The sequence below is a fragment of the Lagenorhynchus albirostris genome, chromosome 1, assembly GCF_949774975.1.
Source record: "Lagenorhynchus albirostris chromosome 1, mLagAlb1.1, whole genome shotgun sequence".
Taxonomy (NCBI): Eukaryota; Metazoa; Chordata; class Mammalia; order Artiodactyla; family Delphinidae; genus Lagenorhynchus; species Lagenorhynchus albirostris.
The window spans coordinates 75,388-136,335 of NC_083095.1; the positions used below are offsets into that span (position 1 = coordinate 75,388).

Consider the following 60,948-nt stretch of genomic DNA (forward strand, 5'->3'; position numbering starts at 1 on the left):
ATTCTCACTTAGCAGGGCTCTTGACAAAACCTGGCCATGCACATATAAACACAGAAGCCCACAGGTCAAGACTAGCTGAGAAGAGAATTACAAGCAGCCTGTTAGCTAAGGGGTGGTCAGGCGTCTTTGTCACACTTAAGAAGAGGAATAATGAACATACAAGTAAACCAGGGATGCACACAGACACACAGAGAAAAGACCATCTGAGGACTCAGTGAGAAGACGTCCATCTGCAAGCAAAGGAGAAAGGACTGAGAAGGACCCAAACCTGCTGACACCGTGACCTTAGACGTCTTGCCTCCAGGTCTGAGAGGAATCCATTGCTGTTGTTTAATCCACCCAGTCTGTTATTCTGTAATGGCCACACTAGCCAACGAGTACACCTATAATATAGACGCAGATAGACATATATGGAAATGTAAGTATCGTATTGGAAAAGAAACATCACCCATTCTGCAGAGGTGACATGAAGCGGTGTCCACCCTGGATCTCAGCCAGCACCCTCCTCCACAGCCCTAGAGAAGGACCAGCCGGGACCATCTTTATATGGAGACGTGCTTCCACCTGCACATCACACCCAGGCTCAAGGGGAAAGCACAGCACCTGTGCTACTCAGAGTCAGGGTTCTCATCTTCACTGACATAACTCTCTTAGAGTCACAGCATTGATCAAAATGAACATGGAAATCTTCTGGTCATTCCTCCTCTTGCGGGCATCCCTCAGCTGTGAGCATCTCCTGGGTCTGAGGAAGGTGGAGTTATGGGGTGACATCTGTGAAGTGGGTGTCTCCTTGATTCTCCTTCGCAGGCGTACTGTCCCAGGTGCTGCTGCAGGAATCGGGCCCAGGTCTATTGAAGATCCTCTCCCTTACCCGCTCAGTCTCTGGATTCTCCATCACAAACGTTGCTGACTGCTGACACTGGATCCCTCAGCCCCCAGAGAAAGGGCTGTGGTGACTGGCGTGTTTTGGTTTTGGGAATAGCACAGCACACAGGCTGTCTCTCCAGAAATGATTCTCCACCTCAGAGACAGCTCACAAATTCAGTTTTCCCTGCAGCTCAGCTCTGTGATGACCTAGGACACAGCCCTGTGTTACTGTCCCAGGAGGCCCAGTGAAAAGTCAGGGTTAGTCCAGACAGGACCCTCCCTGCAGGGGCCGCTCCAACCACCAGTGGGCGATCAGGGTCATCAGGAAACAAGAGGACCCATTTCAGGGCAGGTGCAGAGGATGTCACGGAGGGATTTTCTCTCAGAAGCTGTGGTTTCTCCACTGGACCATTGCCGCCCTTGAAAGCCTCATCCACAATGATTCCAGGGAACTTTCTTGTCTCTAAACTTGAGAATTTTTCATGGAGTCAGGCTTGTCTGTCTTTCCCCATCTATCTTAGGAAGAGCCACACAGAAATATTTCTCCAAGAGACCTTTATTTGAAGGTTAGGTCACTACTTTCTGTTAATAGTTGTCATGTTTTTAATCGTTTAATGACATCAATAATTTTTACTGTTGAACTTTAAATCTGCTTCCCGCCATCAGATGGATTTCCAATTCCTCTCATCCTGACAATCTCTCCAGTCCTGTCTGATGCAACTCCTTTCACTTGAATAGAATGAGTCATGTTGATATTCGGAAATTGATGTCCATACAGCACTGCAGTCATTCTCTGCTCAGGGGACCTTTGGAAATGTCGGGACACAGGCTGGGCTGTAACATGTGGGCTGTGTTGCCTGCACCTTGTTATCTAGTGTGGAGATTGATAATAGAAATTTAGATAAAATAGAGAGATAGATAAAAGGAAACAGAAACAGGTATATAATCATCGTATGGAAAATAACCATAAAAACTGACTACATAACCCTTATTTAGGGAGTGGTAAATGCTCGAAGCTGTAAGATGAAACAAGCACCCGTATGAAGTTATTTGAACAAACATAAATATTCAAACAAATTTGGTAAATACTTTTCTAGCGCACTCCTCAATCCCATGGTGGGTGTCTGGTTTTCTCTCTGAGAAATTGACAAATATATTCCAATTGGCGGCCACTGGCATCCTTCCAGCAAGCGGATGAGGGGCCTTTCACTCTACATCATCCCCAGTATTTGAATTTCTTATTATTTTGCCTTTAACTGTTGTAATAAGTGAGTAGCAGTATCTCGTCATGGTGTTATTTTATGTTTCCTTAATGAAGAATCTTGTTCAAACCTTTTATCTCTTCTTTGCGGAAGTATCTTCAGATCACTGGCACAGGGTTCATTATTTTCATTTTTTGTTACTGTTGTTGAGCTGTGAATTTGCTGTATATTCATGATACAAGTCCTTTATAAATATGATATTAGAGAGCAGATTCTCCAAGTCTGTGCCTAATTCCCTTCTCAGTGAAGTTATTGTTACTGTTGCTGTTGTTGGTTTCAGGACAGAATTTTTAATGGATACAGGAAAACTACAAATTTATTTTATGAATGATGTTTGAGATATTATAACTAAAGATTCATCATGAAACTCAAAGACACCCATAATTTCTGCCACGACCCTACACCAGGACGCTTGCAGGGATGGAGGGTTAAGTGCACCTTCTTGAAGGGAGCATGACCATGATGAGGTTCCTGAAGTTATTCCTTACGGGAGATTTATCCTACCTTCCCCATTAGATATATTTATTCAATCTCTTTATATAAGTATGAATCAAGATACTTGTTTCAGAACTTGTGTTAAGGTTATTTACTAAGGCATTTTCCTTGCTTCTTTAATTGTTACAGCTTGTCAGCCATGGGGAGCTCTTTCAGATTGTCTCCTGTATCCCCTTTACGGGCACCCATCCATTGGTGTGAACACTTCCTTACTTTCTGGTGCCACAAGAATCTGCAGGATAAGCATGGGTATTCTCTTCTGTGGCCCTGGAATTAGCCAGGCCTCACATGAGTCGTGGATCCTTTTCTGGAGAATAGCATTAGCAACCAGAAGGGTGGGTATTAGGACACTAATGCTGGTGTCCTGTCCACTGGCAACGTTGCCTCTAGATGCATAAGCTAATAGACCTTGGAAATATGTCTGTGTGCTCTACCCCACGTATACAGACACACGTCTGCAACTATCTCTGTATCTCACCTTCTGACCTGTGTGAAGGTAAAAGTGAGATCATTCTTACATCTCCGATCCTAGTGCAACATCACTTGGGGAAATCCAGCCTTTCCCCCTTGCTTGTCTGTTACTTTCCATCCAACAGTGAGATGCCTGGCTCCACCGATGCCATCCAGCTACTAATTGTTCAATTCCACATGCACAGTAGTGACAGAATTCTTAGCCGGATTCCTGATGAAAATACCGTTATCCACCGGGTTCTAGTGCTTACGTGCAGTGCTTACAACTTAGCCTTCAGACACCACACATTTCCAAGTCACTTGGGTCAAAACCTATTTTTCCACCTTCTTCAAACATGTTAATTGTTAATGTTAATTGTTTACATGTTAATGTTACATGTTAATGTAAATGTTTACATGTTATTTGTTGATGTTAACATGTTAATTAACATGTTAATATGTTAATTCAAAAATTCACTAAAATATGAGGTATCATCTGTACAGTGTGCATCGTTCCATCCTTGAGTCTCTGACTTATAGATGAAATTTATATTTATATTCAATAAGGTTCACTCTTTCTCCTATTACTATATATATTTTGACAAGTTCATAGTGCAATGTTTCCACCACCGTAATTTCATAGAGAAGAATTTCACTATCCTTAAATATTGCCCATGTTTCACATATCAAACATCTTCTCCCAAATTCCTGCTAAATGCTCATCTGCTTGCTTTATATATAGACTGAAGTTTTCCCAAATGTGAAATAGGTGAATTTGGAAGTTTTCAGACCGAATTTTTAAATAACAATATGCATTTAGGATTCCCTCATGTCCTTTCATGGTAAAATAGTTTAATATTTAAATTGCTGAATACAATTCCACAGCATGGATACATCACGCATTGTTTATGTACTAATTTATGGAAGAACGTATTTGTTGCTTGCATTTTTTCTCAGTTGTAAACGAAGAGACCACAATAATTCATGGGCAGTCAATGATGGAGCTCTAAGTTTCAAGTCACTTATGTAAATATTACGAGCATGACTTCTGGGGTCTTACATTAAGCTCTGTCTAGGTGTGTGAGTGACTGCATGGAGGATGGGCTCTGATGCAGAGACCACTCAGCTGACCCAGGCATCGTGCTGAAAGGATGTCAGAGCCCAAGCAATGTCTACACGAGGTGGACCCAACGCCAGCCCTCAGACCTGGCTGAGGCCCCAGCCTACAGTCAGGGTCACCCCCCCTTACACGTGAGTGTGCATCACAGGAGCAGGTCCTGCAGGTGAACTTGAGCCTCTCACAGCGACCCTGCATGGGGCAGGGTGGGCTTCTCCTCCAGGCCCTCCCTAAGCAGAGACGGTGAACAAAATAAAGAGCTGCTGTCAGTAGAAACTGTCAGGGGTTGTGGCAGGGTTTTGTGCATGAGTCAGCACCTGGAACATTCTTATGCATTTCCGCATGCGATCCTATTTCATATGTGGTAAGTATATGGCACAGTGGGACTGGATGAGGGGACAAAGGTCACACTGTGAGCGGAGATGCTATGAAACAGTGCAGATCCAAGTCCAGGGGCAAGGCCCTCCCCAGGATGCAGGATAACCTAACAGCTCAGGCAGGAATCCTGGGCTGTCCCAGGTAGGAAGACACACCTGTGTGGGTAGAGACTTAACACCATCTGACTCACACTTTAGCAGTACCACGCTGACACTGGCGAGGTAGTTACTTAGGAGACGCTGGGACACTATTACACCCTAACCACACTCGACCTCAAGGCATCCATTTCTAGTTTAATCTTGTAGTAGTTTTTGTTCCATTCAGCAGCCTATGGCAGGATTAACAATCTTAGTCTTTGTTATTCTGTGAGCACTTGTCTCTCTCCAAGATTTAAATTTGTTGCTGTCTTAGTTCTATAATTATCTGATATATTGGTGAGATTTTGATAATGTGCAACTTGCCCCATTTTGAGGCTGTTTTAAGAACATTAAATAAGAAGCATTTTCTCAGCTTCTCATCTCTCTGCGTCTCCAAGACGAGTATCAGCTTTATCGTAACACCCAGAAACTGGAAAGAGTTCCAATATCACACATCAGCTTAATAAATAAGCCAATCATGCTATGATCATTCTTGAAATGCAACCTGTTATTAAAACCAGGATTCTTGATACACACAAAAACATGAGAGTATTCACAAATATTTGTGCTGACTAAATAAGCCATAACAATAAATATATATATATATTTTTTTTTTGTTTTGAACTTATATTATGTTCCCAATTTTATAAATTCTATAAAATGAAAAGTAACCAGAAGGAACAAGGGAAGATCAACGGTGATGTTGGGACAGGATGGAAGATAACAAGGGACAGGAAGGAGGAAACCCAGAAACTACTGAAAATAATGAGAGGAATTGATTTGTTCTCTCCTGATAATGCTGATGGCTCCGTCAGTATTCATCAGAGTGTTCATTCTGAGTGTGTGCGCTTTGTTACATGTCAAGAACCTCATTAAAGTAATTACAAATGAAGAAATGCATGACTTGGGAGGGAAGGAGTGAAGGGAAGATACTGAAACATAAGAGACTCTTGAAAATACTTCTCATCAACCCTGAACCTCTCCATATGTTTTAGGTAAACACGAGAAGAGAGCAAAGTCATCATGACCTCATTACAGGAGGGGGATCTGCAAACCTCACCCGGAAACTCCAAATCTGTCCTCTAGTAGGTTCCAGGGAGCAGCCTGGCCCAGAGCTCGGCTGCAGATGCTGGATCTAACCGTCACCCCATGTTTCTCCTTGGACACTACACACACCCTCCATTCCTCTGGGTGTAGTTTACACCTCTAACATGAGGGTAACAATGACAGCTACATGACGGGATGAGAGTGCATATGTAAGATGACATATGGGTCCTAAGGGTTTACTCTGGAACAATCACACAATGAAAGTTATATTTCCCAGTTGCTATCAACACCACAAAATCCAAGACTCTCACACCTCCTCTGAGACCCTGCCCTTTCTGAGGACATTCAACGACGTAGCCTCTTATATACTAGAAGGTCATGCAAATAGGGTCCTTCCTCTGCTGATATAAAGCAGCCCCAGCCCTGACCCTGCAGCTCTGGGAGAGGACCTCCAGCCCGGGATATCCACGTGCTCCCATCGGGGTTCCGGACAGAACACTCACCATGGACTTTGGGCTGAGCTGGGTTGTCCTTGTGGCTATTTTACAAGGTAATTTATGGAGAGCAAGAGACACTGAGGATGTGAGTGGATATGAGTGAGGGAATCAGTGGATGGGTGACAGTCTCCTGACCAGGATGTGTCTGTGTTTGCAGGTGTCCAGTGTGAGGTGCAGCTGGTGGAGTCTGGGGGAGGCTTGGTGCAGCCTGGGGGGTCTCTGTGACTCTCCTGTGCAGCCTCTGGATTTACCTTCAGTAGCTATGCCATGAGCTGGGTCCGCCAGGCTCCAGGGAAGGGGCTGGAGTGGATCTCAGGCATTAGTAATAGTGGTGGTACCATATGCTATGCAGACTCTGTGAAGGGCCGATTCACCATCTCCAGAGACAACTCTAAGAACACGCTGTATCTGCAAATGAACAGCCTGAGATCTGAGGACACGGCCGTGTATTACTGTGCGAAAGATACACAGCGAGGGGAAGTGAGTGTGAGCCCAGAAACAAACCTCCTTGCAGGGAGACAGGAGGGGGAATGCAGGGGGAACTCAGGACATACAACTGCTGTGTGTTTCAGCCCCAGGAGCAGGTGCAGATGGTAGTTAAGGGCTGCTTTCCTCTAAGGGTCTGTGGTTTCCTCTCCATATAGCAGTTTTCCCTGGGGAACCTCTCTGTACTCATCCATGGTTCTTCAGTTACACATTCAGTCTCTCAATTAGAAAGGCTTTTCAAATTTCGGGGGAAAATGTCATATATGAAAGTCCGAGACTCAAAGCTATATATTCAGGTTTTCCCTTATCTAACTCTTGTCTAAATTGACCCATTTCAAAATGATTCCAGCTGATGTGTAAAGAGTTAAACATATTCTTCCTTCCTCATTGTGGTATCTCAGCCCTGCCCTACTGTAGACAGCTGTCCCTGCCAGGATGCTGCCTGTTGACTTGCTGCTAACCTCTTGCATGAGAAGCATAAGTGCGCCGAGCAGCCCCGGATCCTCAGGGGGTCGCTGGGAAAGATGCCAGTTAGAGGGGACGTGGGTGGGGGTGTTTCTACATGTGCGCCTTGCTATATAGAATCCCTATATGCTTATATAAGACCTGCATCCTGTTCTACTGTGCAGTTTATTTTATGTCAAATATTCATCATCAAAGCTATTACCGATAGACACATATGTAGTTGGTTGGGAACGTTTAGAGTCAGGTGGATAATAACATGAATTTTCACAAGCTGCTGAAAACAAATCTATTCTCTTTCCTTCAACCCAGCATCTTACGTGAGCACTAAAATGCAGGAAAGTCCCACAGCTTCTCCTTCCAGGAAGAGTCCTGCAGCCTCACTATGCAGGCCCTCCTCCGTCCAGGAACCCCTGCAGGAGCGAACATAACCAGGGTGGAGACGCCCAGGCCTGGACCGGAGGCCTTGCTGTGTCCTGATGTGTGCTCTCCAGCACATCACCTGCCAAGTCCAGGCTGCACTTTAGCTTCACATCTGTAAGATGCAGGTAAACCGACACCTACATCACATGCTTGGTGTGCATATGTAGAAACAAAATAATAAAAGAGGCCCTGAGTGTTGGGGTCCAGGGTAGGCCACCCCTAAATATGCCTCCAAGTGATGTAAGACAGAGCCCACTACAGGGACACTCTGAATTTCCTCCAAGTCACCCTGAAACGAAAAATAAACGTCCCATGTGAAAGGTGCTCTCCCCCATTTAGGTGTGGAAGTGAAACAGTCCTTCACCTCATGCTCTCCACCTGACTTTCCTCTGTAGAAAAAATTTAGCCAAAGAATAAGTTTAATCTGAGAAGTGAGCAAATGCAGAAAGAAGGGAAAATTCTCCAATAAGACTAAATAGTAATAGTTTTGTCATTAAGCAAATAAAGGACATTTAGTTCCTCCTCAAGGGCTATAGATAATATTCTTGTCCATGTCCCATGAGCCGTCTTATAGATACTGAAACTCCCACCAGGAGGAAGAAGTTAACTCCATGATAACGAGACTGTAGCCATGACTTAAGCTGCCACAATTGCAAGAACTGGCCTCGAAGAAATGGGAACAAACCGACCCTGGACCTGAAGAATAACTCTACTTAAAACAATCAAGAGGAGGCTGATCAGACCACCACATGACCAACTGCAAGATGACTGTCACAGCTGACTCTGCCGTTTCTGCCCGTAACCCCTCCTTCCGCCTATAAATGCCCTTTCCTACAGATGCTCAGTGCGGGGTGACCTCTGGAGAGAAGTCTGTCCCACACCCCCGGGTGCAGGCAGCCAAAATAAAGCAAACTTTCCTTTCTCCCAACTTTGCCTCTTTATTGGCTTTTCAGGACCGAGCAGCCGGACCCTGCTTTCCTTTGCAGAGGGACACTCTTATCACCAGGGGTGGGGAATTCAGGCCCCGAAGCTTCTATGAATAACCTTGTTCTTTTTTTAATGCAGTAGTCACCCCCAAACCCTGCTTACGTTCTTCACTAATTGAGCACCAAAAACACACATTGCCTCCTTCTACCAATTCCTCACAAATATTGCATCTTTGTCTAAAAATATAAAAGCTGCCTGCTTTGGTCACTTCTGGGTCCATTTCTATGGCACGTCCATGCCTATGGTTAAAATGGTTTTCTTTTCTCCTGTTAATCTGTCTTTGCTAGTTTTATTATCAGCCCAGCCTCAGGAACTCAAGAGGGGCAGAGGAGGAGATTTCCCTCCTGACAAGTCCAAGTTGTCTTCTCTTCAGCCTCACGCTGTACAACCTCTTAGGAACCTCAGTCCTCACGGCCACTGTCACTCTGCTGACATCACCTTGCCAGGTGTGTTCTTCTGGAATCTCTACTTTGCATTTCCATCTCACCATTCGATATTTCTTCAAATCGGTATGAGATTTCAGTGTCCATTGTCTGGATATACACAGTTTATTAGTCATTCCCTATGAAAGGACATGTCGCTTTGTCCAAATTTCAGCAGATATCAATAAAGCTAACTAAACATCGTGGCAGGGTTTTCTCTGGACTAAAGTCTTATTGCCTTTCACATACGTACAAAGGAGCACTGCTGCTGAAACATAGAAACGGGTAGGTTTAGTTTTGCAGCAAGCCCCCAAAATGTCTCCCAAGGTGCACCCCGTTCTGCATCCCCACCAGCTGTGAATGGACCCCCTGCTGCTTCACATCCTGCAGGTGTTTAAGGTTCTCAGAGTCCTGATCTGATCCACTCTTGTAAGTTTTCAGGGATATGTCCTTGTTCAGAATGCCACTTCCCTGTGACATATGTTCTCCCACAGCCTTATTTGCGAACTCTTTGTCTTTTTGGTCAGGTGTCTGTTAAGGACTTTAGCCCACTTTTTAATCCTTTTGTTTCTTTCTTATGGTTGAGTTTAAGGCTTCTTGGTACATATTAGATAACATTCAGATATACTAGATATGTCTTCTGCAAATATTTTCTGCCAATCTCTAGCTTGCCTCTGGGTAAATTTTAAATGTATTTTTTTTTTTTTGCTTCTCAATTATTACTTGTTGTGTTTCTATTACAATGAAAAGTGAAGTTAAACTTTCACTTCCTAAGCCATGGGAACTTCATGTGGGAACATATCACAGTACACTCAAAGGCCTCTTTCAGATACCACAAGGAGGGAATGGGAAAACAGAGGCGGGACTTCTTCAGAGATGCTCCTCTGGAAAAGTAGAACTGTACCAACGTACCCCCCTTCCTGTGTTGCTGGTGAGAACTGTGCTGCGTGTCCACAGAGACACAGATCCTTGATGAGGGAGTGAGATTTCATCAGTTAGAGTGACGGTTTCCTAACAATAAATTTTAATTTATTTTGCCCCAGAGAAGAGTTTGACAATTACAATTTCAGTAACACATTTCCATAATTTTGACTTATAGCTCTTAAAATTTAGATACCACATTGTTTCATAACAAATGTTTCATCTACATCCCTCACATTTGAAACTGGATTCCAAGTGGATCTAGAAGACGTAATGTGAGGACAGCGAATGTCTCTACATTCAGTAACATCTAAGGCAACAAACCTAACATCACATGAGGACACCGCTGATTTCCAAGTATAGTTCCTGCTTCTTCATTGCTCAATGATTCCAGCAAAGGTACAAAATGACCTAAACCATCTGGTCTCAATGTTCCCGAAGTCCACACCTCATTCTGAGCTTATACTCTCAAGATTTTATAAGGGAAAACACAGAGACCATCAGAAGGACCTGTCCACGTGGCCCCCATGAACCCACCACCACCAGCCCTTCTCTCTCCTATCAAGAAGGTCAGGCCCTCTTACTATAACCATCACGGGTAACCAGCAAAGCAATATGACTTAAGTCTCCCCACTTCTTTTTCCCATAACCCACTGGGCATCTCTAATGGATATTTCCTCCAGCATTATCATATGATCTGGTCTCCAGACTGAATGGACCCCAATTATCTCCACAAAGGAAAATTACTTTTTTTAGTTCCGGTGAACTAAAACATTTTTCCTAGGGTTAAATAGACCCTAACAACACATCCCCACCCACTGAAACATAAAGACACCTGCTATATATCCTTCTATGTTAACATGAATTTGGATGGATCTCCTCTAATCCACCAGCTCAAGAAGGGCAGGTCAGATGCTGGGGCATCTGTACAAATGCAGGCCCTTCTTCCACCTGCTGAATAATGGGCCCACCTGGTTCTAGGTTTTAGATGCCATCCCTTCCGCTCCCCTATCCCACAGCGTATCAGCTCAATTTTCAGGTCCTGACAACAGGGTCCAGACTTGTCCTGTGATTCTTGCACATATCACTGTGATTGGCTCTTCTACTATCAACATTCAAGCAGGCAGATTCTTTAGAATTTAATTTACTCTGCAAATATTATTGGAAAAGCTAAAAGAAGTATCGTACTCTGTTCATGAAATTGTATGGAGTAAATATCTTCTCACAGACAGCAGACTCGACATCAGTCAGTGTACAGGTGAAATCACTGGGCTGAGGAAGAGCTGACCTGCCCCAGACCCACAGGTGTGACCTCTCAGGGCAGGAGTGGAGCCAGGGCTACATGTACAGGGTGTCAGTCAGAGATGGGGACTCACATTGGTCTTTCTGGTTCCCAGGTGAGATAACATCACTAATGACACTGAGGTCAACATTCAGCACCCCTGGCAACCCCACTATAAATTTCAGACATACCATTACCATCGTGATCCCCAGTTTACATCCTTGCAGACTGAAATGCAGATGGTGAGGCCACATCCTCAGTGCCCACAGCGAGATGTGATGGAGCTGTGCTCTGCTCTCCAGCACCACTTACTTAAATGACCTCAGGCACAGTCCCAGGACTCACTGACCCAGGGACTCAGGAGAGCTGCTCTCAGGTGGACTTTCCAAAAGAACCTGCTTCCTGAAGTGGGGGCTTTCCTCTGACCATGACACCCTCAAACTCGGCAAACCATTCAACGTGAAGGTTTACTTCTAAAAATCTTGCATGTTCTCTCACCCAGTGCAATGGGAAGTGTGTTCCCTGAGCTCCAATGTCACTGGCTGTGACAGAGTTAGAAATGAACACTTTTAGAAGGAGTGAGTCTGTGCACTGTGACCAGGTCACCTGCCCAGCAGGTTGGAGTTCTGAGGGGCTTCCAGGAGCTGTCTGTTCTTAGACCTTGCTAGCCCTGGGGATTCCTCAACGTCCACCCGCAAGGAAGGGGCCCTGAAGCTCGCGGTGTTCCTGCAGACACTCAGTTGTGCACAGGAAACAGGCAGGTCAGGCTACTGGCCACGTCAGCAGTGCTGGGATCCATGACCATCTCAGCAAGAATGACTACCTTGTCCACAAAATACACGGTGTGTTTAGTTGTTAAGAGTAAATCCACCTTCAGAGCAACTCTTGATAATATTTAAACTGTTTCAGGTGAAGAAATGTTCACCCAAGTTAAGGGAAACACGAAATCTGTTGTGAATTATGATAAACATTAAATTTTACCTAACTTTGTCTGAATTCAATGTCATTATTACATGTATGGTTTGTCTCAAGTGTTTGCGCATCCAGCTAATAAACAGGAGGTAATGCAGAAAGGAAAAAACAAGAGTCTGTGTCTGACATCTTGGAGGACCCTGAATGTGTGATGGGTATTTATGTGAAATATGTACATCCATGGGATTAAAGTCTATTCCCCAAATGTGCCGTTAATCCTTGAGCACAGCTGACTTCCTGACTAGCCTTTCAGCATCATTTCATTCCAGGACAAAGAGACCCCCAGGCATAGGGAAAGAACCCCAGGGGGGCTGAGTTCTCTGAGGTCACAGTCAGCACCCTCCTCAGGTGGAGCCCCAGAGACTGGGACCTCCCTTCACTACTTTCCGATTTTTATAGACTGGTCCCTCCCATATGCAAACATCCCCTTATGTCACAAGGTAAAAACAAAGTACCTGTTCACTTAAATTCGGGTTTCTCCTCATGCTTGAAGAGAATTTCTGGGCTTCAGGAATCTCATCTGCAAGAAGATGAATCCACTGTGGTTCTTCCTCTTCCTGGTGTCAGCTCCCAGAGGTGAGTTTCTCAGGGATTCAGACGTGAACACATGGGGAAGCTGCATCTGAGCCCATGAGTCACCGTGGTTCTCTCTGTCCACAGGTGTCCTGTCGCAGGTGCAGCTGCAGGAGTCGGGACCCAGCCTGGTGAAGCCCTCACAGACCCTCTCCCTCACCTGCACTGTCTCTGGATTCTCATTAACCAGCACTGCTGTAGCCTGGGTCCGGCAGGCTCCAGGAAAGGGGCTGGAGTGGGTTGGGGGGATATATGGTGGTGGTGGAAGCGCATATTATAACCCAACTCTTAAGTCCCGGCTCAGCATCACCAGGGACACCTCCAAGAGCCAAGTCTACTTATCGCTGAGCAGTCTGACAACTGAAGACACAGCCGTGTATTACTGTGCGAGAGACACAGTGAGGGGAAGTCAGTGTGAGCCCAGACACAAACCTCCCTGCACGGAGACCCGTTACCACCAGGGGTCGCACAGGACCCACCAAGTACAGGGCTGAGGCCTGTGGCAGGTGCAGATAGGGGCTGGGAGGGAATTCTTGGTAGAACCTGTGCTTTCCACTTCCTGCTCAGGACCTCCACCAGACACCCTCTTCTGTATCCTACTATTTCATTGTTGTGGATTATGTTGTGTCTAGAAAATTTTGTGTGCATATACATATTTGCTTAATTTTATTTTTATTATAGTTATATATATATAAATATATCTATATGTATATATACACACACATATAGTATACAGGAATTAAGGTTGGTTTTCATGTCTTTAGTTTTCTTTTTCACAAAGGAGCTCAATACAACCCTGAGCCTCACCGTAACGTTCAGTGTGAGACTGATGTTTGTGAAACTGGTAAATATCCCGAGAAGGCACATGAGACTTTTAAACATTATTAATTTTTGTCCTCCTTTTGTACATGTGGAAGGAAGAGACACACCATCCTGCTTTCAGTCAACCTGCACAAGCAGGTTGAGTTCTGCAACATGCAGTGTTACAGACTCTAAGCCAGATCGCCCCAATTCTGCACATGCAATGATCCTCGTTATTCACAGATTACATATTTTCAAATTCAGCTACTTGCTAGCTTATTAGCACCCCAAAATTAATGCTGTCATTTTGTGATCTTTCACAGACATTTACAATGTGGCCGGTTCTTTGAATCACCCAACACACACACACACACACACACACACACACACACACACACACATTCCCAGCAGAGGTCAGTCAAGGTGATGCTCTCTTTTTTTTTTTTAACATCTTTATTGGGGTATAATTGCTTTACAATGGTGTGTTAGTTTCTGCCCCACAACAAAGCGAATCAGTCATACATAAACATGTGTTCCCATATGTCCTCCCTCTTGCGTCTCCCTCCCTCCCACCCTCCCCATCCCACCCCTCCAGGCTGTCACAAAGCACCGAGCCAATATCCCCGTGCCATGCGGCTGCTTCCCACTAGCTATCTACCCTACTACGTTTGTTAGTGTGTATATGCCCATGACTCCCTCCCTCCCCGTCACAGCTCACCCCCCCCGTAACCTCAAGTCCGTTCTCTAGGAGGTCTGCGTCTCTATTCCTGCATTACCCCTAGGCTCTTCATGACATTTTTTTTTTCTTAAATTCCATATATATGTGTTAGCATACGGTATTTGTCTTTTTCTTTCTGACTTACTTCACTCTGTATGACAGACTCTAGGTCTATCCACCTCATTACAAATAGCTCAATTTCGTTTCTTTTTATGGCTGAGTAATATTCCATTGTATATATGTGCCACATCTTCTTTATCCATTCATCCGATGATGCTCTCTTTTCTTGTTACAATTCCCATCCTGTAATTGACCACTTTCTGGGCTCAAATTAGTGCCATGCTTTTCACATTTCTGTGATTCTTGGCGATTGTTTAAAGTAGTCCCAGGCATAGGGCTGAGGAACAGTCTAGTGTCCCTACGCACAAACGGCTGTGAGTGGACTTAGGGAAAATATACATGAGACATCAGCTTCATTCAGGCATGCGTTATATGGCCATGGGTGGTGAAATGATACTCATGTCTCCAATATGCAGCTCACCCAAAACCTGAAGACAAAACTCGCTGCTGCATATGGGATGCAGCCTTGGAAACTTGACTTAATTCTAAATACAGCCTGGCAAGTGGGGGCTTATGGCCAAGAAGGCGGTGGGGTGGAGTGGACTGGAAATTATTAAGAGAAGAAATACAAGCTAAGGGGATGCTGGTTACATAGACTCAAAAGGATTCTTGCTAAAGGGAGACCAGGGTATTCAGATACCGTGTGGGTGATAGGGGGTTTGATGGCTTTGATCAAATACTGAGGGTGATCAGAGTTCAAGGGAAGGGGATTCTCATTATTCTCACTTAGCAGGGCTCTTGACAAAACCTGGCCATGCACATATAAACACAGAAGCCCACAGGTCAAGACTAGCTGAGAAGAGAATTACAAGCAGCCTGTTAGCTAAGGGGTGGTCAGGCGTCTTTGTCACACTTAAGAAGAGGAATAATGAACATACAAGTAAACCAGGGATGCACACAGACACACAGAGAAAAGACCATCTGAGGACTCAGTGAGAAGACGTCCATCTGCAAGCAAAGGAGAAAGGACTGAGAAGGACCCAAACCTGCTGACACCGTGACCTTAGACGTCTTGCCTCCAGGTCTGAGAGGAATCCATTGCTGTTGTTTAATCCACCCAGTCTGTTATTCTGTAATGGCCACACTAGCCAACGAGTACACCTATAATATAGACGCAGATAGACATATATGGAAATGTAAGTATCGTATTGGAAAAGAAACATCACCCATTCTGCAGAGGTGACATGAAGCGGTGTCCACCCTGGATCTCAGCCAGCACCCTCCTCCACAGCCCTAGAGAAGGACCAGCCGGGACCATCTTTATATGGAGACGTGCTTCCACCTGCACATCACACCCAGGCTCAAGGGGAAAGCACAGCACCTGTGCTACTCAGAGTCAGGGTTCTCATCTTCACTGACATAACTCTCTTAGAGTCACAGCATTGATCAAAATGAACATGGAAATCTTCTGGTCATTCCTCCTCTTGCGGGCATCCCTCAGCTGTGAGCATCTCCTGGGTCTGAGGAAGGTGGAGTTATGGGGTGACATCTGTGAAGTGGGTGTCTCCTTGATTCTCCTTCGCAGGCGTACTGTCCCAGGTGCTGCTGCAGGAATCGGGCCCAGGTCTATTGAAGATCCTCTCCCTTACCCGCTCAGTCTCTGGATTCTCCATCACAAACGTTGCTGACTGCTGACACTGGATCCCTCAGCCCCCAGAGAAAGGGCTGTGGTGACTGGCGTGTTTTGGTTTTGGGAATAGCACAGCACACAGGCTGTCTCTCCAGAAATGATTCTCCACCTCAGAGACAGCTCACAAATTCAGTTTTCCCTGCAGCTCAGCTCTGTGATGACCTAGGACACAGCCCTGTGTTACTGTCCCAGGAGGCCCAGTGAAAAGTCAGGGTTAGTCCAGACAGGACCCTCCCTGCAGGGGCCGCTCCAACCACCAGTAGGCGATCAGGGTCATCAGGAAACAAGAAGACCCATTTCAGGGCAGGTGCAGAGGATGGGATGGAGGCATTTTCTCTCAGAAGCTGTGGTTTCTCCACTGGATCATTGCCGCCCTTGAAAGCCTCATCCACAATGATTCCAGGGAACTTTCTTGTCTCTAATCTTGAGACTTTTTCATGGAGTCAGGCTTGTCTGTCTTTCCCCATCTATCTTAGGAAGAGCCACACAGAAATATTTCTCCAAGAGACCTTTATTTGAAGGATAGGTCACTACTTTCTGTTAATAGTTATCAAGTTTTTAATCGTTTAATGACATCAATAATTTTTACTTTGAACTTTAAATCTGCTTTCCGTCATCAGATGGATTTCCAATTCTTCTCATCCTGACAATCTCTCCAGTCCTGTCTGATGCAACTCCTTTCACTTGAATAGAATGAGTCATGTTGATATTCGGAAATTGATGTCATTACAGCACTGCAGTCATTCTCTGCTCAGGGGACCTTTGGAAACGTCGGGACACAGGCTGGGCTGTAACATGTAGGCTGTGTTGCCTGCAACTTGTCATCTAGTGTGGAGATTGATAATAGAAATTTAGATAAAATAGCGAGATAGATAAAAGGGAACAGAAACAGGTATATAATCATCGTATGGAAAATAACCATAAAAACTGACTACATAACCGTTTTTTAGGGAGAGGTAAAGGCTCGAAGCTGTAAGTTGATACAAGCACCCGTATGAAGTTATTTGAATAAACATAAATATTCAAACAAATTTGGTAAATACTTTTCTAGCGCACTCCTCAATCCCATGGTGAGTGTCTGGTTTTCTCTCTAAGAAATCGACAAATATATTCCAATTGGCTGCCATTGACATTCCTTCCAGCAAGCGGATGAGGGGCCTTTTGCTTTACATCATCCCCAATATTTGAATTTCTTATTAGTTTGCCTTTAACTGTTATAATAAGTGAGTAGCAGTATCTCGTCATGGTGTTATTTTAGATTTCCTTAATGAAGAATCTTGTTCAAACCTTTTATCTCTTCTTTGCGGAAGTATCTTCAGATCACTGGCACAGGGTTCATTATTTTCACTTTTTGTTACTGTTGTTGAGCTGTGAATTTGCTGTATATTCATGATACAAGTCCTTTATAAATGTGATATTAGAAAGCACATTCTCCAAGTCTGTGCCTAATTCCCTTCTCAGTGAAGTTATTATTACTCTTGCTGTTGTTGTTTTCAGGACAGAAATTTTAATGTATACAGAAAAATTACAAAATGATTTTATGTATGATGTTTGGGATATTATACCTAAAAATTCATCATGAAACTCAAGGACACTCTTTTATATCTATCACATCTCTACGCCAGGCCTCGTTCTGGGATGGAGGGTTAAGTGCACCTTCTTGAAGGGAGGATGACCATGATGAGGTTCCTGAAGTTATTCCTTACGGGAGATTTATCCTACCTTCCCCATTAGATATATTTATTCCATCTCTTTATATAAGTGTGAATCAAGATATTTGTTTCAGAACTTGTGTTAAGGTTATATACTAAGGCATTTTCTTTGCTTCTGTAATTGTTACAGCTTGTCACCCATGAGGAGCTCTTTCAGATTGTCTCCTGTATCCCCTTTACGGGCACCCATCCATTGGTGTGAACACTTCCTTAATTTCTGGTGCCACAAGAATCTGCAGGATAATCATGGGTATTCTCTTCTGTGGCCCTGGAATTAGCCAGGCCTCACATGAGTCGTGGATCCTTTTCTGGAAAGTAGCATTAGCAACCAGAAGGGTGGGTATTAGGACACTAATGCTGGTGTCCGGTCCACTGGGGGCATTGCCTCTAGACCCTATCAACTAGAAGACCTCGGAAATATATCTGTGTGCTCTACCCCACGTATACACACACATCTGCAACTATCTCTGTATCTCACCTTCTGACCTGTGTGAAGGTAAAAGTGAGATCATTCTTACATCTCCGATCCTAGTGCAACATCACTTGGGGAAATCCAGACTTTCCCCCTTGCTTGTCTGTTACTTTCCACCCAACAGTGAGAAGCCTGGCTCCACCGATGCCATCCAGCTACTAATTGTTCAATTCCACATGCACAGCAGTAACTGAGTGCTTAGCCTGATTCCTGATGGAAATACCGTTATCCACCAGGTTCTAGTGCTTACGTGCAGTGGCTTAGAACTCAGCCTTCAGACACCACACATTTCCAAGTCATTTGGGTTAAAACCTATTTCTCCACCTTCTTCAGACATGTTAATTGTTAATGTTAATTGTTTACATGTTAATGTTACATGTTAATGTAAATGTTTACATGTTAATTGTTAATGTTAATTGTTAACATGTTAATTAACATGTTAATATGTTAATTCATAAATTCACTATAATATTAGGTATCATCTATACAGTGTGCATCATTCCATCCTTCAGTCTCTGATTTATAAGTGACATTTACATTTATATTCAATAAGATTCACTCTTTCTGCTATTACTATACATATTTTGACAAGTTCATAGTGCAATGTTTCCACCACCACGATTTCATAGAGAAGAATCTCACTATCCTTAAATATTGCCCATGTTTCACATATCAAACATATTCTCCCCAATTCCTGCTAAATGCTCATCTGCTTGCTTTATATATAGACTTGCCTTTTCCCAAATGTGAAATAGATGAAATTGAACGTTTTCAGACTGATTTTTTAATTAACAATATGCATTTAGGATTCCCTCATTTCTTTTCGTGGTATAATAGTTTAATATTTAAACTGTTGAATACAATTCCACAGCATGGATACATCACTCATTGTTTATGTACTAATTTATGGAAGAACATATTTGTGGCTTCCATTTTTTCTCAGTTGTAAAAGAAGAGACCACCATAATTCATGGGCAGTCTGTGATGGAGATATAAGTTTCAAGTCAGTTATGTAAATATTACGAGCACGACGTCTGGGGTCTTACGTTAAGCTCTGTCTAGATGTATAAGTGACTGCACTGAGGAAGGGCTCTGATGTAGAGACCACTCAGCTGACCCAGGCATCGTGCTGAAAGGATGTCAGAGCCCAGGCAATGTCCACACGAGGTGGACACAAGGCCCAGCCCTCAGACCCGGCTGAGCCCCCAGCCTACTGTCAGGGTCACCCTCCCTTACACGTGAGTGTGCATCACAGGAGCCGGTCCTGTCGCTGAACTTCAGCCTCTCACAGCGACCCTGCATGGGGCAGGGTGGGCTTCTCCTCCAGGCCCTCCCTAAGCAGAGACGGTGAACAAAATAAAGAGCTGCTGTCAGTGTAAACTGTCAGGGATTGTGGCAGGGTTTTGTGCATGAGTCAGCACCTGGAACATTCTTATGCATTTCCGCGTCGATCCTATTTCATATGTGGTAAGTATATGGCACAGTGGGACTGGATGAGGGGACAAAGGTCACACTGTGAGCGGAGATGCTATGAAACAGTGCAGATCCAAGTCCAGGGCCAAGGCCCTCCTTCCCAGGATGCAGGAGGACCTAACAGCTCAGGCAGGAATCCTGCGCTGTCCCAGGTAGGAAGACACACCTGTGTGGGTAGAGACGTAACACCATCTGACTCACACTTTAGCAGGACCACGCTGACACTGGCGAGGTAGTTAGGAAACGTTGGGACACTATTACACCCTAAGCATACTGGACTTCAAGGCATCCATTTCTAGTTTAATCTTGTAGTAGTTTTTGTTCCATTCAGCAGCCTATGGCAGGATTAACAATCTTAGTCTTTGTTATTCTGTGAGCACTTGTCTCTCTCCAAGATTTAAATTTGTTGCTGTCTTAGTTCTATAATTATCTGATATATTGGTGAGATTTTGATAATGTGCAACTTGCCCCATTTTGAGGCTGTTTTAAGAACATTAAATAAGAAGCATTTTCTCAGCTTCTCATCTCTCTGCGTCTCCAAGACGAGTATCAGCTTTATCGTAACACCCAGAAACTGGAAAGAGTTCCAATATCACACATCAGCTTAATAAATAAGCCAATCGTGCTATGATCATTCTTGAAATGCAACCTGTTATTAAAACCAAGGACTCTTGATACACACTAAAACATGAGAGTATTCACAAGTATTTGTGCAGAGTAAAATAAGCCATAACAATAAATATATATATATATTTTTTGTTTGTTTTGAACTTATATTATGTTCCCAATTTTATAAATTCTAGAAAATGAAAAGTAACCTGCAGTAGCAAGGGAAGATCAACGGTGATGTGGGGACAGGATGGAAGATAAGAAGGGACAGGAAGGAGGATACCCAGAAACTACTGAAAATAATGAGAGGAATTGATTTGTTCTCTCCTGATAATGCTTATGCCTCCGTCAGTATTCATCACAGTGTTCATTCTGAGTGTGTGCGCTTTGTTACTGTCAAGAACCTCATTACAGTAATTACAAATGAAGGAATGCATGACATGGGAGGGAAGGAGTGAAGGGAAGATACTGAAACATAAGAGACTCTTGAAAATACTTCTCATCAACCCTGACCCCCTCCATATATTTTAGGTAAACACGAGAAGAGAGCAAAGTCATCATGACCTCATTACAGGAGGGGGATCTGCAAACCTCACCTGGAAACTCCAACTCTGTCCTCTAGTAGGTTCCAGGGAGCAGCCTGGCCCAGAGCTCAGCTGCAGATGCTGGATCTAACGGTCACCCCATGTTTCTCCGTGGACACTACACACACCCTCCATTCCTCTGGGTGTAGTTTACACCTCTAACATGAGGGCAACAATGACAGCTACATGACGGGATGTGAGTGCATATGTAAGATGATATATGGGTCTTAAGGGTTTACTGTGGAACAGTCACACAATGAAAATTATATTTCCCAGTTGCTACCAACACCACAAAATCCAAGACTCTCACACCTGCTCTGACACCCTGACCTTTCTGAGGACATTCAACGACGTAGCCTCTTATATACTAGAAGGTCATGCAAATAGGGTCCTTCCTCTGCTGATATAAAGCAGCCCCAGCCCTGACCCTGCAGCTCTGGGAGAGGACCTCCAGCCCGGGATATCCACGTGCTCCCATCGGGGTTCCGGACAGAACACTCACCATGGACTTTGGGCTGAGCTGGGTTGTCCTTGTGGCTATTTTACAAGGTAATTTATGGAGAGCAAGAGACACTGAGGATGTGAGTGGATGTGAGTGAGGGAATCAGTGCATGTGTGACAATCTCCTGACCAGGATGTCTCTGTGTTTGCAGGTGTCCAGTGTGAGGTGCCGCTGGTGGAGTCTGGGGGAGGCTTGGTGAAGCCTGGGGGGTCTCTGCGACTCTCCTGTGCAGCCTCTGGATTCACCTTCAGTAGCTATGCCATGAGCTGGGTCCGCCAGGCTCCAGGGAAGGGGCTGGAGTGCATCTCAAGTATTAGTAGTAGTGGTGGTAACACAAACTATGCAGACTCTGTGAAGGGCCGATTCACCATCTCCAGAGACAACTCCAAGAACACGCTGTATCTGCAAATGAACAGCCTGAGATCTGAGGACACGGCCATGTATTACTGTGCGAAAGATACACAGTGAGGGGAAGTCAGTGTGAGCCCAGACACAAACCTCCTTGCAGGGAGGGAGGAGGGGGGATGCAGGGGGCACTCAGGACATACAACTGCTGTGTGGTTCAGCCCCAGGAGCAGGTGCAGATGGTAGTTAAGGGCTGCTTTCCTCTAAGGGTCTGGGGTTTCCTCTCCATATAGCAGTTTTCCCTGGGGAACCTCTCTGTACTCATCCATGGTTCTTCAGTTACACATTCAGTCTCTCAATTAGAAAGACTTTTCGAAATAGGGGAAACAATGTCATATATGAAAGGCAGAGACTTAAATTTATACGTTCAGGTTTTCCCTTGTCTAACTCTTGTCTAAATTGACCCGTTTCAAAATGATTCCAGCTGATGTATAAAGAGTTAAACATATTCTTCCTTCCTCATTGTGGTATCTCAGCCCTGCCCTACTGTAGACAGCTGTCCCTGCCAGGATGCTGCCTGTTGACTTGCTGCTAACCTCTTGCATGAGAAGCATAAGTGCGCCGAGCAGCCCCGGATCCTCAGGGGGTCGCTGGGAAAGATGCCAGTTAGAGGGGACGTGGGTGGGGGTGTTTCTACATGTGCGCCTTGCTATATAGAATCCCTATATGCTTATATAAGACCTGCATCCTCTTCTACTGTGCAGTTTATTTTATGTCAAATATTCATCATCAAAGCTATTACCAATAGACACATATGTAGTTGGTTGGGATAGTTTAGAGTCAGGTGGATAATAACATGAATTTTCACAAGCTGCTGAAAACAAATCTATTCTCTTTCCTTCAACCCAGCATCTTACGTGAGCACTAAAATGCAGGAAAGTCCCACAGCTTCTCCTTCCAGGAAGAGTCCTGCAGAGCTACAGGCAGGCCCACCTCTGTCCAGGAACCTTTGCAGGGGAGGCCAGGTCCAGGGTGGAGAAGCCCAGGCCTCGACAGGAGGTCTCACTTTGTCCTGATGTGTGCTCTCCAGCACATCACGTGCCAATTCCAGGATGCAGTTTAGCTTCACATCTATAGGATTCAAGTGTCTCGTTACCTACATCACATGCTTGGTGTGCATATGTAGAAACAAAATAATAAAAGAGGCCCTGAGTGTTGGCGCCCAGGGTAGGCCACCCGAAAATATGCCTCAAAGTGACTTAAGACAGAGCCAGTGCAGAGGGACATGCTGATTTTCCTCCGTGTCTTCCCGAAGCGAGAAATAAACCTCCCATGTGAAAGGTGCTCTCCCCACATCTATGCATGGAAATGAAATCGTCCTTCACCTCATGCTTTCCACCAGCCTTTGTTCTGTGGAAAAATATTTAGCCAAAGAATAAGTTTAATCAGAGAAGCGAGCAAATGCAAAAAGAAGGGAAAACTGTCCAACAAGACTAAATAATAATAGTTTGCTAATTAAGCAAATCAAGGACCTTTAGTTCCTCCTCAAGGGCTGCAGATAATATTCTTGTCCATATCCCGTGAGCCGTCTTATAGATACTGAAACTCCCACCAGGAGGAAGAAGTTAACTGCATGATGACCAGGCTGTAGCCATGACATAAGCTGCCACAATTGCAAGAACTGGCCTCAAAGAAATGGGAACAAACCGACCCTGGACCTGAAGAGTAACTCTACTTAAAACAATCAAGAGGAGGCTGATCAGACCACCACATGACCAACTGCAAGATGACTGTCACAGCTGACTCTGCCGTTTCTGCCCGTAGCCCCTCCTTCCACCTATAAAAGCCCTTTCCCACAGATGCTCAGTGAGGGGTGGCCTTTGGAGAGAAGTCTGTCCCCCACCCCCGGGTGCAGGCAGCCAAAATAAAGCAAACTTTCCTTTCTACCAACTTTGCCTCTTTATTGGCTTTTCAGGACCGAGCAGCCGGACCATGCTTTCCTTTGCAGAGGGACACTCTTATCACCAGGCATGGGGAATTCAGGCCTGGAAGCGTCTATGAACAAAACTTATTCTTTTTTTAATGCACTAGCCACCCCCATACTCTGCTTAGGTTCTTCACTAATTGAGCACCAAAAGCATACATTTCCTCCACCTACTAATTCCTCACAAATATTGCATCTTTGTCTAAAAATATAAAAGCTGCCTGCTTTGGTCCCTTTTGGGTCCATTTCTATGGCACGTCCATGCCTATGGTTAAAATGGTTTTCTTTTCTCCTGTTCATCTGTCTTTGTTAGATTTATTATCAGTGCAGCCTCAGGAACTCAAGAGGGGCAGAGGAGGGCATTTCCCTCCTGACAAGTCCAAGTTATCTTCTCTTCAGCCTCACGCTGTACAACCTCTTAGGAACCTCAGTTCTCACGGCCAAGGTCACTCTGCTGACATCACCTTGCCAGGTGTGTTCTTCTGGCATCTCTTTTCTGCATTTCCATCTCACCATTCGATATTTCTTCCAAATAGGTGTGAGATTTCAGTGTCCATTGTCTGGATGTACACAGTTTATTAGTCATACCCTATGAAAGGACATCTTGGTCTTTTCCAAATTGTGGCAAATATGAATAAAGCTAAGTAAGTATCACGTGCAGGGTTTTCTCTGGACTAAAATCTTATTGTCTTTCAGATACATACCAAGGAGCACTACTGCTCCTGAAACATAGATACGGGTATGTTTAGTATTGCAGGAAGCCCCCAAAATGTCTCCCAAGGTGCACCCCATTCTGCATCCCCACCAGCTGTGAATGGACCCCCTGCTGCTTCACATCCTGCAGGTGTTTAAGGTTCTCAGAGTCCTGATCTGATCCACTCTTCTAAGTTTTCAGGGATATGTCCTTGTTCAGAATGCCACTTCCCTGTGACATATGTTCTCCCACAGCCTTATTTGCGAACTCTTTGTCTTTTTGGTCAGGTGTCTGTTAAGGGTTTTAGCCCATTTTTTAATCCTTTTGTTTCTTTCTTATTGTTGAGTTTAAGGCTTCTTGGTACATATTAGATAACAATCAGATATACTAGATATGTCTTTTGTAAATAATTTCTGCCAATCTGTAGTTTGCCTCTGGATAAATTTTAAATGTATTTCTTTTTGCTTCTAAATTATTACTTGTTATGTTTCTATTACAATGAAAAGTGAAGTTAAACTTTCACTTCCTAAGCCATGGGAACTTCATGTGGGAACATGTCACAGTACACTCAAAACCTCTTTCAGATACCACAAGGAGGGAATGGGAAAACAGAGGCGGGACTTCTTCAGAGATGCTCCTCTGGAAAAGTAGAAATGTACCAACGTACCCTCCTTCCTGTGCTGCTGGTGAGAACTGTGCTGCGTGTCCACAGAGACACAGATCCTTGATGAGAGCGTGAGATTTCGTCAGTTAGATTGACCATTTTCTAACAATAAATTTTATCCGTGATGGATCTCAGTTTATGAATGATTGTAACTTGAATAATTCAATGGATTTAGCAAAGGTTGAAACAAAATCAATACCTTGAATTATTATTATTAATTTTAATTTATGTTGCCCCAGAGAAGAGTTTGACATTTACAATTTCAGTAACACATTTCCATTACTTTGACTTATACTTCTTAAATTTTAGATACCTTGTTGTTTCATAATAAATATTTCATCTGCATCCCTTACATTTGAAGCTGGATTCCAAGTGGACCTAGAAGATGAAATGTGAGGACAGCGAATGTCTCTACAGTCAGTAACATCTAAGACAACTAATTTAATATCACACGAGGGCATTGCTGATTTCCAAGTATAGCTCCTGCTTCTTCTTTTCTCAGCGATTCCAACAAACATACTAAATGACCTAAACCATCTGTCCTCAATGTTCCTGAAGTCCACACCTCATTCTGAGCTTATACTCTCAAGATTTTATAAGGGAAAACACAGAGACCATCAGAAGGACCTGTCCAAGTGGTCCCCATGAACCCACCACCACCAGCCCTTCTCCCTCCTGTCACGATGGTCAGGCCTTCTTGCTGTGACCATCACTGGTAACCTTCAAAGCCAGATGAGTGAAATCTCCCCACTTCTTTTTCCCATCACCCACTGGGCATCTCTAATGGATATTCCCTCCAGCATTATCATATGATCTGGTCTCCAGACTTAATGGACCCCAATTATCTCCACAAAGGAAAAATAACTTTTTTTAGTTCTTGTGACCTAACACATTTTTCCTAGGGATAAATCGACCCTAACAACACATCTCCACCCACTGAAACATAAAGACACCTGTTATATATCCTTCTATGTTAACATGAATTTGGCTGGATCTCCTCTAATCCACCAGCTCAAGAAGGGCAGGTCACATGCTGGGGCATCTGTACAAATGCAGGACCTTCGTCCATCTGGTGAATAATGGGCCCACCTGGTTCTAGGTTTTAGATGCCATCCCTTCCGCTTCCCTATCCCACAGCGTATCAGCTCCATATTCAGGTCCTGACAACAGGGTCCAGACTTGTCCTGTGATTCTTGCCCATATTACTTTGGTTGGCTCTCCAATTATCAACATTCAAGCAGACAGATTATTTAGTATTTAATTTACTCTGCAAATATTATTGGAAAAGCTAGAAGAAGTATCGTACTGTGTTCATGAAATAGTATGGAGTAAATATCTTCTCACAGACAGCAGGCTCGACATCAGTCAGTGTACAGGTGATATCACTGGGCTGAGGGAGAGCTGACGTGCCCCAGACCCACAGGTGTGACCTCTCAGGGCAGGAGTGGAGCCAGGGCTACATGTACAGGGTGTCAGCCAGAGATGGGGACTCACATTGGTCTTTCTGGTTCCCAGAGAAGTAACATCACTGATGCCACTGAGGCCAACATTCAACACCCCTGGCAACCCCACTATAAATTTCAGACATACCATTACCATCGTGATCCGCAGTTTACATCCTTGCAGACTGAAATGCAGATGGTGAGGCCACATCCTCAGTGCCCACAGCGAGATGCGATGGAGCTGTGCTCTGCTCTCCAGCACCACTTACTTAAATGACCTCAGGCACAGTCCCAGGACTCACTGACCCAGGGACTCAGGAGAGCTGCTCTCAGGTGGACTTTCCAAAAGAACCTGCTTCCTGAAGTGGGGGCTTTCCTCTGACCATGACACCCTCAAACTCGGCAAACCATTCAACGTGAAGGTTTACTTCTAAAAATCTTGCATGTTCTCTCACCCAGTGCAGTGGGAACTGTGTTCCCTGAGCTCCAATGTCACTGGCTGTGACAGAGTTAGAAATGAACACTTTTAGAAGGAGTGAGTCTGTGCACTGTGACCAGGTCACCTGCCCAGCAGGTTGGAGTTCTGAGGGGCTTCCAGGAGCTGTCTGTTCTTAGACCTTGCTAGCCCTGGGGATTCCTCAACGTCCACCCGCAAGGAAGGGGCCCTGAAGCTCGCGGTGTTCCTGCAGACACTCAGTTGTGCACAGGAAACAGGCAGGTCAGGCTACTGGCCACGTCAGCAGTGCTGGGATCCATGACCATCTCAGCAAGAATGACTACCTTGTCCACAAAATACACGGTGTGTTTAGTTGTTAAGAGTAAATCCACCTTCAGAGCAACTCTTGATAATATTTAAACTGTTTCAGGTGAAGAAATGTTCACCCAAGTTAAGGGAAACACGAAATCCGTTGTGAATTATGATAAACATTAAATTTTACCTGACTTTGTCTGAATTCAATGTCATTATTACATGTATGGTTTTTCTCAAATACTTGCCCATCCAGCTAATAAACAGGAGGTAATGCAGAAAAGGAAAAACAAGATTCTGTGTCTGACATCTTGGAGGACCCTGAATGTGTGATGGGTATTTATGTGAAATATATACATCCATGGGATTAAAGTCTATTCCCCAAATCTGCCGTTAATCCTTGAGCACAGCTGACTTCCTGACTAGCCCTTCAGCATCATTTCATTCCTGGACACAGAGTCCCCCAGGCATAGGGAGGGGCCCCCGTTGGGGGCTGAGTTCTCTGAGGAAACAGTCAGCACCCTCCTCAGGTGGAGCCCCAGAGACTGGGACCTCCCTTCACTACTTTCCGATTTTTATAGACTGGTCCCTCCCATATGCAAACATCCCCTTATGTCACAAGGTAAAAACAAAGTACCTGTTCACTTAAATTCGGGTTTCTCCTCATGATTGAATAGATTTTCTGGGCTTCAGGAATCTCATCTGCAAGAAGATGAACCCACTGTGGTTCTTCCTCTTCCTGGTGTCAGCTCCCAGAGGTGAGTTTCTCAGGGATTCAGACGTGAACACTTGGGGAAGCTGCATCTGAGCCCATGAGTCACCGTGGTTCTCTCTGTCCACAGGTGCCCTGTCCCAGGTGCAGCTGCAGGAGTCGGGACCCAGCCTGGTGAAGCCCTCACAGACCCTCTCTCTCACCTGCACTGTCTCTGGATTCTCATTAACCAGCTATGATGTATCCTGGGTCCGGCAGCCTCCAGGAAAGGGGCTGGAGTGGGTTGGGTGGATAAGTACTGGTGGAAGCGCATATTATAACCCAACTCTTAAGTCCCGGCTCAGCATCACCAGGGACACCTCCAAGAGCCAAGTCTACTTATCGCTGAGCAGCCTGACAACTGAAGACACAGCCGTGTATTACTGTGCGAGAGACACAGTGAGGGGAAGTCAGTGTGAGCCCAGACACAAACCTCCCTGCACGGAGGCCCGAAACCACCAGGGAGCGAGGAGGACCCACCCAGTACAGGGCAGAGGCCTGCGGCAGGTGCAGATAAGGGCCTGGTGGGAATTCTCGTTAGAACTTATGCTTTCCACTTCCAGCCCAGGACCTCCACCAGAGACTCTGTTCTGTATCCTAACGTTTCATTGTTGTGGATTATGAAGTGTCTAGAAAATATTGTGTGCATGGACATATTTGCTTAATTTTTTTTATTATAGTTGTGTATATATATACTCATATGCACAGACACATATAATACTCAAGAATTAAGGTTGTTTTTCATTTCTTTATTTACCTTTTTCTCAAGGAGCTCAGAACAACCCTGCTGCTCACCATAATGTTCAATTTCGCCTGAAGCTCGGGAAACTTGTAAATATCCTGAGAGTGCACATGAGATTTTTAAACAGTATGAATTGTTCTTTTGCTCTTGTAGATGTGGAAAGCAGAGACACACCGTCCTGCTTTCAGGCAATCTGTACAGGAATTCTGAATTCTGCAGCAGGCAGTGTTATAGACTCTAACACTAGAGCGCTCCAATACTGCACATGCTATTATCCTTATTATTCATATTCCATATCTGCAAATTCACCTACTTCTAGCTTTTATGAGCACCCAAAAATAAATACTGTCATTTTCTGGTCATTCACAGACATTAACAATGTGGCCGGTTGTTTGAATCCCCCAACACACTCATACACACACAAACACACACACACACGCGCGCGCGCGCACACACACACACGCACACACGCACACACACACACAGACACACATTCCCAGCTGAGGTCAGTCAAGGTGATGCTCTCTTTTCTTGTTTCAACTCCCGTCATGTAATTGAGCACTTTCTGGGGTCAAATTAGTGCCATGCTTTTCACATTTCTGTGATTCTTGGCGATTGTTTAAAGTAGTCCCAGGCATAGGGCTGAGGAAAGTCTAGTGTCCCTACGCACAAATGGCTGTGAGTGGACTTAGGGAAAATATACATGAGACATCAGCTTCATTCAGGTATGCGTTATATGACCATGGGTGGTGAAATGATACTCATGTTTCCAATATAAAGTTCATCCAAAACCTGAAGACAAAACTCGCTGCTGCATATGGGATGCAGCCTTGGAAACTTGCCTTAATTCCAAATAGAGCCTGGCAAGTGGGGGCTTATGGTAAAAAATCCGGTGGGGTGGAGTGCACTCGAAATTATGAACAGAAGAATTAGAAGCCAAGGGGATTGTGGTTACATAGACTCAAAAGGATTCTTGCTAAAGGGAGACCAGGGTGGTCAGATACCGTGTGGGTGATAGGAGGTTTGATGGCTTTGATCAAATACTGCGGGTGATCAGAGTTCAAGGGTAGGGGATTCTCATTATTCTCACTTACCAGGGCTCTTGACAAAACCTGGCCATGCACATATAAACACAGAAGCCCACAGGTCAAGACTAGTTGAGAAGAGAATTGCAAGGAGCCTGTTGCCTAAGGGGTGGTCAGGGGTCTTTGTCACACTTAAGAAGAGGAATAATGAACATACAAGTAAACCAGGGATGCACACAGACACACAGAGAAAAGACCATCTGAGGACTCAGTGAGAAGACGTCCATCTGTGAGCAAAGGGGAAAGGCCTGAGAAGGACCCAAACCTGCTGACACCGTGACCTTAGACTTCTTGCCTCCAGGTCTGAGAGGAATCCATTGCTGTTGTTTAATCCACCCAGTCTGTTATTCTGTAAAGGCCACACTAGCCAACGAGTACACCTATAATATAGACGCAGATAGACATATATGGAAATGTAAGTATCGTATTGGAAAAGAAATATCACCCATTCTTCAGAGGTGACATGAAGCGGTGTCCACCCTGGATCTCAGCCAGCACCCTCCTCCACAGCCCTAGAGAAGGACCAGCCGGGACTATCTTTATATGGAGACGTGCTTCCACCTGCACATCACACCCAGGCTCAAGGGGAAAGCACAGCACCTGTGCTACTCAGAGTCAGGGTTCTCATCTTCACTGACATAACTCTCTTAGAGTCAAAGCATTGATCAAAATGAACATGAAAATCTTCTGGTCATTCCTCCTCTTGCGGGCATCCCTCAGCTGTGAGCATCTCCTGGGTCTGAGGAAGGTGGAGTTATGGGGTGACATCTGTGAAGTGGGTGTCTCATTGTTTCTACTTCCCCAGGTGTCGTGTGCCAGGTGCCGGTGCAGGAATCGGGCCCAGGACTATGGAAGACCCTCTCCCTTACCCGCTCAGTCTCTGGATTCTCCATCACAAACAGTGCTGGCTGCTGGGACTGGATCCCTCAGCCCCCAGGGAAAGAGCTGTGGTGACTGGGATGCTTTGGTTCTGGGAATAGCACAGCATACAAGATGTCTCTCCAGAAAGGACTCTCCACCTCCAGAGACAGCTCACAAATTCAGTTTTTCTGCAGCTCAGCTCCGTGATGACCTAGGACTCAGCCCTGTGTTACTGTCCCAGTTGGTTCAGTGAGAAGTCAGGATGAGTCCAGACACGACCCTCCCTGCAGGGGTCGTTCCAACCACCATGGGCGCTCAGGGTCATCAGGAAACAAGAGGACCCATTTCAGGGCAGGTGCAGAGGTTGGGATGGAGGATTTCTCTCTCAGAAGCTGTGGTTTCTCCACTGGATCATTGCCACCCCTGGAAGCCTCATCCACAATGATTCCAGGGAACTTTCTTGTCTCTAAACTTGAGACGTTTTTCATGGATTCAGGCTTGTCTGTCTTTCCCCATCTATCTTTGGAAGAGCTTCACAGATATATTTCTCCAAGAGACCTTTATTTGAAGGTTAGGTCACTACTTTCTGTTAATAGTTGTCAAGTTTTTAATCGTTTAATGACATAAATAATTTTTACTGTTGAACTTTAAATCTGCTTTCCAGCATCAGATGGATTTCCAATTCCTCTCATCCTGAAAACCTCTCCAGTCCTGTCTGATGCAATGCCTTTCACTTGAATAGTATAAGTCATGTTGATATTCGGAAATTGATGTCCATAGAGCACTGCAGGCATTTTCTGCTCAGGGGACCTTTGGAAATGTCGGGACACAGGCTGGGCTGTAACATGTGGACTTTGTTTCCTGTACCTTGTCATCTAGTGTGGACATTGATATTAGATAATTAGATAAAACAGAGAGATAGATAAAACGGAACAGAAACTAGTATATCCTAATTGTATGGAAAATAACCGTAAAAACTGACTACATAACCCATATTTAGGGAGTGGTAAAGGCTCGAAGGTGTAAAGATGATACAAGCACCCGTATGAAGTTATTTGAATAAACATAAATATTCAAACAAATTTGGTAAATGCTTTTCTAGCGCACTCCTCAATCCCATGGTGAGTGTCTGGTTTTCTCTCTGAGAAATTGACAAATATATTCCAATTGGCGGCCACTGGCATCCTTCCAGCAAGCGGATGAGGGGCCTTTCACTCTACATCATCCCCAATCTTTGAATTTCTTATTATTTTGCCTTTAACTGTTGTAATAAGTGAGTAGCAGTATCTCGTCATGGTGTTATTTTATGTTTCCTTAATGAAGAATCCTTTTAAAACCTTTATGTCTTCTATGTATAAGTATCTTCAAATCACTGGCACAGTGTCCATTATTTTCATTATTTATTGCTGTCGTTGAGCTGTTAATTTGCTGTATATTCATGATACAAGTCCTTATGAATATGATACTAGAAAGCACATTCTCCAGGTCTGTGCCTAATTCCCTTAACAGTGAAGTTATTGTTACTGTTGCTATTGTTGTTTTCAGAACAGAATTTTTAATGGATACTGAAAAATTACAAATTTATATGATGAATGATGTTTGGTGTATTATATCTAAAAATTCATCATGTAACTGAAGGGCACCCATAACTTCTGCCATGTCCATACTCCAGGCCACTTTCAGGGATGGAGGGTTAAGTTCACCTTCTTGAAGGGAGGATGACCATGATGAGGTACCTGAAGTTATTCCTTAAGGGAGATTTATCCTACCTTCCCCATTAGATATATTTATTCCATCTCTTTATATAAGTATGAATCAAGATACTTGTTTCATAACTTGTGTTAAGGTTATATACTAAGGCATTTTCTTTGCTTCTGTAATTGTGACCACTTGTCACCCATGAGGAACTCCTTCAGATTGTCTCCTGTATCCTCTTTACGGGCCCCCATCCATTTGTGTGAAGACTTCCTTACTTTCTGGTGCTACAAGAATCTGCAGGATAATCATGTGTATTCTCTTCTGTGGCCCTGGAATTAGCCAGGCCTCACATGAGTCGTGGATCCTTTTCTGGAGAGTAGCATTAGCAACCAGAAGGGTGGGTATTAGGACACTAATGCTGGTGTCCTGTCCACTGGCGGCATTGCCTCTAGACCCATAAGCTAATAGACCTTGGAAATATGTCTGTGTGCTCTACCCCACGTATACACACACACGTCTGCAACTATCTCTGTATCTCACCTTCTACCTGTGTTAAGGTAAATGTGAGACAATTCTTACATCTCCAATCCTAGTGCAACAACACATGGTTAAATCCAGATTTTCCACCTTGCTTGTCTGTTACTTTCCATCCAACAGTAAGAAACCTGTCTCCACCGATGCCATCCAGCTACTAATTGTTCAATTCCACATGCACAGTAGTAACTGAATGCTTAGCCTGACTCCTGATGGAAATACCGTTATCCACCAGGCTCTAGTGCTTACGTGCAGTGGCTTAGAACTTAGTCTTCAGACTCCACTCATTTCCAAAGTCACTTAGGTCAAAACCTACTTTCCCACCTTCTCCAGCCATGTTAATTCATAGATTCACTATGATATTAGGTATCATGTATACAGTGTGCATCGTTCCATCCTTCAGTCTCTGAACTTCTAAGTGAAATTTATATTTATATTAAAAAGGTTCTACTATTACTGTATATATTTTGACAAATTCATAGTGCAATGATTCCACCACTGCAATTTCATTGAGAAGAATTTCACTATCCTTAAATATTGTCCATGTTTATCTTATGAAAAACCTTCTCCCAAATTCCTGCTAAATGCTTATCTTATTGGTTTATATATAGACTTGCCTTTTCCCAAAGGTGAAATAGATGAAACTGAACGTTTTCAGACCGATTTTTTAATTAGCAGTATGCATTTAGGATTCCCTCATGTCGTTTCATGGTATAATAGTTTAATATTTAGATCGCTGAATACAATTTCACAGCATGGATACATCACTCATTGTTTATCTGCTAATTTATGGAAGAACGTATTTGTGGCTTCCAATTTTTTTCAATTGTAAATAAAGAGACCACAATAATTCATGGGCAGTCAATGATGGAGCTCTAAGTATCAAGACACTTATGTAAATATTACGAGCATGACGTTGGGGTCTTACATTAAGCTCTGTCTAGGTGTGTCAGTGACTGCGCTGAGGAAGGGCTCTGATACAGAGACCACTCAGCTGACCCAGGCATTGTGCTGAAAGGATGTCAGAGCCCAAGCAATGTCTACACGAGGTGGACACAAGGCCCAGCCCTCAGACCCGGCTGAGCCCCCAGCCTACAGTCAGGGTCACCCTCCCTTACACGTGAGTGTGCATCACAAGAGCAGGTCCTGCAGGTGAACTTGAGCCTCTCACAGCGACCCTGCATAGGGCAGGATGGGCTTCTCCTCCAGGCCCTCCCTAAGCCGAGACGGTGAACAAAGTAAAGAGCTGCTGTCAGTAGAAACTGTCAGGGGTTGTGGCAGGGTTTTCTGCGTCAGTCAACACCTGGAAAATTCTTATTCATTTCCGCGTGCGATCCTATTTCATATGTGGTAAGTATATGGCACAGTGGGACTGGATGAGGGGACAAAGGTCACACTGTGAGAGGAGATGCTATGAAACAGTGCAGATCCAAGTCCAGGGCCAAGGCCCTCCTCCCCAGGATGCAGGAGGACCTAACAGCTCAGGCAGGAATCCTGGCCTGTCCCTGGTAGGAAGACACACCTGTGTGGGTAGAGACGTAACACCATCTGACTCACACTTTAGCAGGACCACGCTGACACTGGCAAGGTAATTACTTAGGACACGTTGGGGCACTATTACACCCTAACCACACTCGACCATAAAGCATCCATTTCTAGTTTAATCTTGTAGTAGTTTTTATTCCATTGAGCAGCCTATGGCAGCATTAACAATCTTCGTCTTTGTTATTCTGTGAGCACTTGTCTCTCTCCAAGATTTAAATTTGCTGCTGTCTTCGTTCTATAATTATCTGATATATTGGTGAGATTTTGATAATGTGCAACTTGCCCCATTTTGAGGCTGTTTTAAGAACACTAAATAAGAAGCATTTTCTCAGCTTCTCATCTCTCTGCGTCTCCAAGATGCGTATCAGCTTTATTGTAACACCCAGAAACTGGAAAGAGTTCCAATATCACACATCAGCTTAATAAATAAGCCAATCATGCTATGATCATTCTTTAAATACAACCTGTTAATAAAACCAGGATTCTTGATACACACAAAAACATGAGAGTATTGGGCTTCCCTGGTGGCGCAGTGGTTGAGAGTCTGCCTGCTGGTGCAGGGGACACGGGTTCGAGCCCTGATCTGGGATGATCCCACGTGCCGCGGAGCGACTGGGCCCGTGAGCCACAACTACTGAGCCTGCGCGTCTGGAGCCTGTGCTCCGCAACAAGAGAGGCCGCGATAGTGACAGGCCGGCGCACCGCCATGAACAGTGGCCCCTGCTTGCCACAACTAGAGAAAGCCCTCGCACAGAAACGAAGACCCAACACAGCAAAAATTAATTAATTAATAAACTCCTACCCCAAACATCTAAAAATAATAATAATAATAATAAAAAAATATGGTGAGACTTTTAAAAAAAAACATGAGAGTATTCACAAATATTTGTGCTGACTAAAATAAGCCATAACAATAAATATATATATATATATAGTTTTGAACATATGTTATGTTCCGATTTTTATAAATTCTAGAAAATGAAAAGTAACCTGAAGGAACAAGGGAAGATAAACGGTGATGTGAGGACAGGATGGAAGATAACAAGGGACAGGAAGGATGAAACCCAGAAACTACTGAAAATAATGAGAGGAATTGATTTGTTCTCTCCTGATAAAGCTTATGCCTCCGTCAGTATTCATCAGAGTGTTCATTCTGAGTGTGTGTGCTTTATTATACGTCAAGAACCTCATTAAAGTAATTACAAATGAAGAAATGCATGACATGGGAGGGAAGGAGTGAAGGGAAGATACTGAAACATAAGAGACTCTTGAAAATACTTCTCATCAACCCTGACCCCCTCCATATATTTTAGGTAAACACGAGAAGAGAGCAAAGTCATCATGACCTCATTACAGGAGGGGGATCTGCAAACCTCACCTGGCAACTCCAACTCTGTCCTCTAGTAGGTTCCAGGGAGCAGCCTGGCCCAGAGCTCAGCTGCAGATGCTGGATCTAACGGTCACCCCATGTTTCTCCTTGGACACTACACACACCCTCCATTCCTCTGGGTGTAGTTTACACCTCTAACATGAGGGTAACAATGACAGCTACATCACGGGATGTGAGTGCATATGTAAGATGACATATGGGTCCAAAGGGTTTACTCTGGAACAATCACACAATGAAAGTTATATTTCCCAGTTGCTATCAACACCACAAAATCCAAGACTCTCACACCTGCTCTGAGACCCTGCCCTTTCTGAGGACATTCAACGACATAGCCTCTTATATACTAGAAGGTCATGCAAATAGGGTCCTTCCTCTGCTGATATAAAGCAGCCCCAGCCCTGACGCTGCAGCTCTGGGAGAGGAGCTCCAGCCCTGGATTCCCACGTGCTCCATTCGGGGTTCAGGACAGAACACTCACCATGGACTTTGGGCTGAGCTGGGTTGTCCTTGTGGCTATTTTACAAGGTAATTTATGGAGAGCAAGAGACACTGAGGATGTGAGTGGATGTGAGTGAGGGAATCAGTGGATGGGTGACAGTCTCCTGACCAGGATGTCTCTGTGTTTGCAGGTGTCCAGTGTGAGGTGCAGCTGGTGGAGTCTGGGGGAGGCTTCGTGCATCATGGGGGGTCTCTGCGACTCTCCTGTGCAGCCTCCTGATTCACCTTCAGTAGCTATGCCATGAGCTGGGTCCGCCAGGCTCCAGGGAAGGGGCTGGAGTGCATCTCAAGTATTAGTAGTAGTGGTGGTAACACGTACTATGCAGACTCTGTGAAGGGCCGATTCACCATCTCCAGAGACAACTCCAAGAACACGCTGTATCTGCAAATGAACAGCCTGAGATCTGAGGACACGGCCATGTATTACTGTGCGAAAGATACACAGTGAGGGGAAGTCAGTGTGAGCCCAGACACAAACCTCCTTGCAGGGAGGGAGGAGCGGGGATGCAGGGGGCACTCAGGACATACAACTGCTGTGTGTTTCAGCCCCAGGAGCAGGTGCAGATGGTAGTTAAGGGCTGCTTTCCTCTAAGGGTCTGGGGTTTCCTCTCCATATAGCAGTTTTCCCTGGGGAACCTCTCTGTACTCATCCATGGTTCTTGACTTACACATTCAGTCTCTCAATTAGAAAGACTTTTCGAAATAGGGGAAACAATGTCATATATGAAAGGCAGAGACTTAAATTTATATGTTCAGGTTTTCCCTTGTCTAACTCTTGTCTAAATTGACCCGTTTCAAAATGATTCCAGCGGATGTATAAAGAGTTGAACATACCCTTCCTTCCTCATTATGGTATCTCAGCCCTGCCCTACTGTAGACCAGCTGTCCCTGCCAGGATGCTGCCTGTTGACTTGCTGCTAACCTCTTGCATGAGAAGCATAAGTGCGCTGAGCAGCCCCGGATATTCAGGAGGTCGCTGGGAAAGATGCCAGTTAGAGGGACGTGGGTGGGGGTGTTTCTACATGTGCTCCTTGCTTCCAGGCCCATAGAATCCCTGTACGCTTAGATCATACCTGCATCCTGTTCTACTGCGCAGATTATTTTATGTGAAATATTCACCGTCACAGCTATTACCAATAGACACATATGTAGTTGGTAGGGATAGTTTAGAGTCAGGTGGATAATAACATGAATTTTTACAAGCTGCTGAAAACAAGTCTATTCTCCTTTCTTCTCCACAGCATCTTACGTGAGCACTAAAATGCAGGAAAGTCCCACAGCTTCTCGTTCCACGAAGAGTCCTGCAGACCTACAGGCAGGCCCACCTCTGCCCAGGAACCCTTGCAGGGGAGGCCAGGTCCAGGGTGGAGAAGCCCAGGCCTTGACAGGACGTCTCACTGTGTCCTGATGTGTGCTCTCCAGCACATCACGTGCCAAGTCCAGGCTGCAGTTTAGCTTCACATCTGTAGGATTCAAGTGTCTCGTTACCTACATCACATGCTTGGTGTGCATATGTAGAAACAAAATAATAAAAGAGGCCCTGAGTGTTGGCGCCCAGGGTAGGTCACCCGAAAATATGCCTCAAAGTGACTTAAGACAGAGCCAGTGCAGAGGGACATGCTGACCTTCCTCCCTGTCACCCTGAAGCCAGAAATAAACCTCCCATGTGAAAGGTGCTCTCCCCACATCTAGGCGTGGAAATGAAATCGTCCTTCATCTCATGCTTTCCACCTGCCATTTTTCTGTGGAAAAATATTTAGCCAAAGAATAAGTTTAATCAGAGAAGCGAGCAAATGCAGAAAGAAGGGAAAACTGTCCAACAAGACTAAATAATTATAGTTTGCTCATTAAGCAAATCAAGGACCTTTAGTTCCTCCTCAAGGGCTGCAGATAATATTCTTGTCCATGTCCCATGAGCCGTCTTATAGATACTGAACCTCCCACCAGGAGGAAGAAGTTAACTGCATGATGACCAGACTGTAGCCATGACATAAGCTGCCACAATTGCAAGAACTGGCCTCAAAGAAACGGGAACAAACCGACCCTGGACCTGAAGATTAACTCTACTTAAAACAATCAAGAGGAGGCTGATCAGACCACCACATGACCAACTGCAAGACGACTGTCACAGCTGACTCTGCCGTTTCTGCCCGTAGCCCCTCCTTCCGCCTATAAAAGCCCTTTCCCACAGATGCTCAGTGCGGGTGGACTTTGGAGAGAAGTCTGTCCCCCACCCCCGGGTGCAGGCAGCCAAAATAAAGCAAACTTTCCTTTCTACCAACTTTGCCTCTTTATTCGCTTTTCAGGACCCAGCAGCCGGACCCTGCTTTCCTTTGCACGGGGACACTCTTATCACCAGGCATGGGGAATTCAGGCCTGGAAGCATCTATGAACAAACCTTGTTCCTTCTTTTTTTTTTTTTTTTTTTTTTTTTTTTTTTTTTTTTTTTGTGGTACGCGGGCCTCTCACTGCTGTGGCCTCTCCTGCTGCGGAGCACAGGCTCCGGACGCGCAGGCTCAGCGGCCATGGCTCACGGGTCCAGCCACTCCGTGGCATGTGGGATCTTCCCAGACTGGGGCACGAACCCGTGACCCCTGCATCGGCAGGCGGACTCTCAACCACTGCGCCACCAGGGAAGCCCAGAGCTCTGCTTTGTTAAGGGGCCCCAGGGTGACTTCTTATCTTGGCAGGACCTGTTCTGAGGAGTGGCTGGAATCTTTGCATTATTGTCATCTTTTCTAGAAGACTGCTGTGTTCTAGAGAGAACAAACTAAACAAGTTGGTTAAAAGAAGGCAGGGGTCAAAGATCAGTAAAAGAATTTTTGTAACCAGGGGCCCAAGTAGGAATAAGAACCAGGTTATGTTTCAGAACATTTTTTGATGGTTATCCAGGCACTCTCAGCACTTGGGTTACCCTGTCCAAAGTTAGAATGACCATATCGTAACAATAAATTTTACCCGTGACGGATCTGAGTTTATGAATGATCGTAACTCGAAACATTCAATGGATTTAGCAACGGTTGAAAACACAATCAATACCTTGAATTTTTATTATTAATTTTAATTTATTTTGCCCCAGAGAAGAGTTTGACAATTACAATTTCAGTAACACATTTCCATAATTTTGACTTATGCCTCTTGAAATTTAGATACCACGTTGTTTCATAACAAATGTTTCATCTACATCCCTCACATTTGAAACTGGATTCCAAGTGGATCTAGAAGATGTAATGTGAGGATAGCGAATGTCTCTACATTCAGTAACATCTAAGGCAACAAATCTAACATCACATGAGGACGCCGCTGATTTCCAAGTATAGTTCCTGCTTCTTCATTGCTCAGTGATTCCAGCAATGGTACAAAATGACCTAAACCTCTGGTCTCAATGTTCCTGAAGTCCACACCTCATTCTGAGCTTATACCCTCAAGATTTTATAAGGGAAAACACAGAGACCACCAGAAGGACCTGTCCACATGGCCCCCATGAACCCATCAGCCCTGCTCCCTCCCATCACGATGGTCAGGCCCTTTTGCTGTGACCATCACTGGTAACCAGCAAAGCAATATGACTTAAGTCTCCCCACTTCATTTCCCATCACCCACTGGGCGTCTCTAATGGATATTCCCTCCAGCATTACCATATAATCTGGTCTCCAGACATAATTCCTTCCAATTAGCTTCACAAAGGAAAAATAACTTTTTTTTAGTCCGGGTGCCCTAACACATTTTTCCTAGGGTTAAATAGACCCTAACAACACATCCCCACCCACTGAAACATAAAGACACCTGCTATATATCCTTCTATGTTAACATGAATTTGGCTGTATCTCCTCTAATCCACCATCTCAAGAAGGGCAGGTCACATACTGGGGCATCTGTACAAATGCAGGCCCTTCTTCCACCTGCTGAATAATGGGCCCACCTGGTTCTAGGTTTTAGATGCCATCCCTTCCATTATCCTATCCCACAGCATATCAGCTCAATTTTCAGGTCCTGACAACAGGGTCCAGTCTTGTCCTGTGATTCTTGCCCATATTACTTTTGTTCGTTCTCCTATTATCGACATTCAAGCGGGCAGATTCTTTAGAATTTAATTTACTCTGTAGATATTATTGGAAAAGCTAGAAGAAGTATAGTACTCTGTTCATGAAATTGTATGAGTAAATATCTTCTCATAGACAGCAGGCTTGACATCAGTCAAAGTACAGGTGAAATCACTGAGCTGAGGGAGAGCTGACCTGCCCCAGACCCACAGGTGTGACCTCTCAGGGCAGGAGTGGAGCCAGGGCTACATGTACAGGGTGTCAGTCAGAGATGGGGACTCACATTGGTCTTTCTGGTTCCCAGGAGAGATAACATCACTGATGACACTGAGGTCAACATTCAGCACCCCTGGCAACCCCACTATAAATTTCAGACATACCATTACCATCGTGATCCCCAGTTTACATCCTTGCAGACTGAAATGCAGATGGTAAGGCCACATCCTCAGTGCCCACAGTGAGATGCGATGGAGCTGTGCTCTGCTCTCCAGCACCACTTACTGATGTGACCTCAGGCACAGTCCCAGGACTCACTGACCCAGGGACTCGGGAGAGCTGCTCTCAGGTGGATTTTTCAATGGAACCTGCTTCCTGAGGTGGGGGCTTTCCTCTGACCATGACAGCCTCATACTCTGCAAGCCATTCACTGTGAAGGTTTACTTCCAAGAATCATGCATGTTCTCTCACCCAGTGCAGTGGGAACTGTGTTCCGTGAGCTCCAATGTCACTGGTTGTGACAGAGTTACAAATGAACACTTCTAGAAGGAGTGAGTCTGTGCACTGTGACCAGATCACCTGCCCAGCATGTTGGAGTCCTGAGGAGCTTCCAGGAGCTGTCTGTTCTAGACCTTGCTAGCCCTGGGGATTCCTCAACGTCCACCCGCAAGGAAGGGGCCCTGAAGCTCGCGGTGTTCCTGCAGACACTCAGTTGTGCACAGGAAACAGGCAGGTCAGGCTACAGGCCATGTCAGCAGTGCTGGGATCCATGACCATCTCAGCAAGAATGACTACCTTATCCACAAAATACACGGTGTGTTTAGTTGTTAAGAGTAAATCCACCTCCAGAGCAACTCTTGATAATATTTAAACTCTTTCAGGTGAAGAAATGTTCACCCAAATTAAGGGAAACACGAAGTCCGTTGTGAATTATGATAAACATTAAATATTACCTGACTTTGTCTGAATTCAATGTCATTATTACATGTATGGTTTGTCTCAAATACTTGCGCATCCAGGATATAAACATGAGGTAATGCAGAAAGGAAAAAACAAGAGTCTGTGTCTGACATCTTGGAGGACCCTGAATGTGTGATGGGTATTTATGTGAAATATATACATCCACGGGATTAAAGTCTATTCCCCAAATCTGTCGTTAATCCTTGAGCACAGCTGACTTCCTGACTAGCCCTTCAGCATCATTTCATTCCTGGACACAGAGTCCCCCAGGCATATTGAGGGGACCCCAAGTGGGGCTGAGTTCTCTGAGGGCACAGTCAGCACCCTCCTCAGGTGGAGCCCCAGAGACTGGGACCTCCCTTCACTACTTTCCGATTTTTATAGACTGGTCCCTCCCATATGCAAACATCCCCTTATGTCACAAGGTAAAAACAAAGTACCTGTTCACTTAAATTCGGGTTTCTCCTCATGCTTGAAGAGAATTTCTGGGCTTCAGGAATCTCATCTGCAAGAAGATGAATCCACTGTGGTTCTTCCTCTTCCTGGTGTCAGCTCCCAGAGGTGAGTGTCTCAGGAATTCAGACGTGAACACTTGGGGAAGCTGCATCTGAGCCCATGAGTCACCGTGGTTCTCTCTGTCCACAGGTGTCCTGTCGCAGGTGCAGCTGCAGGAGTCGGGACCCAGCCTGGTGAAGCCCTCACAGACCCTCTCCCTCACCTGCACTGTCTCTGGATTCTCATTAACCAGCACTGCTGTAGCCTGGGTCCGACAGCCTCCAGGAAAGGGGCTGGAGTGGGTTGGGGGGATATATGGTGGTGGAAGCACAGATTATAACCCAACTCTTAAGACCCGGCTCAGCATCACCAGGGACACCTCCAAGAGCCAAGTCTACTTATCGCTGAGCAGCCTGACAACTGAAGACACAGCCGTGTATTACTGTGCGAGAGACACAGTGAGGGGAAGTCAGTGTGAGCCCAGACACAAACCTCCCTGCACGGAGGCCCATTACCACCAGAGGTCGCACTGGACCCAAAAAGTACAGGGCTGAGACCTGCAGCAGGTGCATATAGGGGCTGGGAGGGAATGCTTGTTAGAACCTGTGCTTTCCTCTTCCTGCCCAGGAGCTCCACCAGACACCCTCTTCTGTATCCTAATGTTTCATTCCTGTGAATTATGAAGTGTCTAGAAAATTTTGTGTTCATATACATATTTGCGTTTTATTTTTATTATAGTTGTGTATATATATATTCATATGCACAGACACAGAAAGTACTCAGGAATTAAGGTTGTTTATCATTTCTTTATCTTTTTCTCAAAGGAGCTCAAAAAAACCCTGCGGCTCACCATAATTTTCAATTTCAGCCTAAAGTTCGTGAAACTTGTAAATATCCTGACAATGCAAATGAGATTTTTAAACAGTATGAACTGTTGTTTTGTTTTTGTAGATGTGGAAGGAAGAGACACACTGTCCTGCTTCCAGGCAACCTGTACAGGAATTCTGAATTCTGCAGTAGGCAGTGTTATAGACTCTAACGCCAAAGTGCTCCAATACTGCACATGCAATTATCCTTGGTATTCACAGATTCCATATCTGTAATTTCACCTACTTCTAGCTTCTATGAGCACCCCAAAATAAATACTGTCATTTTGTGATCATTCACGGACATTAAGAATGTGGCCGGCTGTTTGAATCACACAACACACATGTGCGCGCGCGCACACACACACACACACGCACACATTTCCAGCTGAGGTCAGTCAAGGTGATGCTCTCTTTTCTTGTTTCAACTCCCGTCATGCAATTGAGCACTTTCTGGGATCAAATTAGTGTCATGCTTTTCACATTTCTGTGATTCTTGGCAATTGTTTAAAGTAGTCCCAGGCATAGGGCTGAGGAAAGTCTAGTGTCCCTACGCACAAATGGCTGTGAGTGGACTTAGGGAAAATATACATGAGACATCAGCTTCATTCAGGCATGCGTTATATGGGCATGGGTGGTGAAATGATACTCATGTATCCAATATAAAGTTCATCGGAAACCTGAAGACAAAACTCGCTGTTGCATATGGGATGCAGCCTTGGAAACTTGCCTTAATTCCAAATAGAGCCTGGCAAGTGGGGGCTTATGGCCAAGAAGACGGTGGGGTGGAGTGGACTGGAAATTATTAAGAGAAGAAATACAAGCTAAGGGGATTCTGGTACATAGACTCGAAAGGATTCTTGCTAAAGGGAGACCAGGGTGGTCAGATACCGTGTGGGTGACAGGAGGTTTGATGGCTTTGATCAAATACTGCGGGTGATCAGAGTTCAAGGGTAGGGGATCCTCATTATTCTCACTTAGCAGGGCTCTTGACAAAACCTGGCCATGCACATATAAACACAGAAGCCCACAGGTCAAGACTAGTTGAGAAGAGAATTGCAAGGAACCTGTTGGCTAAGGGGTGGTCAGGGGTCTTTGTCATACTTAAGAAGAGGAATAATGAACATACAAGTAAACCAGGGATGCACACAGACACACAGAGAAAAGACCATCTGAGGACTCAGTGAGAAGACGTCCATCTGCAAGCAAAGGAGAAAGGACTGAGAAGGACCCAAACCTGCTGACACCGTGACCTTAGACTTCTTGCCTCCAGGTCTGAGAGGAATCCATTGCTGTTGTTTAATCCACCCAATCTGTTATTCTTAATGGCCACGCTAGCCAACGAGTACACCTACAATATAGACGCAGATAGACATATATGGAAATGTAAGTATCGTATTGGAAAAGAAACATCACCCATTCTTCAGAGGTGACATGAAGCCGTGTCCACCCTGGATCTCAGCCAGCACCCTCCTCCACAGCCCTAGAGAAGGACCAGCTGTGACCATCTTTATATGGAATCATGCTTCCACCTGCACATCACACCCAGGCTCAAGGGGAAAGCACAGCACCTGTGCTACTCAGAGTCAGGGTTCTCATCTTCACTGACATAACTCTCTGAAAGTCAAAGCATTGATCAAAATGAACATGAAAATCTTCTGGTCATTCCTCCTCTTGTGGGCATCCCTCAGCTGTGAGCATCTCCTGGGTCTGAGGAACGTGGAATTATGGGATGACATCTGTGAACTGGGTGTCTCCTTGTTTCTCCTTCACCAGGTGACGTGTCCCAGGTGCTGGTGCAGGAATCGGGCCCAGGACTATTAAGACCCTCTCCCTTACCAGCTCAGTCTCTGGATTCTCCATCACAAACAGTGCTGGCTGCTGGGACTGGATCCCTCAGCCCCCAGGGAAAGGGCTGGGGTGACTGGGGTGCTTTGGTTTTGGGAATAGCACAGCATACAAGATGTCTCTCCAGAAATGACTCTCCACATCAGAGACAGCTCACAAATTCAGTTTTCCCTGCAGCTCAGCTCCGTGATGACCTAGGACAGAGCCCTGTGTTACTGTCCCAGGAGGCCCAGTTAGAACTCCGGGTGAGTCGAGACACAACCCTCCCTGCAGGGGCCGCTCCAACCACCAGTAGGCGATCAGGGTCATCAGGAAACAAGAGGACCCATTTCAGGGCAGGTGCAGAGGATGGGATGGAGGCATTTTCTCTCAGAAGCTGTGGTTTCTCCACTGGATCATTGCCGCCCTTGAAAGCCTCATCCACAATGATTCCAGGGAACTTTCTTATTTCTAAACTTGAGACTTTTTCATGGAGTCAGGCTTGTCTGTCTTTCCCCATCTATCTTAGGAAGAGCCACACAGAAATATTTCTCCAAGAGACCTTTATTTGAAGGTTAGGTCACTACTTTCTGTTAATAGTTGTCAAGTGTTTAATCGTTTAATGACATAAATAATTTTTACTGTTGAACTTTAAATCTGCTTTCCAGCATCAGATGGATTTCCAATTCTTCTCATCCTGACAATCTCTCCAGTCCTGTCTGATGCAATGCCTTTCACTTGAATAGAATGAGTCATGTTGATATTCGGAAATTGATGTCCATGCAGCAACTGCAGGCATTTTCTCCTCAGAGAACATTTTGAAATGTCAGGACACAGGCTGGGCTGTAACTGGTGGGCTGTGTTGCCTGCACCTTCTTATCTAGTGTGGCGATTGATAATAGATATTTAGATAAAATAGAGAGATAGATAAAAGGGAACAGAAACAGGTATATCATCATCGTCTGGAAAATAACCATAAAAACTGACTACATAACCCATTTTTAGGGAGTGGTAAAGGCTGGAAGGTGTAAAGATGATACAAGCACCCGTATGAAGTTATTTGAACAAACATAAATATTCAAACAAATTTGGTAAATACTTTTCCAGCGCACTCCTCAATCCCATGGTGAGTGTCTGGTTTTCTCTCTAAGAAATCGACAAATATATTCCAATTGGCGGCCACTGGCATCCTTCCAGCAAGCGGATGAGGGGCCTTTTGCTCTACATCATCCCCAATCTTTGAATTGCTTATTAGTTTGCCTTTAACTGTTGTAATAAGTGAGTAGCAGTATCTCATCATGGTGTTATTTTATGTTTCCTTAATGAAGAATCTTGTTCAAGCCTTTTATCTCTTCTTTGCGGAAGTATCTTCAGATCACTGGCACAGGGTTCATTATTTTCATTTTTTGTTACTGTTGTTGAACTGTGAATTTGCTGTATATTCATGATACAAGTCCTTTATAAATATGATATTAGAGAGCACATTCTCCACATCTGTGCCTAATTCCCTTATCAGTGAAGTTATTGCTACTGTTGCTATTGTTGTTTTCAGAACAGAATTTTTAATGGATACTGAAAAATTACAAATTTATATGATGAATGATGTTTGGTGTATTGTATCTAAAAATTCATCATGTAACTCAAGGGCGCCCATAATTTCTGCCATGTCCATACTCCAGGCCACTTTCAGGGATGGAGGGTTAAGTTCACCTTCTTGAAGGGAGGATGACCATGATGAGGTATCTGAAGTTATTCCTTAAGGGAGATTTATCCTACCTTCCCCATTAGATATATTTATTCAATCTCTTTATATAAGTACGAGTCAAGGTATTTGTTTCATACCATGTGTTGAGGTTATATACTAAGGCATTTTCTTTGCTTCTGTAATTGTGACCACTTGTCAGCCACGGGGAGCTCTTTCAGATTGTCTCCTGTATCCTCTTTACAGGCCCCCATCCATTTGTGTGAAGACTTCCTTACTTTCTGGTGCTACAAGAATCTGCAGGACAATCATGTGTATTCTCTTATCTGGCCATATAATTAGCCATGCCTCAGCTGAGTTGCAGATCCTTTTCTGGAGAATAGTAATAGGAATCAGAAGATTGGGTATTAGGATACTAATGCTGGTGTCCTGTCTACTGGGAGCATTGGCTCTAGACCCTATAAGCTAAAAGACTTTGGAAATATATCTGTGTGCACTACCCCACGTATACACACACATGTCTGCAACTAGCTCTGTATCTCACCTTCTGACCTGTGTTAAGGTAAATGTGAGACAATTCTTACATCTCCAATCCTAGTGCAACAACACATGATTAAATCCAGATTTTCCACCTTGCTTGTCTGTTACGTTCCATCCAACAGTGAGAAGCCTGGCTCCATCGATGCCATTCAGCTACTAATTGTTCAATTCCACATGCACAGTAGTAACTGAATGCTTAGCCTGACTCCTGATGGAAATACCGTTATCCACCAGGCTCTAGTGCTTACGTGCAGTGGCTTAGAACTTAGCCTTCAGACTCCACTCATTTCCAAAGTCACTTAGGACCCACCTTCTCCAGCCATGTTAATTCATAGATTCACTATGATATTAGGTATCATGTATACAGTGTGCATCGTTCCATCCTTCAGTCTCTGAACTTCTAAATGAAATTTATATTTATATTAAAAAGGTTCTCCTATTACTGTATATATTTTGACAAATTCATAGTGCAATGATTCCACCACTGCAATTTCATTGAGAAGAATTTCACTATCCTTAAATATTGTCCATGTTTATCTTATGAAAAACCTTCTCTCAAATTCCTGCTAAATGCTTATCTTATTGGTTTATATATAGACTTGCCTTTTCCCAAAGGTGAAATAGATGAAACGGAACATTTTCAGACCGATTTTTTTTTTTTTTTTTTTTTTTTTTTTTTTTGTGGTACGCGGGCCTCTCACCGCTGTGGCCTCTCCCGCTGCGGAGCACAGGCCCCGGACGCGCAGGCCCAGCGGCCATGGCCCACGGACCCAGCCGCTCCGCGGCACGTGGGATCCTCCCGGACCGGGGCACGAACCCGCGTCCCCCGCATCGGCAGGCGGACTCCCAACCACTGCGCCACCAGGGAAGCCCCAGACCGATTTTTTAATTAGCAGTATGCATTTAGGATTCTCTCATGTCGTTTCATGGTATAATAGTTTAATATTTAGATCGCTGAATACAATTTCACAGCATGGATACATCACGCATGTTTATGTACTAATTTATGGAAGAACGTATTTGTGGCTTCCAATTTTTCTCAACTGTAAACGAAGAGACCACAATAATTCATGGGCAGTCGATGATGGAGCTCTAAGTTTCAAGTCACTTATGTAAATATTACGAGCATGACGTTGGGGTCTTACATTAAGCTCTGTCTAGGTGTGTGAGTGACTGCGCTGAGGAAGGGCTCTGATACAGAGACCACTCAGCTGACCCAGGCATCGTGCTGAAAGGAAGTCAGAGCCCAGGCAATGTCCACACGAGGTGGACACAAGGCCCAGCCCTCAGACCTGGCTGAGCCCCCAGCCTACAGTCAGGGTCACCCTCCCTTACACGTGAGTGTGCATCAAAGGTGCAGGTCCTGCAGGTGAACTTGAGCCTCTCACAGCGAGCCTGCATGGGGCAGGATGGGCTTCTCCTCCAGGCCCTCCCTAAGCAGAGACGGTGAACAAAATAAAGAGCTGCTGTCAGTAGAAACTGTCAGGGGTTGTGGCAGGGTTTTCTGCGTCAGTCAGCACCTGGAACATTCTTATTCATTTCCGCGTGCGATCCTATTTCATATGTGGTAAGTATATGGCACAGTGGGACTGGATGAGGGGACAAAGGTCACACTGTGAGCGGAGATGCTATGAAACAGTGCAGATCCAAGTCCAGGGCCAAGGTCCTCCTCCCCAGGATGCAGGAGGACCTAACAGCTCAGGCAGGAATCCTGGGCTGTCCCAGGTAGGAAGACACATATGTGTCGGTATAGAGGTAACACCATCTGACTCACACTTTAGCAGGACCACGCTGACACTGGCGAGGTAGTTACTTAGGAGACCTTGGGACACTATTACACCGTAACCACACTCGACCTCAAAGAATCCATTTCTAGTTTAATCTTGTAGTAGTTTTTAATCCATTCAGCAGCCTATGTCAGGATTAACATTCTTAGTCTTTGTTATTCTGTGAGCACTTGTCTCTCTCCAAGATTTAAATTTGCTGCTGTCTTCGTTCTATAATTATCTGATATATTGGTGAGATTTTGATAATGTGCAACGTGGCCCATTTTGAGGCTGTTTTAAGAACACTAAATAAGAAGCATTTTCTCAGCTTCTCATCTCTCTGCGTCTCCAAGACGAGTATCAGCTTTATTGTAACAACCAGACACTGGAAAGAGTTCCAATATCACAGATCAGCTTAATAAATAAGCCAATCATGCTATGATCATTCTTTAAATGCAACCTGTTATTAAAACCAGGATTCTTGGTACACAAAAAAACATGAGAGTATTCGCAAATATTTGTGCTGAGTAAAATAAGCCATAACAATAATAATATTTATATATATTTTTTATTTTAACATATGTTATGTTCCGATTTTTATAAATTCTAGAAAATGAAAAGTAACCTGCAGTAACAAGGGAAGATCAACGGTGATGTGGGGACAGGATGGAAGATAAGAAGGGACAGGAAGGCGGAAACGCAGAAACGACTGAAAATAATGAGAGGAATTGATTTGTTCTCTCCTGATAATGCTTATGCCTCCGTCAGTATTCATCACAGTGTTCATGTCAAGAACCTCGTTAAAGTAATTACAAATAAAGAAATGTATGACTTGGGAGGGAAGGAGTGAAGGGAAGATACTGAAACAAAAGAGACTCTTGAAAATACTTCTCATCAACCCTGAACCTCTCCATATGTTTTAGGTAAACACGAGAAGAGAGCAAAGTCATCATGACCTCATTATAGGAGGGGGATCTGCAAACCTCACCCGGAAACTCCAACTCTGTCCTCTAGTAGGTTCCAGGGAGCAGCCTGGCCCAGAGCTCAGGTGCAGATGCTGGATCTCACGCTCACCCCATGTATCTCCTTGGACACTCACTACACACACCCTCCATTCCTCTGGGTGTAGTTTACACCTCTAACATGAGGGTAACAATGACAGCTACATCACGGGATGTGAGTGCATATGTAAGATGACATATGGATCCTAAGGGTTTACTCTGGAACAATCACACAATGAAAATTATATTTCCCAGTTGCTACCAACACCACAAAATCCAAGACTCTCACACCTCCTCTGAGACCCTGCCCTTTCTGAGGACATTCAACGACATAGCCTCTTATATACTAGAAGGTCATGCAAATAGGGTCCTTCCTCTGCTGATATAAAGCAGCCCCAGCCCTGACCCTGCAGCTCTGGGAGAGGAGCTCCAGCCCCGGATTCCCACGTGCTCCCATTCGGGTTTCAAGACAGAACACTCACCATGGACTTTGGGCTGAGCTGGGTTGTCCTTGTGGCTATTTTACAAGGTAATTTATGGAGAGCAAGAGACACTGAGGATGTGAGTGGATGTGAGTGAGGGATTCAGTTGATGGGTGACAGTCTCCTGACCAGGATGTCTCTGTGTTTGCAGGTGTCCAGTGTGAGGTGCAGCTGGTGGAGTCTGGGGGAGGCTTGGTGAAGCCTGGGGGGTCTCTACGACTCTCCTGTGCAGCCTCTGGATTCACCTTCAGTAGCTATGCCATGAGCTGGGTCCGCCAGGCTCCAGGGAAGGGGCTGGAGTGGATCTCAGCTATTAGTTATAGTGGTAGTTACACAAACTATGCAGACTCTGTGAAGGGCCGATTCACCATCTCCAGAGACAACTCCAAGAACACGCTGTATCTGCAAGTGAACAACCTGAGATCTGAGGACACGGCCATGTATTACTGTGTGAAAGATACACAGTGAGGGGAAGTCAGTGTGAGCCCAGACACAAACCTCCTTGCAGGGAGGGAGGAGGGGGGATGCAGGGGGAACTCAGGACATACAACTGCTGTGTGGTTCAGCCCCAGGAGCAGGTGCAGATGGTAGTTAAGGGCTGCTTTCCTCTAAGGGTCTGGGGTTTCCTCTCCATATAGCAGTTTTCCCTGGGGAACCTCTCTGTACTCATCCATGGTTCTTCAGTTACACATTCAGTCTCTCAATTAGAAAGACTTTTCGAAAATGGGGAAACAATGTCATATATGAAATTCCAACATTCAAAGCTATATATTCAGGTTTTCCCTTGTCTAAATCTTGTCTAAATTGACCCGTTTCAAAACTATCCCAGCGGATGTATAAAGAGTTAAACATATTCTTCCTTCCTCATTGTGATATCTCAGCCCTGCCCTACTGTAGACCAGCTGTCCCTGCCAGGATGCTGGCTGTTGACTTGCCTGCTAACCTCTTGCATGAGAAGCATAAGTGAGCTTAGCAGGCCCGGATCCTCAGGGAGTCGCTGGGAAAGATGCCAGTTAGAGGGGACGTGGGTGGGGGTGTTTCTACATGTGCTCCTTGCTTCCAGGCCCAACAGAATCCCTATACGCTTAAATCATACCTGTATCCTGTTCTATTGTGCAGTATATTTTAGGAAAAATATTCATCGTCAAAGCTATTACCGATAGACACATATGTAGTTGGTCGGGAAAGTTTAGAGTCAGGTGGATAATAACATGAATTTTCAGAAGCTGCTGAAAACAGATCTATTCTCCTTTCTTCACCACAGCATCTTACGTGAGCACAAAAATGAAGGAAAATCATTCAGGTTCTCATTCCACGAAGAGTCCTGCCGACCTACAGGCAGGCCCACGTCTGTCCAGCAACCTTTGCAGGGGAGGCCAGGTCCAGGGTGGAGAAGCCCAGGCCTCGACAGGAGGTCTCACTGTGTCCTGATGTGTGCTCTCCAGCACATCACGTGCCAAGTCCAGGCTGCAGTTTAGCTTCACACTTGTAGGATTCAAGTAAATCATTACCTATATCACATGCTTGGTGTGCATATGTAGAAACAAAATAATAAAAGAGGCCCTGAGTGTTGGCGCCCAGGGTAGGTCACCCGAAAATATGCCTCAAATTGACTTAAGACAGAGCCAGTGCAGAGGGACATGCTGAACTTCCTCCCTGTCACCCTGAAGCCAGAAACAAACCTCCCATGTGAAAGGTGCTCTCCCCACATCTAGGCGTGGAAATGAAATCGTCCTTCATCTCATGCTTTCCACCTGCCATTTTTCTGTGGAAAAATATTTAGCCAAAGAATAAGTTTAATCAGAGAAGCGAGCAAATGCAGAAAGAAGGGAAAACTGTCCAACAAGACTAAATAATTATAGTTTGCTCATTAAGCAAATCAAGGACCTTTAGTTCCTCCTCAAGGGCTGCAGATAATATTCTTGTCCATGTCCCATGAGCTGTCTTATAGATACTGAAACTCCCACCAGGAGGAAGAAGTTAACTGCATGATGACCAGACTGTAGCCATGACATAAGCTGCCACAATTGCAAGAACTGGCCTCAAAGAAACGGGAACAAACCGACCCTGGACCTGAAGAGTAACTCTACTTAAAACAATCAAGAGGAGGCTGATCAGACCACCACATGACCAACTGCAAGATGACTGTCACAGCTGACTCTGCCGTTTCTGCCCGTAGCCCCTCCTTCCGCCTATAAAAGCCCTTTCCCACAGATGCTCAGTGCGGGGTGGCCTTTGGAGAGAAGTCAGTCTCCCACCCCCGGGTGCAGGCAGCCAAAATAAAACAAACTTTCCTTTCACCAACTTTGCCTCTTTATTGGCTTTTCGGGACCAAGCAGCCGGACCATGCTTTCCTTTGCAGAGGGACACTCTTATCACCAGGCATGGGGAATTCAAGCCTGGAAGCCTCTATGAACAAACCTTGTTCCTTCTTTTTTTTTTTTTTTTTTTTTTGCGGTATGCGGGCTTCTCACTGCTGTGGCCTCTCCCGCTGCAGAGCACAGGCTCTAGACGCGCAGACTCAGCAGCCATGGCTCACGGGCCCAGCCTCTCCGCGGCATGTGGGATCTTCCCAGACTGGGGCACGAACCTGTGACCCCTGCATCGGCAGGCGGACTCTCAACCACTGCGCCACCAGGGAAGCCCAGAGCTCTGCTTTGTTAAGGGGCCCCAGGGTGACTTCTTATCTTGGCAGGACCTGTTCTGAGGAGTGGCTGGAATCTTTGCATTATTGTCATCTTGTCTAGAAGACTGCTGTGTTCTAGAGAGAACAAACTAAACAAGTTGGTTAAAAGAAGGCAGGGGTCAAAGATCAGTAAAAGAATTATTGTAACCAGGGGCCCAAGGAGGAGTAAGAACCAGGTTATGTTTCAGAACATTTTTTGATGGTGGTCCAGGTAGTGTCAGCGCTTGGGTTACCCTGTCCAAAGTTAGAATGACCATATCGTAACAATAAAGTTTACCCGTGACGGATCTGAGTTTATGAATGATTTTAACTCGAAACATTCAATGGATTTAGCAACGGTTGAAAACACAATCAATACCTTGAATTTTTATTATTGATTTTAATTTATTTTGCCCCAGAGAAGAGTTTGACAATTACAATTTCAGTAACACATTTCCATAATTTTGACTTATACCTCTTAAAAATTAGATACCACATTGTTTCATAATAAATGTTTCATCTACATCCCTCACATTTGAAACTGGATTCCAAGTGGATCTAGAAGATGTAATGTGAACACAGCGAATGTCTCTACTTTCAGTAACATCTAAGGCAAAAAACCTAACATCACATGAGGACGCCGCTGATTTCCAAGTATAGTTCCTGCTTCTTCATTGCTCAATGATTCCAGCAAAGGTACAAAATGACCTAAACCATCTGGTCTCAATGCTCCTGAAGTCCACACCTCATTCTGAGCTTATACCCTCAAGATTTTATAAGGGAAAACACAGAGACCATCAGAAGGACCTGTCCACGTGGCCCCCATGAACCCACCACCATCAGCCCTTCTCCCTCCCATCATGATGGTCAGGCCCTTTTGCTGTGACCATCACTGGTAACCAGCAGAGCAATATGACTTAAGTCTCCCCACTTCATTTCCCATCACCCACTGGGCATCTCTAATGGATATTCCTTCCAGAATTACCATATGATCTCACTCCAGACATAATTCCTTCCAATTAGCTCCACAAAGGAAAAATAACTTTTTTTTAGTCCGGGTGCCCTAACACATTTTTCCTAGGGTTCAATAGACCCTAACAACACATCCCCACCCACTGAAACATAAAGACACCTGTTATATATCCTTCTATGTTAACACGAATTTGGCTGGATCTCCTCTAATCCACCATCTCAAGAAGGGCAGGTCACATGCTGGGGCATCTGTACAAATGCAGGCCCTTCTTCCACCTGTTGAATAATGGGCCCACCTGGTTCTAGGTTTTAGATGCCATCCCTTCCATTATCCTATCCCACAGCGTATCAGCTCAATATTCAGGTCCTGACAACAGGGTGTAGACGTGTCCTGTGATTCTTGCCCATATTACGTTTGTTGGTTCTCCTATTATTGACATTCAAGCAGGCAGATCTTTAGAATTTAATTTACTCTGCAAATATTATTGGAAAAGCTAGAAGAAGTATAGTACTCTGTTCATGAAATTGTATGGAGTAAATATCTTCTCATAGGCAGCAGGCTTGACATCAGTCAGTGTACAGGTGAAATCACTGGGCTGAGGGAGAGCTGACCTGCCCCAGACCCACAGGTGTGACCTCTCAGGGCAGGAGTGGAGCCAGGGCTACATGTACAGGGTGTCAGTCAGAGATGGGGACTCACATTGGTCTTTCTGGTTCCCAGGAGAGATAACATCACTGAGGTCAACATTCAGCACCCCTGGCAACCCCACTATAAATTTCAGACATACCATTACCATCGTGATCCGCAGTTTACATCCTTGCAGACTGAAATGCAGATGGTGAGGCCACATCCTCAGTGCCCACAGCGAGATGCGATGGAGCTGTGCTCTGCTCTCCAGCACCACATCCTGATGTGACCTCAGACATAGTCCCAGGACTCACTGACCCAGGGATTCTGGAGACCTGCTCTCAGGTGGACTTTTCAATGGAACCTGCTTCCTGAGGTGGGAACTTTCCTCTGACTCTGACACCCTCATACTCTGCAAGCCATTCACTGTGAAGGTTTACTTCCAGAATCATGCATGTTCTCTCACCCAGTGCAGTGGGAACTGTGTTCCCTGAGCTCCGATGTCACTGGCTGTGACAGAGTTACAAATGAACACTTCTAGAAGGAGTGAGTCTGTGCACTGTGACCGGGTCACCTGCCCAGCATGTTGGAGTCCTGAGGAGCTTCCAGGAGCTGTCTGTTCTTAGACTTTGCTAGCCCTGGGGATTCCTCAACGTCCACCCGCAAGGAAGGGACCCTGAAGCTCGCGGTGTTCCTGCAGACACTCAGTTATGCACAGGAAACAGGCAGGTCTGGCTACTGGCCATGTCAGCAGTGCTGGGATCCATGACCATCTCAGCAAGAATGAGTACCTTGTCCACAAAATACACGGTGTGTTTAGTTGTTAAGAGTAAATCCACCTCCAGAGCAATTCTTGATAATATTTAAACTGTTTCAGGTGAAGAAATGTTCACCCAAGTTAAGGGACACACGAAATCCGTTGTGAATTATGATAAACATTAAATTTTACCTGACTTTGTCTGAATTCAATGTCATTATTACATGTATGGTTTGTCTCAAATACTTGCGCAACCAGGATATAAACATGAGGTAATGCAGAAAGGAAAAAACAAGAGTCTGTGTCTGACATCTTGGAGGACCCTGAATGTTTGATGGGTATTTATGTGAAATATAAACATCCACGGGATTAAAGTCTATCCCCAAATCTGCGGTTAATCCTTGAGCACAGCTGATTCTAGGACAAAGAGACCCGCAGGCATAGGGAGGGGACACCAGGTGGGAGCTGAGTTCTCTGAGGGCACAGTCAGCACCCTCCTCAGGTGGAGCCCCAGAGACTGGGACCTCCCTTCACTACTTTCCGATTTTTATAGACTGGTCCCTCCCGTATGCAAACATCCCCTTATGTCACAAGGTAAAAACAAAGTACCAGTTCACTTAAATTCGGGTTTCTCCTCATGATTGAATAGATTTTCTGGGCTTCATGAATCTCATCTGCAAGAAGATGAATCCACTGTGGTTCTTCCTCTTCCTGGTGTCAGCTCCCAGAGGTGAGTGTCTCAGGGATTCAGACGTGAACACGTGGGGAAGCTGCATCTGAGCCCATGAGTCACCGTGGTTCTCTCTGTCCACAGGTGTCCTGTCCCAGGTGCAGCTGCAGGAGTCGGGACCCAGCCTGGTGAAGCCCTCACAGACCCTCTCCCTCACCTGCACTGTCTCTGGATTCTCATTAACCAGCAGTGCTGTAGCCTGGGTCCGACAGCCTCCAGGAAAGGGGCTGGAGAGGGTTGGGGGGATATATGGTGGTGGAAGCACAGATTATAACCCAACTCTTAAGTCCCGGCTCAGCATCACCAGGGACACCTCCAAGAGCCAAGTCTACTTGTCGCTGAGCAGCCTGACAACTGAGGACACAGCCGTGTATTACTGTGCGAGAGACACAGTGAGGGGAAGTCAGTGTGAGCCCAGACACAAACCTCCCTGCACGGAGGCCCATTACCACCAGAGGTCGCACAGGACCCAAAAAGTACAGTGCTGAGACCTGCAGCAGGTGCATATATGGGCTGGGAGGGAATTCTTGTTAGAACCTGTACTTTCCCCTTCCAGCCCAGGACCTCTACCAGAGACCCTGTTCTGTATCCTAATGTTTCTTTGTTGTGGATTATGAAGTGTCTAGAAAATTTTTGTGCATGTACATATTTGCTTAATTTTTATTTTTATTATAGTTGTGTATATATATATTCATATGCACAGACACATTTAATACTCAAGAATTAAGGTTGTTTTTCATTTCTTTATTTACCTTTTTCTCAAAGGAGCTCAGAAGAACCCTGCGGCTCACCATAATTTTCAATTTCAGCCTGAAGTTCGTGAAACGTGTAAATATCCTGAGAGTGCACATGAGACTTTTAAACAGTATTAATTGTTGTTTTGCTTTTGTAGATGTGGAAGGAAGAGACACACCGTCCTGCTTTCAGGCAACCTGCACAAGCATTCTGAATTCTGCAGCAGGCAGTGTCATAGACTCTAATGCCAGAGTGCTCCAATACTGCACGTGCAATTATCCTCATTATTCACAGATTCCAAATCTGCAAATTCACCTACTTCTAGCTTTTATGAGCACCACAAAATAAATACTGTCATTTTGTGGTCATTCACAGACATTTACAATGCAGCTGCTTGTTTGAATCATGCAACACACAAGTGCACACACACACACACACACACACACACATTCTCAGCTGAGGTCAGTCAAGGTGATGCTCTCTTTTCTTGTTTCAACTCCCATCCTGTAATTGAGCACTTTTGGGGGTCAAATTAGTGTCATGCTTTTCACATTTCTGTGATTCTTGGCAATTGTTTAAAGTAGTCCCAGGCATAGGGCTGAGGAAAGTCTAGTGTCCCTACGCACAAATGGCTGTGAGTGGACCTAGGGAAAATGTACATGAGACATCAGCTTCATTCAGTCATGAGTTATATGGCCATGGGTGGTGAAATGATACTCATGTCTCCAATATAAAGTTCATCGGAAACCTGAAGACAAAACTCGCTGCTGCATATGGGATGCAGCCTTGGAAACTTGCCTTAATTCCAAATACAGCCTGGCAAGTGGGGGGCTTATGGCCAAGAAGGCGGTGGGGTGGAGTGGACTGGAAATTATTAAGAGAAGAAATACAAGCTAAGGGGATTCTGGTTAAATAGACTCAAAAGGATTCTTGCCAAAGGGCGACCAGGGTGGTCAGATACCATGTGGGTGATGGGAGGTTTGAAGGATTTGATCAAATATTGACGGTGATCAGAGTTCAAGAGTAGGGGATCCTCATTATTCTCACTTAGCAGAGCTCTTGATAAAACCTGGCCATGCACATATAAACACAGAAGCCCACAGGTCAATACTAGTTGAGAAGAGAATTGCAAGGAGCCTGTTGCCTAAGGGGTGGTCAGGGCTCTTTGTCACACTTAAGAAGAGGAATAATGAACACACAAGTAAAGCTGGGATGCACACAGACACACAGAGAAAAGACCATCTGAGGACTCAGTGAGAAGACGTCCATCTGCAAGCAAAGGAAAAAGGCCTGAGAAGGACCCAAACCTGCTGACACCGTGACCTTAGACTTCTTGCCTCCAGGCCTGAGAGGAATCCATTGCTGTTGTTTAATCCACCCAGTCTGTTATTCTGTAATGGCCACACTAGCCAACGAGTACACCTATAATATAGATGCAGATAGACATATATGGAAATGTAAGTATCGTACTGGAAAAGAAACATCACCCATTCTTCAGAGGTGACATGAAGCGGTGTCCACCCTGGATCTCAACCAGCACCCTCCTCCATAGCCCTAGAGAAGGACCAGCCGTGACCATCTTTATATGGAGACACGCTTCTCTCCTGCACATCACACCCAGGCTCAAGGGGAAAGCACAGCACCTGTGCTACTCAGAGTCAGGGTTCTCATCTTCACTGACATAACTCTCTGAAAGTCAAAGCATTGATCAAAATGAACATGAAAATCTTCTGGTCATTCCTCCTCTTGCTGGCATCCCTCAGCTGTGAGCATCTCCTGGGTCTGAGGAAGGTGGAGTTATGGGGTGACATCTGTGAACTGGATGTCTCCTTGTTTCCCCTTCCCCAGGTGTCGTGTCCCAGGTGCCGGTGCAGGAATCGGGCCCAGGACTATTGAAGACCCTCTCCCTTACCAGCTCAGTCTCTGGATTCTCCATCACAAACAGTGCTGGCTGCTGGGACTGGATCCCTCAGCCCCCAGGGAAAGCGCTGAGGAGACTGGGGTGCTTTGGTTCTGGGAAATAGCACAGCATACAAGATGTCTCTCCAGAAATGACTCTCCACCTCCAGAGACAGCTCACAAATTCAGTTTTCCCTGCAGCTCAGTTCCGTGATGACCTAAGACACAGCCCTGTGTTACTGTCCCAGGAGGCCCAGTGAGAAGTCAGGATGAGTCCAGACACGACCCTCCCTGCAGGGGCCGCTCCAACCACCAGGGGGCGCTCAGGGTCATCTGGAAACAAGAGGACCCATTTCAGGGCAGGTGCAGAGGTTGGGATGGAGGGATTCTCTCTCAGAAGCTGTGGTTTCTCCACTGGATCATTGCCGCCCTTGAAAGCCTCATCCACAGTGATTACAGGAAACTTTCTTGTCTCTAAACTTGAGACGTTTTTCATGGATTCAGGCTTGTCTGTCTTTCCCCATCTATCTTTGGAAGAGCTGCACAGATATATTTCTTCTTGAGACCTTTACTTGAATATTAGGTTACTACTTTCTGTTATTAGTTGTCAAGTTTTTAATCTTTTAATGACATAGATAATTTTTACTGTTGAACTTTAAATCTGCTCTCCACCAGATGGATTCCATCAGATGGATTTCCAATTCCTCTCATCCTGACAACCTCTCCAGTCCTGTCTGATGCAATGCCTTTCACTTGAATAGAATGAGTCATGTTGATATTCGGAAATTGATGTCCATACAGCACTGCAGGCATTTTCTGCTCACGGGACCTTTGGAAATGTCGGGACACAGGCTGGGCTGTAACATGTAGGCTGTGTTGCCTGCACCTTGTTATCTAGTGTGGTGATTGATAATAGATATTTAGATAAAATAGAGAGATAGATAAAAGGGAACAGAAACAGGTATATAATCATCGTATGGAAAATAACCATAAAAACTGACTACATAACCCATTTTTAGGGAGTGGTAAAGGCTGGAAGGTGTAAAGATGATACAAGCACCCGTATGAAGTTATTTGAACAAACATAAATATTCAAACAAATTTGGTAAATACTTTTCCAGCTCACTCCTCAATCCCATGGTGGGTGTCTGGTTTTCTCTCTGAGAAATTGACAAATATATTCCAATTGGCGGCCACTGGCATCCTTCCAGCAAGCGGATGAGGGGCCTTTTGCTCCACATCATCCCCAATCTTTGAATTGCTTATTAGTTTGCCTTTAACTGTTGTAATAAGTGAGTAGCAGTATCTCGTCATGGTGTTATTTTATGTTTCCTTAATGAAGAATCGTGTTAAAACCTTTTATCTCTTCTTTGCGGAAGTATCTTCAGATCACTGGCACAGGGTTCATTATTTTCACTTTTTGTTACTGTTGTTGAGCTGTGAATTTGCTGTATATTCATGATACAAGTCCTTTATAAATATGATATTAGAGAGCAGATTCTCCAAGTCTGTGCCTAATTCCCTTCTCAGTGAAGTTTTTGTTACTGTTGCTGTTGTTGTTTTCAGGACAGAATTTTTAATGGGTACAGAAAAATTACAAATTTATTTTATGAATGATGTTTGAGATATTATAACTAAAGATTCATCATGAAACTCAAAGACACCCATAATTTCTGCCACGTCCCTACACCAGGACGCTTGCAGGGATGGAGGGTTAATTTCACCTTCTTGAAGGGAGCATGACCATGATGAGGTTCCTGAAGTTATTCCTTACGGGAGATTTATCCTACCTTCCCCATTAGATATATTTATTCAATCTCTTTATATAAGTATGAATCAAGATACTTGTTTCAGAACTTGTGTTAAGGTTATATACTAAGGCATTTTCCTTGCTTCTTTAATTGTTACAGCTTGTCACCCATGAGGAGCTCTTTCAGACTGTCTCCTGTATCCTCTTTACGGGCACCCATCCATTGGTGTGAACACTTCCTTACTCTCTGGTGCCACAAGAATCTGCAGGATAAGCATGTGTATTCTCTTCTGTGGCCCTGGAATTAGCCAGGCCTCACATGAGTCGTGGATCCTTTTCTGGACAATACCATTAACAACCAGAAGGGTGGGTATTAGGACACTAATGCTGGTGTCCTGTCCACTGGCGACGTTGCCTCTAGACGCATAAGCTAATAGACCTTGGAAATATGTCTGTGTGCTCTACCCCACGTATACACACACACGTCTGCAACTATCTCTGTATCTCACCTTCTGACCTGTGTGAAGGTAAAAG

The 60,948-nt window shown here is 44.9% G+C and overlaps 1 pseudogene and 5 gene segments (V, D, J or C); all 6 read left to right on the forward strand.

Annotated features, from left to right (window-relative positions):
- The first annotated feature begins 21,400 nt into the window (after nucleotides 1-21,400).
- Nucleotides 21,401-21,867, forward strand: LOC132516189 (immunoglobulin heavy variable 3-23-like). The segment is given in 2 exon segments: nucleotides 21,401-21,446; nucleotides 21,551-21,867. Coding segments are annotated over 2 exon segments (363 nt in total).
- A 6,109-nt stretch (nucleotides 21,868-27,976) lies between these two features.
- On the forward strand, nucleotides 27,977-30,161 carry LOC132515106 (immunoglobulin heavy variable 4-59-like). The segment is given in 3 exon segments: nucleotides 27,977-28,034; nucleotides 28,119-28,534; nucleotides 30,156-30,161. Coding segments are annotated over 3 exon segments (468 nt in total).
- Nucleotides 30,162-36,361: 6,200 nt separating this feature from the next.
- On the forward strand, nucleotides 36,362-36,828 carry LOC132516278 (immunoglobulin heavy variable 3-23-like; annotated as a pseudogene).
- A 5,274-nt stretch (nucleotides 36,829-42,102) lies between these two features.
- LOC132515142 (immunoglobulin heavy variable 4-59-like) lies at nucleotides 42,103-42,648 on the forward strand. The segment is given in 2 exon segments: nucleotides 42,103-42,160; nucleotides 42,245-42,648. Coding segments are annotated over 2 exon segments (450 nt in total).
- Nucleotides 42,649-50,227: 7,579 nt separating this feature from the next.
- LOC132516906 (immunoglobulin heavy variable 3-23-like) lies at nucleotides 50,228-50,746 on the forward strand. The segment is given in 2 exon segments: nucleotides 50,228-50,325; nucleotides 50,430-50,746. Coding segments are annotated over 2 exon segments (363 nt in total).
- Nucleotides 50,747-55,951: 5,205 nt separating this feature from the next.
- On the forward strand, nucleotides 55,952-56,518 carry LOC132515187 (immunoglobulin heavy variable 4-59-like). The segment is given in 2 exon segments: nucleotides 55,952-56,030; nucleotides 56,115-56,518. Coding segments are annotated over 2 exon segments (471 nt in total).
- Nucleotides 56,519-60,948: the final 4,430 nt, after the last annotated feature.